Raw genomic sequence first — 71,131 nt, 5'->3', positions numbered from 1 at the left:
ACCCGTCACTCAGACACACCGGTCTTTCTGCACCTGCGGGGCCTGGACCAACCACTCCTTGGGGCCCGTGGGGTGCCCTGGTAGGACGGAGGGATGCTCCCGCTCACTGGATGCGTCCCTTGCTGTCAGGAGGCTCTCTCCACTCGGCTCTCTCCACTCGGCCCTCTCGCTGGGATCTGTGATGTTCCCTGCATCTGCTTCCCTTTAGGTCTGGAGGTGGGAACAGAGGCCTTGTGGGGACCAACAGCTTGGCCTTAACTTTGCAGAGAGCTCTTTTTATTAAACTCTCCAATCCTTCTACTTCGAGTGCGTGATCTGTTTCCTACTGTTACCCTGACTGGTACGGTAGCTAAAGTATACAAAACCACTGCAATAAAAAACCCCAAACAAACAGGTTTTAGTGGACCAGAGCTAGAGGCCCTGAGATAGGTGGCTACCTGCCCAACTTTGCCCATGAGTTAGTGGCCCAGGTGGGCCTCCCGCCTCCTGTGCTGTTCCTCACCCCTCAGGCTCTCTGGTCCCAGGGGGAGAAGGGCGCTCAGTCTGCCCGCGGAGAGGAAACCCCAGACCCAGGAGCAGTGGACGCTGGGCGCTGGGAGTCCTGGGAGTGAAGGGGATGGCCCTCGCTTGCCACGGGCCAGCTGTCCCCACCCAAGCCAGAAGCTGGTGGCCGATCAGACCTCAGAGGCTTTCGTAGGGCATCTCCACTTTGCCTCTGAGCTTTCTGCCACGTTACTTCATCCTTGGGTTCTGTCCCTTCTAAGGGAAAGCAGTGGGCTGGCCAGGGGCCCAGAATGCCCTGTTCCCCTTCTCTCTCTCACCTGCGTGTGGACACAGTAAAGCTCCCACCCTGAAAATAACGCCCAGTGTCCCACTCAACGGCTAGCGATCAGCGCTTACTCCATGGCTTAGCCTAAGGCTCCGATTACACCTGACATTCAACTGGGACAGACGGAATGAATTGGCACCACTGTATACATGAGCTTAGCAGAGCTCCACCTGAGAAAATACCTTGATAAAAGGAAGAACGTATTAGTCACTACACTCAATGAAACCTTGCTCAAGTCTAAAAGGGCATTTGTGAGCCTTAACCTCCTTGTCTCCAGGCTCAGGCTCTGGAAGTCTCCGGGCCCCCCTCTGTCTTGGCACTGCTGCATGCCCAGCCTGGCTGTCTGTGGGCTGCTCCCCCACTAGCCGCAGCCCCTCCAGGCCCAGGGGTGTGTATCGGAATAAATACCGAACACCTTCCTCCACCCCCATCTGAACTTGGTAAAAGTTTGTTTCCCTCTCACACACAGCTCAACATGGCTCTTCCTAGGGCGTGGGGGGCCTTCCACTGGGTCATGCAGCTGCGCCACGGGGGCCTTCTCAGACACCTGTGCACAAGTGACTAGGGCACATTTGAAATATGACTAGCACAACGGAGGAACTGAATTTTGCATTTTACTTAATTTCCATTTACGTAGCCACGTGTATCTAAGTGGCTGCCATCTGGGCTGGTACAGCCTTGTAGCTTTTCGCTGGATCTTCTGATTCAAGCTGGAAGACGGGGAGGTTTGGAGATCATTCTGAGACAGGCCTGGGACGTGGCAGTTGCCTCTTTTGCCCATGTTCCATCGACCGAAACTCATGCCTTGACCACATCCACCTGCAACGGACCCTGGAGCTATAATCTCGCAGGCGCCCTGGACATAGAGGGGTGAGTTTTGGCGAGAATGTAGCAGCCTTTGCCCCACACCCTACTGATCACCTCCGTGCTTCCCAGACCTACAAGTGCCTGGCAGGAGGCTGGCATTCAAGAAAGGTTTTTTGAATGAATAGATATGAACACGAGTAAGTTCATGTGTCTATCAACATGGATGAAGTGGTGAAAAAACGAGTGAATCCTGGGCAGTGGATTCAGCTCCCAGTGGCTGCTGGGAGCTCCAGGCCACCTCGCTGACCCCAGGTGCTCCCTTCCAGGACCCAGGATACAGGGCAAAATGCAAAACCTCAAACACAAGCAAATAGCATCATTTAAATAGCAAATATTGACCCTGCAAGGAGATAAGTAGAATACAAAGTGCAGAAGCACCAGGGCAAACTCCCAGCCAAGCCAAGCATGTGGGAGGCCGTCTCAGAGCTGGGACCCCGGGGTCAGGGACAGAGTGGGCGGTGATGCCTTTAGATGAACCTGCACACAAACCACCAGCAAGGGGCTTGTGGGCTGCATTCTAGGAACCAGGGTCTGTGTCAGAAGGTGGTAGTGGCCACGGGAGGGGTCCCGGGGCAGGGAAGGGGTGTGGGGGGAGCCCAGGTTGGGGGTCAGGGGTCCTGAACTTTAACCTGCTGTGGGCCTGCAGGCAATCTCCTCCCTGCCCTGGGCTTCTGCAGCCTGAACAAGGAGAAGGCTGGACATAGGATTTCTGAGGCCCCTTCAGCCTGAGAGACATGAAATTGAATCTCACCTCTGCCCCCAAGAAGCTGTACAGAGTCCAGCAAGACCTTTGACCTTCAGAGGCCTCAGTTTGCCCAACTGTGAAATGGGAGGAATGCTGCTAACTTGGGTCTGTGGGAGAAAGCAGAGCCTGGGACTTAGGCAAATGGTCAGAGTAGCAAGAGATGGATGGACCACCTCCCTGATAAGCCTGGCCGCCCTGCCCCAAGCACTGAGGACCAGGGGTCTGTGGGGGTGTTGTGATCCCATGAGGTCTGTCTCCTTCAAGGAGATGGGAGATCCTGGAGGGCAGAGGCCCTGTCCAGGGGTCGGGGGAAGCCTGACTCGTCCATTTCTATGGTGTGGATATCCCCACCATGGCCAATTCCAAGCCACCAGGGCGTCAGGGAACATGGAGCTGGAAAGAGACGTCGTGGGCGCAGCAGGCTGGGGGCGGCCCTGGGGTCGTCCTCACAGGCAGCCTGAGCGAGGCCTCCCTTCTGCAGCTCAGACCCCGTGTGAGTGCGTCGGAGCCCTCAGAGCAGGCCGAGGCATCTCCTGGGCCCGCCTAGCCCCGCCCTCAGTGGCCACGCACACCCCTGCCCCTCCCCACTGCTGGGGGACAGCAAGCCCCTGCTGGCTTCAGGGAGGCCTCGGGTGGGGAGCTCGGGCAAGACTCTGCACGGCATTGACCATGGGTGGGCCGGGCTGGAGGGTCCAACAGGGCTTCACTGGCACGCTGGCATGTCTGGGTGCAAACTCAGGGTCTCTCCAGGGTGACTGGTACTTGGGCTTCTTCTGGGATGGCTGGCTTTCCCAGAGGGAACATCCCGGGAGAAGGAGGGGAAGTCACTTGGCCTTTTCTGATGCAGGCTCAGAACCCGGGCAATGTCACTTCTGGCCCTGGATTCAAGTGGGGCGGTGGGGGGCTGTTGGAATCCAACTTCACCTCTTGACGGGGAGTGCAGGGCCAAGTGCAGAAGGACACGTAGGGTAGGATACAGCTGTGGCCAGCAGGCACCAAAGGGGACCCTGTAGCCAAGCTTTCACCCAGGTCACTGCCACTGTGGCAGCCTAGGGAAGGGTAGGTTTGGAGGGCCCGATTCACAAAGTATTGCTAAGAAAGCGCTGGGTTATGACTCTCCAATAACGTGATAGTTAAGATGATCCGAGCAATAACTGTGTGCCAGGCAAGGAGTCCTCGGTGTACACACAGGTTATCTCATTTCTTTCTCACAATAATCCTATGGGGTAGGGACTGTTATTCTCCCCATTTTACAGATGGGAAAACCAAGGTCCATAACAGTTAGGCAGTAGTCTCAATAACTTGCCAGGAAGAAGCAGAGGCAGACACCAGCATCGGGCCCCAGAGCGCAGCTGAGCCCATAACCATTGGCCCTTGGGTTTCCTTCCCGGGAAAACCAGGGAAGGGGCGGCAGGCTGACCGCAGGCCTGCCACTTCCTAGCTGTGTCGCTACTTCCCTGAGGCCCTCTGGGCCCCAGCTTCCGTGCCCATGAGACGGGATCCCAGGGCTTGCCAGGGGATGATATGGAATCACGCATAGTAGTGTCAGGCATGGGATTGGTACAGAGCAAACATTAAGTTCCTTTCCTTGGCCCCCTCAGGAAGGAAACTTGAAGACACTGCACAGAACAAAGCTCTATTGTTCCCCAGGAGGGTGGGGACGGTGGAATTCTAGTGATGCTGTGATGAAAACCAACAGTGAACCCCACCTGGAAAAGGTAAAAGGGTGATAACTGTAGCTAATACTTACCAAGTACATCTGAGCGCCTACTGTGTGCCAGGCTTCCTACTAGGTGCTTTGCATCCTAAGCCCTCCCAACAAAGCTACAGGATGCAATAAAAGCGGCTGAGATTCAGGGAGTTTAAGCATCGGACCCAAGTTCCAAAGCAGTAACTGCAGAAGAAAAATTCGAACCCGGCACCCTCTCATTTCCTGCGTGCCCTGCGTCTTGCCAGGGCTCCTGAGAGGCAATGCTGAAACACAGAAGCTCAGTATTTATTCGGAGGAAAAGTAGTTTGGGAATCACCTCTGGGAAGGGAAATGACAGCCTGCTGTCAATTACACGAATGAGTTGCTGGCCTGTGGCCAGCTGGTGTCAGATCCAAACTCCTCTTGGAGCCCCCGAGCCCCTGCCTGCTCTGGGTCCCTGGGACCTCTCTGATCTCATGTCCGCCCACACCACCTCTGCTTGCCCCGTTGCTGCTTTTGCCAGTCACACTCCTGCCTCAGGGCCTTTGCACTTGCTATTCCCAGAGTTTGGAGCACTCTATCCACACACCTGGGCGTGGTCCCCCTTCACCTCATCCAGGTCTCTGCTCCAAAGGTACGACCTCAGGAGTTGTTCCCTAACCATTCTACGTATCGTTATACCCACCCCATTCTGTCCCATTATTCTGCATTTTTTTCCTCTTTTGCCAAATAGCACTTGGTACTACCTGACATTACATTTATTTATATTTATTTTCTGTCTTCCCCACTACAATGCCAGCCCTCGGAGGGCAGGGCTTCATCTACGCTGGACACCGCTATATCCCTGGGGCCTGGAGCAGGGCCAGCACACGGCAAGTACTCAATACAGAGTCACAGTAATAAAAGAAAGACTTGATTAGCAGGACAAAGGGCAGGGCACGGGGCTGAGAGCCTTGTGACTTAACAATCACGCTGAAGGAGAATCTACTTAAGGTCTCACTTTTGTTTTTAATCAGAGCTTCATTGGTCTCAATGGATGGACACATCCTTGCCCACTGACACCAGACTTTTCAGCAGGTCTTTCCTAATAAGGGAAATGTTGCTCCTCGGCTGAGCATGACCACCTTACAGGCACTGGCCCGGAAAGGGTAGTGGTCATAATGTCTTCACAGGACACACTCAAGGCATCTATCACCCAGGACCCAGAGGCCGGGCTACTTCCCAGGTGTGCAACCGAGCAGGAGTGCAGGGCCCGTGCTCGGAAGGGCTGCATGCTGCACGTAATGCTCTGTCGTCACCATCTTGAAATTCTTAACGTTTAAACAAAGGGCCCACGTTTTCACTTGCAGTGGGCACCGTAAATGATGTAGCCAGTCCTGCCCAAAGAATTGACCAACGGTGGAGCTTTAGGCTTTCCAGATGTTGGTTATCTGTGGACAGAGGTTCCTTGGGGGGCTGCTCCTCCACAGCTCCCAGACCGCCATCTGCATCGCCAGATGAATTCCCTGGGCACCTGTTGTGCGCCGGGCACTGTGTTAGATGCCGGAGGAGCAGAATGAAGGAGACATGGCACCTGTCCCTGGAGCTGCCAATCAAGACGAGAGACTGGCAGGTGACGGGAGAGGTTACAGGGATCTCGCGGGGGCAGGTTGGGCACAGAGGGAAGAGCAACGTCGGCCTGCGTGGGTCCAGGTGCTATGCAGCCCATCAAGCTGGGATCAACCCAGGCAATCTGGCCCCCATCACCCCCACTAAAGCCTCTGCAGAGGCACCAGGGGGGAGGGAAGGAGGGAGACAAAGCAACATGGCTGGTCCTGGAACCACGAGTTCTGGACCTGCCCGGGGCCCCGGTGCCCAGAGGAGCCGCAGCCAAGGATGCTGACAGGCTCAGGGGCACGGGCTCCGTCGGCTCAGTTTGATGGCTGTTTTGTGGGTGAAGGGAGCCCTGCAGGGGGTTAGACAGAGGCCTCTGCGTGATGACCTCTTGTCCGAGAGAGCTTCGCTGCAGCTACCGCAGCCCCTGGAGGAAAGCAAGGGGAACTCCCAGGAGCAGGGAAAAAGAAACTGCTTTCAAAACATCTTCTCTTCTCCACACCCCCAGATCTCCCCTCCTTTACCGGGCCTTGACCATGAATCTCCTTCCATCCTTACAAGCAGCCGGCGTGTTTGTTATTAGCCCCACGTGTCGGAGAAGGAAACAGAAGCATGAGAGCGGGAGTGGTGGGCTCCAGATCCACAGAGCCACAGGAAGAGAGCATCTGGGGGCCCGAGGGCATGGGCGCCCCAGCAGGGAGAGAGGCTCAGGCCAGCCGCCGGCTGGCGACTGTTTGCCATGGGGGGGTCCCCACGTGGGTCCTTGGAGGGGGTGGCCGGCGCCCTGAGCCCCCGGGAGGAGCCGCCGAGGGGCGCGGGCGCAGCAGGAAAAGAGCCTCCAGCTACCGGGGCGCTCGGCATCTGCGCGCTGGGGGTTCACGGCGCCCGCCCCGGCGCCCCGCCGGCCGCGCTTCCGCCTCTTCCGGGCTGTGCCGAGCGGATGCGCCGCCTGCGTGTGAACAGGGCTTGTTTTCCCTTCACGCCCTCGGGCTCCGTTTTTATGAAGAACTTCCTTCTGTTGGCGCTTTGGGAATATTCATTCCTGGCTTGCGCAGCGCGCGGGTGACAGTTGGGCTGGGAAATGTACCCGCGGCTTAATTAGGGCATCAGCAGACCGCGCCAAGAACCCGCCCCCGGACCCCAGGGACCCCAGAACCTGTCCCCCGCTGCGGGAGGGAGCGTCACTGCTCCCGCCGTTGTGCGCACCATGATCGCTTCTGCTGCAGCCCGCGAGCCCGGGTCCCCAGCCTGCCCTCCGCCCTCTCATCCCAGTTCCTTCTACTCCCCTCCCCCAGCCTTCACTCACCCACCCGAGGGAGAGTCCTTCCCCGCCAGTGGGCGTCCTAAGGCCTCCTGCTGCCCTGCCCCTCGGACAGCCCTGGGCAGATGGACCGTGATGGACCACCTGCTCTCCGTTTCCTGCATCCTCACCAGGGCATCCTCAGGAGGATGGGATCACATGTAGGTTTCACCCTGATTTTGAGGAAGCTGAAAGTGACATTAACAGGAAGGCTGGCAAAGCTGGGTATACACATCATCAGCCTACATGGTTCAGGGCAGGGTGAGGGGAGACCTCACACCCCCAAAGCCCAGAAGAATACTGCCGAAGAAGGCCAATTGGATTGCCAGTAAATGTCAAGCCAAAAAAATAAATATTGAAAATTTGACTGCATATTAAATTAGAATCCTGCTATAAAAAATAAAAATCTGGAAAAATATTTGCAACACATATGGCCAAGGGTGAGTTTCCTTAAATGTTAAAGCACTACTACAGTAGGATGAAATCAACAAGCCCAAAGAAAACGAGCAAATAGCAACAGGCCACTCTCAGAAAGGAAGCACAAACGGCTGCTAAAGAAATGAGATGTGCAGCCTTACTCGTAATGACAGAAACAAACGTGGAGGGGGGAAATGACATGGTGGTGTGAATTTGATAGAGAAACATCAAGATGTGTGGTCTCATGGGAGAAAAGGACCGCAGGGAGGGGCTGTGAGGGGCTCCCACTGGATGGAAGGCCAGGACTGCATCCTGAGTTCAGCGGATGGCGGGTCACTCCTGGTGAGTTCAATGGGCTGTGCAGGGGTGAAGCCTGGGGTGAGCCTTCAGCCAGACTCCGTGCAAATCTCTGCTCCATCACTTCCCAGCCGCATGACTGCAGGCAGCTTACTTCTATTCTCTGAGCCTCAGTTTTCTCATCTGTAAAGCGAGGTCAGGACGTGCTTCCAGGGAAGATTAAGATGCGGTTAGCAGAAGGGAAGAGTCCAGGAATAAGGCTGAAGCTGAGAAAGGGAGACCTGGGAGGAGAAACAGAGGGGGCAGCCCTGGGACTGCGGAGGGGATGGGGTGAAGATAGAGTTGGCCTTGGAAGTCCCACTTTCAAGGTTATCTGGTGGTGAAGGAAAGGGGAGAGCTTGAAGGAGGGAGAGGATACAGAGGGGAAGATGGTCAGGATGGGGAAGATGAACTATCTGCAGGCTGTGAAAATGACTTCAGGCTCCCAGGACCCCTGCTCTCCCAGCAGCATCTGAAAGCCAGGCCTACAGCTAACACTTACAAATGAGCATATTTTTTTCCCACTTATATTTTACTCTTTTAAAGAAAAAGATAAACAATTCAATAGAAAAAAAATGGGCAAGAGATTAGAACAGGCCCGTCATATAAGACTATGTGTAAATGGCCAATAAATCCATTAGAAATAAGGAAAAGGCAAATCACTACCAGAAGATACTGCGAATGCGCATATTTTATATGACCCAATCTAGCAGAAGTCCTGGTTACGCTTGCAGGGCCGAGGCACACACAAGGCCCATCGGAGGATGGGCCTAAACCCAGCCTCCCGGGCATTGTTGGAGATGATGACACTTAACCCAGAGCCGCAAGGACAGCAAAGCCAGAGGCGCAGTCTGAAGCTCCTGTGAAGAAGGAAGTGAAAAGTCTGGCCTAAGGGGAGCCAGGCCCCGTGGCCAAACAGCAAGGCCGACAGGAAAACAGACCCCGGGATCAGAGCGGGGAGCGAGCCTGAAGCACGTGCCCGTGGAGTAGTGATGGACACGCTCAACAGACACTTGTCAAGTACCTCCCTGGAAGGAGGCTGAGACTTGTGAAAACACGTTGTTCAAGCCCGTGCCCACGAGTACAGTGAGGATACAAAGACACGGGGGCTGTGAGGCCAAGAGCTGGTGGGAATGTCGCCGCGGGTCACAGCACTGACCGGGTCGGGCCCAGTGGCCCTGCCCTTGCAGCTCTTGAGGCAGGCATTGTGGCCCCTCACCCCCCGAAAAGTGTAATCGGAACGGGCAGGTGTCTTGCTAGGGCCGCGCAGCGGAGCCCAGGCTGTCTGGATTCACAGGGTTGCTGTCCTTGATGCCGTGGGCTCCTTCCACAGAGCAGGAAACCCTACTCGCCTTGGATGGAGAAAGGGAAAGGTTATTAGGGCTCCAGGGCTCACAGATTCCAGGGGCTGTAGGGGTGTGGCGGGCAGGCGGGTGAGGGAGAAATGAGGGCAGCAGAGGGGACCTCAGGAACAGGCAGACGCACACTTCGCCCTGGCATCCCCGCCGCTGTCAGGCCTCGGTTCCCGAGCTCCCGGGGCCTCCCGAGCAGACTTGGGCAGACCAACAGACATAGCTGATTGGCTACAGGCCAGCCAATGGGAGGGCCCCTCTCAACGCCTGCTCCAATCAGCTCCAGGCTGGGCTTGCGGAGGGCAAGCCTGGTTGGGGAGAGGAAATGGCACAAGACAAGCAAATTTAATTAACTGACGCCTGGGTCGTCCTGAGCGACGTGTGAGATGGAGGAGTGCCTGGCAGTGGCATCAGCCGGCCTGGGCTCCATCCTGGCCCTAACGGGCTCTGTGAGCGCAGTGCATTCTCTCTCCGAGCCTCAGTTTCCTAGATTGCAAAATGGTAGTAATAATGCGTTCGTCACAGGATTGTTGTGAAGAGAAAATGACATAATAAACAGTGTTTTGTAAACCGCAAAACTAGAGGCCAGTCGTTTTATTTCATACCGAAGGGAGTGAATGTTTGGGGGTTTTATTATATTTTACAATGAACCTTGGTCCACCCCCAGCCGACGCCGGACACAGGTCAGACCTTAGAGCTATATCCTCAGCCTATGAGAGAAAATGCATACAGGGTTTCTTCCAGAATGCACCGGGCTGCACAATCTTAGCTCCAGTGGCACCTCTGCCTCCGGGGAAGCTGGTTAGGCCCTCCGGGTCTCAGTTTCCCCATCTGCAAAGTAGAATCCTTGCCCCGTTCACACATTGCTGGAGGATGAACTAACTCTGTTTCCTCTTCCCTCTCTTCCTGTCTGGGGTTCCGTGGTTGGTAGCAGCCCTTGGGAAGGAAGGAGCCCTTGGAAACATTTCCGCATCCTCACCAAACTCTCCCTCTTCCAAAATCCTCTGACACTCTGGCCATCTGCCCGCACAGCCCAATGCCAGACAAGGGTGCATTTTGCATTCCAGTTTTAATGTTTCAAGTGCATCAGTAACATTTTCACAACTGGATTATAAACCTGAGAGGTTGTCTTTAACCTCTTTTGTGAAAATCACAACTGTTGTCTGCGTGACCAGAACGGGCACCCAGCAAAAGTTTGTTAGAGGAAACGGAACGGAGCAGCCCTCCTACAGCGGGGCTTCCGGACTCAGGGCTCCTTCCCGTCCTGCTCGCAGCCTCCTGGTCCCACACGGTCCTCAGCAGCCCCACGGCTTCAGTTTCCCGGACCCCGGATCCTGGGACCAGGCGAGGAGGGGCTGCCGCTCCCGAGCTCTCACCCAACCCTGCAGGCCCGGGTGTCATCTCCTGCAACAACTGACAACGACGCCTCTACCGCGCTGGTGTCACTTTTAACACTGAACGTTCGCACCCCCGGCTGACTGCGCAAGGAGGCCCCAGCAGAGCCGCGTGCAGCCGCACCCCACGTGTGGAGCTGCTAATCCGGCAGTTGTTCAGCAGGTTCTCTCCGCCCCACCTCCAAACGTGTTACTTCTGGAACGGAGCTGCACGAGCACCGAGAAGCAACAGCGGGACCTGCCTGTCCCGCGCCGGCCTGGGGAGGCGATGGCAGGCAAAGATCTGGGGCCTGGGCCGCTGCCCCCTGCACACAGCTCCCCAGAAGTAAGAGGGCGAAGAGAAAAAGGAAAGGGAAAGCGCGTCACCACAGCACTTTAAATGTTTTATTAGAGCTGCATGTTTACCACGTTTTCAAAGAATATTTCATGACGTAATGGTTAGAGACAAAAGCGGCGGGCAGAAGCCTATGCACAAAGTGACGGCAACTCTGTAATGCGCGGGGTAGACATCACCACTGCTCACCGCTATCCCCCTGCCCCCACCTGCCAGGCGCACCGGAGGATCTCACTTCCTCACCCGCGGAGATCAGGCGTGGCCACGTGACTTGCTTTGGCCAATGATGTGTGAGAGAAGTCAAAGCGTCACTTCCGGGTGGCAGCCTTTAATTGCTGGCTCCCGGCTCCCCAGCTCACACTCCTGCAGCTTCAGGCGCCCTGGGCGAGTGCATCGTGTGCAGGGGCCAGGAGGCCACAGGAGCCACCGTTGGGGGGAGCAGCACCCCTGAGAGTCACCCCGACTCCTGTGGTGTGGGTATGAGCAGAAATAAACCTTTGTGCTGTTAAACCACTGAGATTTTTGTAGGGTTTCCCCAGCAGCATGAACTATCCTATATTGACTGATAAATAGATGAAGGGAGTTCCCTGCTGGCTTAGTGGTTAGGATTCTGGACTTGTACTGCTGTGGCCCGGGTTCAATCCCTGGTTAGGGAACTGAGATACCCACAAGCTGTTAAGCCAAAAAAAAAAAGCAAAAAAATATCATCAGAAAACGTTGCAGTCTGGGCGACTTTTGTTTTTGAACTTTTCTAAAATTTCCAGATTTTGTATAGTCAACACGTATTACTTTTATGTATTACTTTTTTTTTCTTTCCCTTTTGTTGAGATATAATTGACATATAGCATATGTTTAAGGTGTTCTTTTGTGATTTTAAAACGTTGTTAGTTTTATCCATCACTAGCTTTTTAAAGTAAATAAATGTGTCCTTGGAACTGTGCTAGAGGCTTCAGCTATGTCATTTCATTTCATCCTCAGAAAACCCTAAAAGGATTTTCTTGTTTTAAAAAGAAGTCTGAGCTTTAGATAGATTAGGAGTCAGGTAGTCTACACTCATTATCCCATTTATCTCCTCAGAGGCTCCAAGTATTTTGTTCCAGTTTCAAAGATGAGGCTCAGAGTAGTTAAGTGAGTTGCCTAAGGCTAATCGCTTGGAAATTGAAGGAACCAAAATTGAAACAACAATAACCAGGATGGCAGACCTCTTTATTGGATGCTTCCCCGTGCAGGGCCAGGTATGATCTCATTTTATCCTCTCAGTAACTCGGTGATGTAGGTACTAGCATTATCTCAACTTTCTAGATGAAAGAAATGGAGGCTCAGAGAGACTGAGCAACTTGCCTAGGGTCACAAAGCTAATAATTTGCAGAGCTGGGACTGGCATCTTGGTCTGTCCAAATTTTGGTCAGCTCATTTTGCCGAGAGCAGAAGTGGTACAAAAGGTGCCTTTAGGTATTGCACACATGAACATTTTAAAATTAAATTTCTGTTTTATCAAAATATTTATGCAGAAAAAATTTTAAGTCAAATGGTTCCGTGAAACTGATAATAAAAAGCAGCAATCCTCTCTTTCCTCTCACCACCCAGCCCCCTCTTCAGCAGCAACTACTTTCAACTCATTTAGCTCTTCCTTCTGACATTCACTTTTATATTTCTAAATATCATTCTTTACCATTATTTTTTAGATACTTATTGGCTTCCTCCCGTGTAAGATTGCTGATGCTCCACCAGACATCACACACAAACCCACACTTTTCCTTCCAATACAGTTCTATGACAGTTGCTAAATGAATACTCAGTACTTACATTATTTATATGTATATTATTCATAGCTAAATAAAATAATATATAATGGTTGTAATTGCTATCTTCTACAGTTTTTTGTTTTCCCTGGAGTTAGTAATTACCTCAGTTTTTCATTTAATTAGTTTTTTTAGGTAACATCACTAATCCATCCCACAAACATGTCTAAACATCTAGTGATATATTCAGACACATCTGGTAACGTATCAGTTCTATTTTTTTCTAGAAGCCCTCTGTCCTCCTGCTCCTGCCTGACCAGTTGCTCTCCTGGCTGGCTGTCTAGTAGAAGTACTGACATTTCTGTTCATCGTTATCCTGAGACTTCCCTTCATCTCTTTCTTGTGTTGGTTCCTTGTTTCTTAGATCCTAAGCCATCTTCTTTCTTGGTTGACTCCCTTCATTTTGTTGTAATATGTACGCCAGTAGCTTCCTTGGAAACTGCATATGGGAGTTCAGTTATTGGATAATTGATTGACAGTTTGGCTGAATGCCTAAATCTTGGTTGGAAATCATCTTCCCCCAGCATTCTGAAGGCAGCTCTCTATTAGCATCTGGTATTCTGGGTTGATGTTAAGAAGTCCAATGATCCACATTATGTGTCCCTTTCAGTCTCTGAAGTCTTCTAGAATCTTCTCTTTATCTCTGATGTTCTAAAAAAATTATTTAATAAAATTCAATGTTTATTTTTATTTTAAAAAAGCTTTTAAGGGGGACTTCCCTGGCAGTCCAGTGGTTAGGACTCCGCGCTTCCACTGCAGGGGGCGTGGGCTCAATCCCTGGTCGGGGAACAAAGATCCTGCAAGCTGCGCAGCACAGCCAAAAAAAAAAAAAAAAGCAAGTTTTTAAGACGTTAAACTAGATGGATAATGCCATGAATTGACTTTTATATATTTTAACCCCAAGCCAGGGGGGAGATACTAGAAACTGGAAAGGAGGTAACCTATCAATTTGAAGATTTTTTGACTGTTTACTTGGAAATGCCACAAGAATCAACCAAAAGCTTATTGAAAATGACAAAATAATTGAGTAAGGTAACTGGATACAAAATTAGTTTTCTATTATCAATAGCTTTGAAATATACAGACAATAGCCAGTACTAAAATACAATGGAAGAAGACTCCATTAGCAAAAGCAACCTAGAAATAAACTTCTTTTAAAAAGTGCAGGGCTTCCCTGGTGGAGCAGGGGTTGAGAATCCGCTTGCCAATGCAGGCGACACGGGTTCGAGCTCTGGTCTGGGAAGATCCCACATGCCGCGGAGCAACTGGGCCCGTGAGCCACAACTGCTGAGCCTGCGCGTCTGGAGCCTGTGCTCCGCAACGGGAGAGGCTGCGATAGTGAGAGGCCCGCGCACCGCGATGAAGAGTGGCCCCCGCTCGCTGCAACTAGAGAAAGCCCTTGCACAGAAACAAAGACCCAACACAGCCAAAAATAAATAATAAAAATTTTTTAAAAAAAGTGCAAATGCTATGTGAAGAAAACTTTTTGAATGCTACCAAAGAATACAAATGTGAACTTATACCACATTCATGGGAAAAAGGTTCAGCATTATAAGCATGTCAGTTCTCCCTAAATTAATCTACACAGTAACGTAATCATAATGACAATACCAGCAGGATTTTTCATGGAACCAGACAACTTGATTCTAAAGTTGATATGGAAAGATACCCAAGCAGGATTAGCCAGGAGAAGTTTGAAAAAGAAATATAAAGAGCAGAGATAACTCTATCAGATATTTCCGTGTATTTAAAATCTATTATACAGCTAAAATAATTAAAAGCATAGCGCAAGTCCATGGATAGACATATAATGTAGGAATGATAGGAAGTCACCCAATATATATATAGGAAGTTACTATATAGTCAAGTTGGCATTTTAAAAACAGGATTTATCCATATTTGGTATTGGGACAATTGGCTACCCATCTGTAAAAGAAATGAGTTTACACCCTCACTTCATATGTTACACCAAAATAAATTCTACATGAACCGAAGGTTTAAATGAAATCATGAAAGCCTTAAAGGAGCAGGAGAAAACAGAAGATGCTGACTCTCTCGCTATTCCAGCTCAATGCCTGGCAACGGTGAGCAGTCCCCACTTGTGGGTTGTTGACTGAATAACAGATTGACTGTCAGCTTCTGGACTAGATGCCATGCTAGCAGCTGCGGATCCGAAGGCCTGGACTAGCTTTGCTGCATGGCATTTGTTTGGTTCTACCAGTGTTAAAACATTTTTGGCTTTGAGCTGATGTTTTGGGTTTTTTAAAATTATTTATTTATTTGGCTGCATCGGGTCTTAGTTGCGGCATGCGGGATCTTTAGCTGCAGTTCGCCGGCTCCTTAGTTGTGGCATGTGAACTCTTAGTTGCGGTATGTGGGATCTAGTTCCCTGACCAGGGATCGAACCCAGGCCCCCTGCACTGGGAGTGCGGAGCCTTAGACATTGGACCACCAGGGAAGTCCCTGAGCTAGTATTTTAAGACTGGGAGATTGCCCATAAAAATGGGGATTTCAGACTTCCCCTGAAATGTCTAAATGTCTGGCAGCACTGAGCCCTCACTCCTGCACTGCACGGGACAATCAAATGAGCCACTGACCTTTGCCCTGAGGATGTGGTGTGGGCTCCAGTGACCAGAGCGGGTGAAGGGGCATGGTGGCCCATGAGCTGGGAGCCCTGGGCTGGGGGTGAAGGGGTGAGGCTGTAGTTGAGGCGGGGGGATGGGGGGCAGTTCCTAGGTTGTCGTCACTCAGGCAAGATGTCATAGCAGAGGCAACAGAAGGGATAGGCTTGGCCAGAGGCAATTTGGGGTGTGAATCCACCAGGCTTGGGGACAGATGGGAGGTGTGGCTGTGTGTGTGTGTGTGTGTGTGTGTGTGTTTGTGTGTGTGTGTGTTTGGGGTGGGCAGGGGAACTCTTGAAGGAGGAACGAGGAAAGCACCTCAAGATTCTCACTCAAGCGGGTAAATGCTCATGAACACGGAAACCAGATCAGGGCACACTCCTGCTTAAAATCTACACCTCTTGCCTGAGCCATGTGGCCACGGCTCATCTCTCATCCTTTCCTCTCACTGTGCTCACCTTGCACACCAAGCCTTGGGCCATCACAGAAGCTGCCGGGGGCTTTTTTGCCGCAGAGCCCCCGTTCTTGCTGTTCCCTCTGCCTGACACGCTGTTCCCCTGACTCTTTAGCTGGCTGGTTCCCCCTCACCCATCAGGTTTCCTCTTAAATATTTTCTCCCAAGAGAGGTTTGGAATATGCCGAGGGATAGCAAGAAGGCTGATTCCATGGGGCTTTGGGGGCCCTAGAAAGGCATGTAGATTTCCGAGTGCAAGAAGGCTTTGAAGGGGTTGGCGGTGCTGGGGGCATCTCAGCCCCACCAATCACGCCGGAGGGTGTGCACAGGTCTGCAAAAGGGAAGGCTGTGGCTGCAGAGCCCCTGGCCTGGCTGCAGCCTGACTGAGAGAAAGCGCAGGGCCAGCGACCGCGGAGCAGGCAGATTCCACCTGTGACACGCCTCCGGCCCGCCCCCCACCGAGTTGGTCAAGCTCATCTGGAAAGTGAGGGTATGGTGGGGAGACACGGAGGCTACCCCAAGGGGGCCCAGCACCCGAGGACCTCTGCGTTGTTCCCAGAACGGGTGGCATTTAGTTCAGTTAATGTGCAAAACAGGAGTTAATGCCGTCCTTCAGGTGTAGCTGTGCACCTTGAGGCCACATACCGCACCTCTCTGGGCCACCGTTGCTAGCCCGTAATACTAGGAGTTCATTGTTACAGAAATCAGGTAACTGGAGAGTATTAAGACTCCTAAGTGCTTCTGATCTGAGCTTACTTGCTCATGACCCATAATTATGTTACTGAGCCTTGAATGAGGCCCAAAGCCTCACTTCCTCACACTCAGAAGCAAGCCCGGTTATTCCCATTGTACAGCCGAAGTCATTGAGGCCGTGAAGTTCACACAGACGAGCTGGCGGGCCAACCCAGCACGTATCCACCTGGATGCCTCCCAGGCCTTTGTTATTTTATTAGTCAGCTCCCTCCACCGGGGAACATCACCTCCAAAGGCAAAGTTCTGCTACCCAAGCACTGTCCAACACTTCCTCATTCCTCCTGATTCGAGAAACTTAACAGAGCTCTTACTCTGTGCCCGAGCTCTTCTAGACTCTGGGGGTTCCAGAACAAAACCGGGGACACCCACATCTCGAGGGAAAGTGAGCAGGAAGAAAGGGTAGAGCTGAGAGGCTGGCCTCTCTGTGGAGGTGACATGGGAGCAGAGGCTGAAGGAAGCCAGGGAGCCGTCAGGGCAAGGCAAAGGCCCCGAGGCAGCCACCCAGGAGGCCGGTGAGGCTGCTGTGTAGGAGCGCAAGGGGGCGTGAATGGCCGGGATGGGCACCGGGTGCTGGCTGACGCTGGGGTCACCTAGTCTGGATGTCAGGGGTTGCCAAGCTCCCAGGGGATCCCCTTGGCAGTCAGGATGGCTCAAAGTTTAAACTTGGCTCTGCTGGGGTTTTGAGCAGAGAACTGACACGACCTGCCATCCTGACATAAATGTTTCTTCATTTCAATTTTAAATCCTTTTGTCTTTAAGCACTGATTTTACAAAATGCGATAGTTCCAAAGGGGAACTTCATTTCCAACTGAATTTGTTCATGTTAATTGCCTTCCAAATACATTGCAGCTAAGATGTGTGTACGTTTTTACGTGTGCATTGGAAGAAAGCACACAGAAGCAGCTGCTTTTTCAATATGCTTGGCCGGTTTCCCATCTCTGTCGGTCAATCCACCACAGTCATGCGAGGGGAGAGTTGTCTGGACCTCGTTGTACATACTGAACCATCTGGGTGATGATTCATCTTCTCTGCTTGTACAACAACTCGGGACATTAAGCCAAAAGCCTGATTACAATTTTTGAAGGAGGACTCTTTGTAGATGGCATCTCTCACTCAATTCCGACCAGCCTGCTGCTTTAAGGTCAGGTATAACTTGGTTCCTGTCCTCTGCTGTCAGCCAGTCAGCATCTGCTGACAGGGCCCAGAGGCTCTGGCTCCAGCCCCACGGTGTCACCCACGAACAGCCTCCCACCCCACACGCCCAGGGTTTTCTTCTGACACAGGGTTTTCTTGACAATCCCTCTGATTGTGTGTGGACACCAGGTTGTAGAGGGACAAAAGCAGAACCTGGGAGACCAGGTAGGGGACTGTAGCAATCACCCGGCAATAGATGGGTACAGCCATGGGGAAAGTGTCAGATTCTGGAAAGACCCAGAAAGACGAGGGTGAAGGATGACACTTACATTTCTAACCTGAGCTACTTGGTGAACGGAAGGACCGTGGGCTGAGAAGCGCAACTCTTTTGAGAGTTCTGTGTCTTGCCCCTCCTTCCAGGGCAGCACATCTCCAAGGGGAAGAAAGGAGGGTTTCCAGGTCGCACATGCCCCCTATACACACACCCTCCGTGTTTCAGAGCTTCCTGCTCTGTTTCTGAGCCAGGCCCAGAGCAATTCAGCCTTTCCGGCATCAAACAAGCCAGCATAGGGTTACGCCATGCCTTCCACAAAAATCCCAGGCCCCTTCGATCCTATGTGTAGCCCAGACATAAACCACACACGCAAGATGTGAAAAGCCCACGGACGACCTTCCTGCCTAGCGTCCTCTACGGGTTACGCAATGCTCATCAAGCATTTCCATTTTCCATATCTCCTCTTTTGCCTCCAGAGAAGTTCCAGAAGCACTAAGAAAGCACAGCTCACTGCTTCTGGCCTCAGCTATGGTGGGTGATTTCCCACAGTGCTACCTGTTGTTGGCCCCAAGGGTCTGACCTGGGATTTGACACCCTCCACCTACTGGAGGACATCTGGCCTTGGGGGCAAGCGAGGGCCGCCACCAGCCCCTCTGAGCTGCGCCCAGGCCCCAGGCCCACCAGCCCAGAGGAGGGGGTGCCTTTTTCTAATTCCCATGAAGGCACCGTGTGGGCTGAGAGCAGTCCTGCTTGTGGCAGGGGCTGCGGGTTGATCTCTAGTGTCTCTTCCCTCCTTCTTTCTCAGTGTTAGGAGTTTTACCAGGATCCAGGTTCCCCTGGAACTACATTTCCCAGCCTCCCTTGCAGCTGGGTATGGCCATGTGACTAGGTTCTCACCAATAGGGTGGGAGCAGAAGGGTCATGTGGCAGCTTCTGGGAACCCTCTAAAAGGACAGCTGGTATATGACCTCTGCCCCCTCTTTTTCTCCCATTTTATCATGAAAATTTCCAAATATACAGAAAAATTGGAAGAGTTATATAGTGAACACTCACATATCCATCCCCTAGATTCTATATGATCTATCATCCATCTATCTACCTATCATCTATCTATCCATCCTTCTATCCCGCCATCAACATTCTTATTTTTGATTCATTTCAGAGTAAATTGCAGGCACCAGTATACTTCCCTCCAAATACTTCTGTGTATATTTGTGTATATATACTTTTTTACATATAATGAAATGAACAAACTTTAAGTGTACATTTGGTGAGTCCTGACAAATACATGGAGAATCAGCAGTCCAGAAAATTCCCCCACACCCCTTCCTAGTCAATCCTCACCTTCTCCCCACTGCTAGGCAACCATTGTTCTGATTTTCTCCACCATCAATTAGCTTTTCCTGCTCTAGAATTTCATTTAAATGGATCATTCACACAATATATACTCTTGTGTCTCATGGGTTTGGGTCAGCATCATGTTTTTGAGGGTCGTCCTTGTTGTTACTGTTATCAGTGGTTTCTTTCTATCGGTGAGTGGTAGTCCACTGTGTGAATATATCCATGCCCCTGTTGATGGACCCTGGGCTGTTTCCAGGCTTGGGCTATCGTGAATAAAGCCATCTTTTGAAGGATGTTTCTATTGTGAAGAGTCTTGGAAGAAAACATGTCTCCCAATGGAGCAAATGGTGGGTGTGCTTACTTCCCATTATAAAAGCTCCAGGTTCCCTAATCCCAGGGTTCCTCCCCTGTAACACACCTCACTGCATGTGCAGCATCCATCTGGGCCCATCCATGTTGCTTCCTGGGACTTGGGAACAAGAGGAACTGATGCAAATATGCTGACGCTCTTGCTACTTGCTGTGCTGTGAGTAATAAAGTCCATGGTTCTCGCATCTTCTGCCAACCTCTGTAAAACAGTGACAGGCTGACACACTAGCTTTCATGTTGAGTAAAACCTCAGCCCCTTCATAGTTCTTGACACTGAACATTCTTGTAACACATGTTTTGGCGACCATATGTTTGCCTCCTTCCTCTTTGTCCTTCCATCCTGCTGCCTGGAGTGCAGATGTGATGGCTGGAGCTCTAGGCACCATCTTGTCCCATGAGGACCAGGGCTTTTCTCTAGGGATAATGATGCAGGAAGGTGCAAGGAGCCTGGGTCCCCCAGGTCTTTACAGATCAAAATCGCCGTACTAGCTCTGGAATTTCACACGAGAGAGAGATGCTTTGCTTACTCTATTGTTACTATGATGTTTTCCAACCCTATCTAATGCAGCCCACATCATCACTCATCCCTTCTGAGATATCTTCCCTTCCATCACTCCTCCCCTTTCGCTGTTAGATAACGTACATTGCCCTCACCTCAGTGAATGACCCTGTCATGCCTCTAGTCTTTTCCACAGTGATTGCTTCCTGCATCCCAGTGCCTAGTATAGTGTCTGGCACCCAGTAGGTGCTTAGAAGATGGTAATTGATGAAGTGGACAAACCCATAAAAGAGAGACTCAGGTTAGTAATGGTGGAAAAGGCCCATCCTCCAAGTGGTGGAACAGGAAAAACATTAGATTGATAGGGAGGGAGTCAGAGCTTTAGGCCTGTGCTGTGTGACTGTGGGCATAGTGCCTGCCTCTCTGGGCTCAGTTCTCTGGCTCTGCAATGTGGGCTTTGGCTCAGGTGATGAACGTCCATGGACCCCACTGATTCTTTTTTTTTTTTTTTAAGATTTTTTTTGATGTGGACCATTTTTAAAGTCTTTATTGAATTTGTTACAATATTGCTTCTGTTTTATGTTTTGGTTTTTCGGCCCTGAGGCATGTGGGATCTTAGCTCCCCGTCCAGGGATCGAACCTGCGCTCCCTGCATTGGAAGGTGAAGTCTTAACCACTGGACCGCCAGGGAGGTCCCGCCACTGATTCTTAAGCCCTGTACTAACCCTGAAATCTTGGCCTTCCTGGCCGTGCTTACCTGCATCCTCTCCTATATCTTATGCTGGACCAGTAGCATCTCTTGGTTGCCAAGGGAGGACCATCCCTTGCTGGACCCTGAACTGCTCTCCACCCGAAGGCTGGGGAAATGCAGGTGCCTGGACCACTTAGCAGCTGGGGGAGACTGGCAGCTGTAGCAGCCCAGCTGGTGGCATCAAGTTGCTGGGTGCCTGGTCATCATGTTAATCTGCTCTTGGTGCCACTAATACCAATTTGTGAGCAGACGGCCAGGATCAGACAGGCCAGCTGTCAGGCAACTGTGGGCAGATCAGTATGTGGTTTGATTTTATGGCTTAGGGCTGGAATTAGAAATTAATTAGCAGACTTAAGCTTCTGGAGCTGCTTCAGACAGGTAGCTCCCAGGGGCCAGGTGACACCCATTCAACCCAGTGACCCCGACCCAACCAGCCTGCTTCCATCCTGCTGCCATCCGGGGAGTCGGTTCTGGCTCCAGCTCTGGCTGCTGGGCGACCTGGCTGAGCCCCTTTCCCTCTCTGTGCTCAGCCTCCTCGTCCGGACCACAGAGGACTTGGGCTGGATGCTCGCTGCCATCTTCCCAAGTCCGACCTCCTGTGATTCTCATTAGGCACAAGATGCCCAGCAGGGAGTAGAGCCCAGCAAGCCCTCTGTCCACCCCCTGTCCCCAGTGGGACCACTTCCCCCACGGCACCCCTGTAATCTTTACTGAGCTCCAGTATCCCCATTTCCAGAAAAAACAGGCAGTAACGTGGAATGATCTGAAGCTGCAGTGCAGCTGTGTCACCCCCTCCATTGAATCCTCCACCATTGCTGGGAAGGAAACCCCTACCCTTGGCTGCAAGGCCCTGCCTGCCCGAGTCACCCCTCTCATCTGACAGCCCCCCTACTCCCCCCCATCGCTCACAGGGCTCCGACTATAGCAGCCTTCCCGCTAATCCTCTAAGTGCCACCTTTCTGCCGGACACAAGGTCCTGCCACTCTCTGCCCGGTGGGAACCTCTTCACTGCCCCTCCCACCCTATCCTCCTCCAGGTCTTTGCTCTGATCCCTGCCCGACCCTCGTTAGCGCTCCCTGTGCGTTTCCATGGTACCACTCAGCAGAGTGGGAAGCATAACTCTTAGGGTCATTTGTCATTTGATGTCCATCACCCCATCTGGCCGTGAGTCCCCTCAAGGCAGGAGCACGTCTGTTTTATTCGCCAATTTTGTCAGCACCTACTAGTTGTCCCCCACCATTTATTCTCTCTCACACACAGTGACAGACCTGATTTTTAGCTTGGCCGGTGTTCACCCCAAATAAAGACCCCATTCCCAGCCTCCCTTGCGGCCGGGCGTGGCCATGATCCCGAGTTCTGGCCGATGGGATATGAGTGGGAGGGATGGGTACCACAGCCAGCTGTGCCCATCCTCCTGCACCTCTTCCCCTGGTGGGATGCAGGGGTAAGGCAGGGACCCCTTTGGGCCATGCGAACAGGGGCTTCACTCCAGAAGTGCCGAGCGACAAGGCAGAGGGGCCTGAGCAACATGCCGGCTGGGACTTTGACAAGAGAGAATGTCAAGGTCAGGGTCCTCCATAGAAACAGAGCCAATGGGATATACAGAGATATACCTAAGGGGAAACTTATTATAGGCATCGGCGCATGTGATTATGGAGGCTGAGAAGTACCACCATCTGCTACCTGCAAGCTGGCACCCAGGGATGCTGGTGGTGCTGCCCCAGCCCAAGCCCAAGGGGGCGGGAACCAGGGAGCCAATGGTGTGAGTCCCAATCCGAGTCTGAAGTCCCGAGAACCTGTTACAGGGAGGGCATCCTGTAACCATGCTCAGTGATTTGTACCTCAGTGGGTGTGGGTTTGGGAGCTCACTGAGCTGATCCAGAGCTGGTCTGAGTGGAAGGAGGGGGAGGGAGTGGGGGCTGGAAAACGAGGAGGGAGGCCAAAGCTGCAGGTCACCTCCTTCCCAAGCTGGGCTCGGGAAAGGTTGACAGAAGAATGGGGCACCGACACCTACTTTGCCAGGGAGAAAAGACATGTGGCAGTCCTTCCACCCCATCAGGGATTCTAGGTCCATCCCCTTTGGGGGGTGGCTTGGGGCTCCCCCAGTCATGGCTGTGCCCAGCGGGAAGGGTTCCCTGAGGCCACGGAGGCCAGCTCCCTGCCTCAAGGCAAAGATCCACCCGGGCCAGGCTGGATAGACGTGCACAGGCCGACATTTAGGCCACATGTGTCATGAATTATCCACAGAAGCCAGAGCTCAGGAAGATACCACGTGGCTTGGCTTTGCCACATCCCGCCAGAGATGCAGTGCAGGTGCGCCAGGCCCGAAACTGGGTAGACCAGAGTGCCGGCTCAGCCAGAAGATGAGTCAGCAGGCGATTGTGTACTTTGTGCAAGTCTCACCATACGAAGGGATCCCCAGGCTTCAGCTCACAGCAGGCTCTGCCGGGGAGGTGAAGCTCCATCTGCAGTCACAACAGTGCAGAGGGACTGGGGCTGAGTGGGAAAGAGCAACCGTGGGAAGGAAGTGAGCATCTGTGGCCTGGAGCCTGGCCCCCAAGTGTACCTTGCTCTTGAGTAACCTGAGGCAAATCACTGCCCTGCTCTGAGTTCCGCTTTCCTTCCTGAAGAGGCTTTGGTCTCCACCACCCCCAAGGCTGATCAAGTCTGTCAGGGCTGCTTATGAGCTGTGTGACCTTGCACAAGTGACTCGACCTCTCTGAGCTCCAGCCTTGTCAGCCGTGGAAAGAGGAGCATCACCACAGCTGTCTCGGAGGCTTCTTTTTTTTTTTTTAATATATTTTATTGAAGTCTAGTTGATTTACAATGTGGTGTTAATTTCTGCTGTACAGCAATGTAATTCAGTAATATATATTCTTTTTCAGATTCTTTTCCATTGTGGTTTATTACGGGATGTTGAATATAGTTCCCTGTGCTCTACAGTAGGACCTTGTTGGTTATCTGCATTTTTTAAATATTTATTTATTTTATTTATTTATTATTTTTGGCTGCACTGGGTCTTAGTTGCGGCACGCGGGGTCTTTGTAGCGACGTGTGGGCTCTCTAGTTGAGGCGCGCGGGCTTAGTTGCCCCGCAGCATATGGGATCTTATTTCCCCGATCAGGGATTGAACCTGCATCGCCTGCATTGGAAGGCGGATTCTTAACCACTGGACCACCAGGGAAGTCCCGGTTATCTGTTTTATATATAGAAGTTTGCATCTGCAAATCCCAAACTCCCAATCCATCTCGGAGGCTTCTTATGAAAATTAAAATGAGGTACCAATGACAGGCACCTGGAATGAAGAGGCTGACCCATTCAATACAGTGAACGGGCCCCTTGGTCACAAACCCCGGTTCCAGACACTGCTGCCTGGTCGTCTGCTTCTGAATCACATCACTTAGTTCCTGGGGTGTCTCCGTTGCACAGGGCTCAGGGCTGGCCCCAGGACTCAGACCTCAGACTTGCATGCAGCAAAGCTGACTCAACCTCCAGCCAGTATTTAAAAAGTCAAGATCTCTCTCTCTCTCTCTCACACACACACACACACACACACATTCAAGTGTGCACACATATATACATCCGCAGACACACACCTTGCATTTCTGTCTATTCTAGATAAGTCAGAAGACTGGGCCAACCTAGGTGCCAATTCCTGCCGGGTACCAAGCAGCTGTCGCCGAATAGCAGCTGCCCTTTCAGACAGGAGCCTGGGCTCTCCCTCCCCCCAGGCCCCCTTCCTGCCCCCCAGGTGACCTCTCACCTGCCCCTTCCTCGTGCCCTGACTGCCCCTCGGGCCACTGCAGTCCTGGCATCCTCCTTGCTGCTCTGTCTGCTGGGCTCATCTGTCTGGCATCTTCTCTCTGCACCCCCTAAGCCCAGCCCAGCCTGCAGCCCGGAGCCCGGAGTCCTCCGATGCAGCCAACACCCTGCGACTGTGGTGCTTTGCTCTTTCCCCACAGTGCCCCCCTGTGACCACGCGTGGGGCTGGCACGCGCTTCGGGACAAAGCAGGTGCTCACTGTGGACTGGCTGTTTGAGCTGCTGAAACTGGCACCTCTTTAAGGAAGATCAGAACTCAGTTTCTGTGCTCCCTGGGTGTAGGGTAAGCACATGGCAGCGGGCCTGGCCAGGGAGGGGCATGGGGCCGCCTGCCCATGCAGACCCTCCAGCTCTTTCCTCTTCTTAGCTGACCAGGCTGGCAACCTGGCTGGCAACCCCGGGTGGCCTTTGAGGCCCCAAGAGCTGAAGATCTCAGAGCTGTGGGCAACTTGGATCCCCAAAGGGCTATGTGGAGCAAAGCCCCTGCCAACCTAGTACCTGCATCCTGGACTGTTGGACGAGAGAGTGATATGTCTCTCTTGGGCTTAAACCATCACATTTTGGGGTCTCTGTGCTACGGCAGGTCAGCCTGCCCTAACTATTACCATCTTCAAGAGCAGATTTCCGTCTTGGGATGTCCGGTTGCCCAGGGCTATCGAGAATTTGGATGTGCACGCAGGCGGTGTACACACAGGTGACAGGCTGCCGGCCGGTCACCACACCGCTGCTGACAAAAGGTCCTCACCAGGCAGTGGGAGGCTGGCGTGAGGGCCCACTGGCCCAGGAGTCGCCACGCCATGACCCCGTGGTGGCGTCCCACCCTCCAACCCTGTGACACCCTGGCTATGTCCCACCCTGCGGGGGGCTGGGTCCTGGCCCTGTGGCTCCTGCAGCTCAGGTTCCCACCCGAGCACCCTGGCCACCCTCCTCTGTGTCTCTCTCACACACAGGACCTGGACAACCCCTTATCTGCCCTCCAGAGTGGACAGCCGCTCACTCTGTTTCCCCCAGAGCTTCTGTAGATGGAGGTTGGTGACACTGGTTTCCAGGATTCAGAAAGCCAGAACACTGCAAGGCAAAGCCATTGGGTCTTCAGAAACAGAGCTGCCTGGGGAAAGGTGTGGGGAGGGATAAATTAGGAGGTTGGGATTAACATATACACACCACTAGTATAAAATAGGTAATCGACAAGGACCTACTGTACAGCACAGGGAACTCTACTCAATAGTCTGTAATAACCTATAAAGGAAAAGAATCTGAAAAGGAATGGATACGTGTATGTGTATAACTGAATCACTCGGCTGTACACCTGAAACTAACACAACATTGTAAATCAACTATACCCCAATATAAAATAAAAATGGTAAAAAAAGGTTTTGCACAAGAAAAAAAAAGTACTCGATGCATATTTTGAATAAACAGACAAACAAATGGAAAGAAAAATGTGGAGCTGCCTCTCCCGCTCTTGCTGGCTGTGACAGCCCCGCCCTGTCACAAAGCCCTGCGTGGGAATGGCTGTGGCCAGCCTCACAGCCGAGGGAGGGATCACAGGCTTGCGTGTGGATGGATATGGGAGCTGAGAACATCACCCACGCTGACCACAGCTGCAGTGGCAAGCCTGGGCAGTGGGATGGTGTCGGGCCAGATGCGATGGGACACCCCAGGGCCAGGTCCTTACAGCTGATGGGCTTCCAAGCAGCCCCTACGCAGCTGCTTTTTATTTTCATTATTCATTCCTTTCCCCCCAAAATTATGGACATAAACATGACAAAGGTGCTGATTTTACATCCCAGGGACCTGACCTGAGGGGGCTCTACTGGGGGAACCAACCCCTTCGGCCTGATGGAGCTCGAGCGTGTTAGTCTGCAGGGCTGGTGGTCACCCCAAAGCCAAGTTAGGAGGCTTCACGGCCCCAGATGTTCCCGAGTCCCATCTCTGTGTCCCTCTCGAGGCCACTTTGCAGAAGGCGGCTGAGGGCTGGGTGGAAAGAGCGTAGATACCGGAACCCAAGCGCCCTGGCTTCGAAACTGCGTCCACACATAGTAAGTGTCTAGGCGTCAGCAAGAGTCATAACTTCCCAAGGTCTCAGTTTGCTCATCTGCAAAAGGGGAAGAGGAATGCTCACTACACAGGCTTGTTGTGAGCAATTAACTACAAGTTTCCAGCATCTGCCACGGACCAGACATGTGACTATTAAGAATGACAAAGCATTTCCACTCTCATCTCACTCACCCCCTGGTGATGGCAGCGTCCTTCGTGGCATCAGGGGCCAGCCCTCAATGCCCCTCCTTCCTTGAAGCTTAGTGATGGCTCCTGACCTCTGCCCAAGCTCTTCATGCCCACGTGTGCACATGCCTGTGTGTTGTGTGTGTGTACATGCGCGCTGAGGATGAGGGGGCGGGGCCAGGAGCAGGTGTGTGTGTGAACCTCGGCGGGGATGTCAGGTTGGCAGCTCCACCAACCCTGGAGTCCCGCTATTCGGGGACACTCCCCAAGGCCCTTCTCCTGGCATCCCCAGCGCCCCTTCTCCAGCCCAGCCCAGGCCCCACAGCCCATTCTGCCCCCAGCAGGACCCCTGAGATCAGACTGCCCCCCTTTCCTGCCCTATCTCTGTCTCTGCAGGGCAAACCTCATCTCCTCCATGCCGGGCCTGGGGCTGCCTGCTGGCGGACCCTGAAACACAGGACTCGGGCCCTGCCTGCCTTCAGGAGCCTCAGAGCCTCCAGGGGAGGTGGGCGGGGTCTCCAGAGCATGGAGCGAGGCAGGGCATGCGGAGGGGAGGGTCTGGGCTGCCGTGGGGAACTTTCAGTGTCTCCTCTCCCAAGCTGGGGTCTCCAGCCCCCCCTCCCCTGTTCAAGGCAAGCCCAAGGGCCTTGCCTTTCTTTTACAGCTTGTCCAAGCTAATAGCACAAACTGAGCTCTGAGAGGTAAGAAAGGTTCCCCACCTTTCCAAGTGGGTCCAGCCTGGAGCCTGGCCTATACATCTGGCCGTCTCCTAGGTACCAGCCTTCTCGCTAGCTGGCCTCTGCCGCCCATCTCCAGTGCTCAGGCCAAGGCTAAATGCTGCCCCGCTGGCTCCGCCACGAGCAAAGTCCACAGCGAGTTCTCTTCGCTGTCCCAAGAGGCCCTCAGGGCTGGTGTTCTCTGTTTGGGGGCACAGGTGGCACACAGGACCCACCCGCGGACTGCGCAGTGAACCCTCCAGCCCACCTACGCTAAGTACTGAGCATCAGCCACGCTCTGGGCCTCAAGTTCCGAGCGGCAGGGACTCACGGAGTCCAGAGCAGTCCCTGCCTCTGGGGAGATGGAAGATGAAGATGGAGAGCTGGGCTGCAGTGGGAGGTGGGGACCTTCAGGGACAAGTTCTGTGGATGCTCCAAGGAGGGAGAGGGCTGAGGATTGCAGGTGGAGAGGTGGTCAGGGAGGGCTTCCTGGAAGAGGTGGGGAAGGGACCACATCTCTGAAAGGAATGAGCTGTCCTTTGTGTACGTGCCTGCTGCTCTCAACCCCTGAAAATGTCCCCTTCAGCATATTTAAGGGTTACAGCTAAACGGGTAGCTCAGCGCACAGGGTTCAGCTTATCCAAGGGAGCGGCCCCGGGGGCTGTGGTCCATGGGGCAGCATCCCGGGCTGCCTGGCACACGTCTGACTGCCCCTGGGCCTCCGCTTCAGCTGCTGTGTCCCAGCTCTTGTGCGTCTAAGCCTCCAGTCCCCGCACCTTCCACCCCCTGCTCCCAGGAACAGAGCTGCCCCACAGTCTCTGCACACGGCCTACTCTCACCCTCCCTCTCTCTGCTCTCTGGACCCTTCTCTGTGTGTTTTGCATCCAAAAGCCCCAAGAGAGAGCATCTGTTTTGCTGGACAGACCCTGGGCTCTGGGCCATGCGCTCAAGCCAGGCTACTGACAGCTGCCCGGGGTCAAGGCTCCAAGTCTGGTGTCCCCAGCTGAGGCCAGAGCCTAGGGTCGCATGGAAGTGCTGGCCCTCCTCGGGGCAGCACGAGGGCGACGAGAGTCTGGCGTGCATGGGGGGTGCATTCTCAGAAGCCCTTCATCCAAGATCACCCAGCGATCCCAGACCCCCCAGGGGCAGCCTCGGGCAGTGCCACAGCCCGGCAGGAACTGAGGTTGACAGGAGCTGTGAGACGCCCGTCTGCGACGCTGCCCCTGGGATGCTTTGCCTCGGGGCCTCTGAGGGACTCAGGCGGCCACTGCGTGGCCCTCGACAAGCCACGAGCCCCGTCCTCTGACCCATGCCAGGGCGACAGACGCTGCGAGCCGCTCGGTGCTCGCCAGACCTCAAGACTTTTTGGGCAAAGGAGTTTGTTTTTTTCTGCCACACCAAACACTTTTCTTTGATTTTGCCATTGTTCTTTCCAGGGAAATCTATTTTTAAAACCAAAAAAACATGTTTTCTAACCCACAGGACACAGGCGTGAGCCAACAAATATTTGATCTGAAAGCAATGCCTTGCTCAGTTTCAGCTTTGTTTTGAAGGGACGGGACAAAACATCATCCCCAGCTGTGCAGAGCGTGTATTTGGCCCCGGGGAAGCTCTATGTTCCTTTCAGCTCGGAAATCTGGCCAGAGGAGTCTAACCGAAACCCTGTCGTGGGGGTCACATAGTTTCCAGTCTGGAGGGTGAGGTGGGGCTGGGTGGCAGCAAGATCTTCCCTCTAAATAAGGGAGAACCAGAATACCCCGGGCTGCGGCGTTATCAACCCCAGATGCGTCTTCACTTGTGAGCAGAGCCGCTTCCGCGTTCAGGCTCAGGGTGATGCTGCGGGCGGTGCAGCTGATAAGTAACCTGCTGATGGGTGAGATCAAGCTGTTCTGTTTTGTGGGGGTCTCTCTGTCTCTGGAGCGGCTCTTCCGCCCCTGGGGGATCCCTTCCTGAGCCCACCTCCTCCTTGCTCCAGAGATGCTGTCCCCCCAGGCCTGGAGTTCCACTGACGTCGGTGTCCCCTAGGTGCTCTCAGCCACTGTCTCGGGGGCCAAATCACACCCTGCTCCCATCCTGAATAAGAGGGAAAACTGCCAGGTCCATCCAGTGGCAAGAAATCTTGAAGGTGAAGGGTGTCTCGGGCAACTGGACTTCTCTGAGACCCAGGGGGAGTCTCGAAGCAGGGGCAGGTGTGGGGCAAGTGCGAGAGGGCGGTGGATGCTCAGCCCCTCCCGGGCGGCGGCTTCGCACACATGCGTGGAGACTCTCTGGGCTGCAGTGTCTTCTCCAAGCCACCAAGCCAGTATTTCATGCCTCGCAAGACACAGGTGAGGTGAGGACGTGAGGCCCCGTGGCTGAGGTTGCGTGTGGGGACCCCCCCATGTCCATTCTCCCACCTTTCCCAGTAACACAAGCCTGGGTTTCACTGGGCACAGAACCACCCAGAATACACTACGTTCCCCCAGACGCCCTGGCACCTGGGTGTGGCCGTGCGATTGGCCAGTGGGAGGTTAGCACAAGTGTTGCGTGGAGCTTCTGGAAATTTCCTTCCAAGACAGGACTTAAAGTTCACACTTGGCCCACTTCTTCGTCCCACCCTTGTGCTGTGATAAATCGTGATAACAGGTCTCCTCAGAAATATTCCCACCTATCCCTGCCGGCCACGAAGCCCAGTACTTTATGAACGTCATTTAATTCACCTTCCCAATAACTACCATGAAGACATCATATCCCCATTTTACAGATGAGAAAACTGAGGCTCAGAGCAGTGGCTGATGCATAATTTGAACCTGTGTCGTAGAGACTCCAAAGCCATGTGCAACTGCCATCCATTCAGCGAACACCAATTAGATGCCTGCCCCGGGCTGGGCTCAGGATGGGGCCCTAGCAACAGAGCCATGAGCCACACCCATGAAGGGCTGTGGGTACCCGTTCGCCAGAGGGCGCAGGATCCGGCTCCCAGGCTTCACCCTCCTCTCTGCTTTGGCTCAGAGTCAGGTGGTGACGATTGTCAGCCCTACAGACTATCAGACCAACCTTCTGACTCCCCCTCTTTGCCACCTGTGAGCACCCACGTGCTCTTTCCTGCCCTCTTTTGGGATGAGACAGGAGCCCCTGGGAGGGATGCTGTACATTGGCCATGTGGCTTCTGGGGTGTGTCTCCCAGGACCACCAGCCTGCAGGAGGACTGGGGGGGGCATGAGCATGCGCAGCCCCCCATGAGACGTAAATGGGGACACCCCAGGTCAAGCAGACCCAGAATTGCTTGGCATTCGGAGTCCGACCCCTCAGAGTCTCTTAGGACCCAAGAGCTGTCGGAGTTGGGATTTTCCACCTGGTCCTGCCCTCTGCACCGTCCAAAGCACAGCGGCTCAGCACCTTTTCTCAAGAATGCTCTGCTACTGGCTCCAGCGTTTTCTCTTGAGCCACTGATGCCCGTCCTGCAAGTTCTGATGTGGGTGCCGGGAAAAGGCAAGAGTCACAACAGCAGCCTGGCCTGACGAGGACTGTACAATGCCCCCAGATTGCGAAGATGCCAAAATGTAGAAAGGGTCATCGTAGAGTCCATCAAACACGGCGAGACAAGGAAGGAGGGTGGGTGCCGTCTTGAGGAGAGACCAGCCTGGCAGTGACCGGTCCTTGGGCTCATCAGCAGGCGGGCTGGCTGGGCTGTGTCAAGACCCTGGGTGGCCACTGGGGTCGGAATGCGAGCGCTGCGTCCTGCTGGCTGGGTGCCCTTCGTTGACCTTCCTGGGCCTCTGTCTCCTGGTGTGAAACGGGGCCCACAATACCCAACTCATAGGGTCGTTGTGAGGCCTCAGGGAAAATGTGTAGAAAGAAGACGTGAGTGTTGATGCTTAGCAAATATGGGAGCCTCTACGCATCTGGTGGTCAGAGGTTGACAGGGGACACCAGACAGGCCTGGCCCAACTCCTGGCAACCTGTGTCCGTAACCCCTCCGCAGATGCAGGACAGCCACGAGCCCACCTTGTGGGGCTGGGAGGGTACATGAGGGAAGAGGACGGTCCATGCGCAGCGGCCACTGAGTTCCCGCTGGCCCCGGGCATGGCCTCCTTCCCCTGTACACTTGTGCTCATCCTCCTCGGCGGTGCGAGTGGGCACGACCGTCCCGGCCCCGTTGCCCGGTCAGCCTCGGCCACCAGCGCATCTGCCCACTGCCCCCGCTGGGTCTCCCCGGCCTCTGGCCTCTGGCATTTGTTTCCAGTTCTTCCCAACCTTTCAAATCTCCAGCTGATCAGCTCCCTGAGCTCAAGGACCAAGGTCAGAGGCAGAAATAAAGACAAAACAGCTTAGCTGTCTTCAGTCACATTAGCTGTTGCGGGGAAGGGCAGTAAAACAGAGATGAGATATCAGGTCTGACACAGAAACACAGAGTAGAGTGACCAGGGGGCAGATGGCAGGCTTTGGAACCAGGCAGACCTAGGTGCTATCTGGACTGCCTTGGGTGAGCCCCTGCTCCCACTGGGGCCCGGCCCTTTGGGCTCAACACAGCAGTGATTACTACGATCCTTAGTATTATCAGTCTTGTACGTGTAGGAGGCTCAGGGCTCCGTCCCGGGCCCACCGTTCTTCTCTACACGCCCCCCGCCCCCGCCGGGTGTCTTCACCAGCTCATGACTCTAGTCCCATCCAAGGTCTGCTTCCAGCTGGGCTTCTCCCCCCGAACATAGACACAAACACCCCCCTGTGAGCTGGACATCTGCCCCGAGGTCTGGTACCCGTCTCTACATCAGCGCGTCCAGAACTGAGCTTCCGGCCGCCCTGGGTATGGACCAGGTACTGTGGATGCATCTATGAGAAGCGGGGGTCCGGGCCTCCTAGGAAGGGGAGCCCGAAATCATCGGAGGTAGGAGGAGACTGCACAGGGACTGCTGAACACCCCCCCACCCCACGATCGCTGAGCTGAAAGGGTGACGCCGGAGCTGGCGTCCTGCCACGTCTTGTTGCTAGGGTACCCCTGCCCCCGACTGTGCCGGGAGAGGGGTCCCTGCTTCTCTGCTGGGGTCAGCTCTGCCTCTGTGACTCCCACCCTGGAGATCTGGATTTCATGTCTCTCCAGACAAAAGAAAAGTGGGGCTATAGGAGTCCACCGCCCGGGAGTCCAGGGAGGCCTCTGCGGCGTCTGCTGCTTGATTTCCACAGAGAGCAAACCTGCCCTGAAGGCGCCCTGCAGTCACCCAAGGGCTCCAGCCGGCCCACCATCCTCGGGCCTCCCATCTTGACCTACCAGCATCACACACCCCAGCCGCATCCTTCCTCGATGAGTTATTCTTTCCTTATTGGGAAATTACAATAGTGGTATATTTTAGTTGCTAAAATTCTATGATAAAGAAACAAACAGGAAAGATGAAAAGTCAGTCCTCAAACAACCTCCCCCAGAGCTCCCTGCTGTTGACGGTTCTCTGCACAGGTGTGTGTGTACATCTGTGTGAATGCACGTGCAGGACTTGAAACGCTGCAAAGGGGGAAAAAAGATGCAAAGGGGGTCCTGCCAATACTGTAGTTCTGCATCTTGCTTTTATTTTCACTTACTAAGCTGAGAACTTTTCTCAGGGCCAGAGCAGAGTCTTGTTATTGGCTGTATAGTTCTTTGTCATGCAGCCACCTTCCTGCCGCAGGACACACAGGTGGCTCTGCTTTCTTCTTGCCCTAGTACAGACCACGAGGCATGGGACACCTTCGGCGTTTGGCAAGGATATGTTCCTAAAAGTGGGATTTCTGGGTCACAAAGTGCGTGCATTTTAAATGTGGCTAAGCCTGCCCAGCTCACCTTCCCGCTGAACGAGGCACTACGCTCGTCCCGTGTCTGTGGCACAGGTGCATCCCTGACCCTCCTTTCAGATCTGCCCCCCCCACCCCCGCCGTGGGTTTTTCCCATGACTGCTGAGGTTAGGGACCGAGTCAACTGTTCACCGGCCAGGAGTGTTTCTTAGTCTCTGAGTTACCCCTTTCTCTCCTTTGCCCAGTTTTCTCTACTGGGCTGTATGTGTCTTACTTATGGGCTCACGGAATCTCTTTAGATGTCACACCATTAATCGTTTGTCCGTTGTACATGTTTTAAATATTTTCTCACAGTCAAATGTCCTTTAACTTTGTTTCTCGTGTAATTTTGCCATGCGTCAGCTTTTCATTTTTATGGCGTCAAATCTGTCGGGCTTTGCTTTTCTAGCTTCTGGATTTTGTCTTGCTTGGGAGGATCTTCCAAGATCTTGAAAATATTCTTCTCTCTTTTCATCCAGTGATTTTATAGCTTTCTTTTTCCCTTTTACAGGCTTGATCCATCTGCAATGTATTTTGTGGTGTGACACTCCCTTTTTTGGGAAACCTGGTCCAGCCCGGGCGTACACACAGATGCTCCCACTGGCCCATTCTCCCACCCACCCATTCCTTCACTCGTGCCCTCCACAGTGTTTTGAGGCTTCACTACGCCCCCAAACACTGAAGATACAGCAGGGTCTGCCCTCACAGGGGCCACGTCTGCGTGGGGGAGACAGGTGGCAAACGAACAAACACGCAGTTAGCTAATGCGACTTCAGGTAATAGGGCGGGGAATGGGACAAGGGGACAGAGAGTTAACACGGAGGTGATATTTTCAATAACGTAGTCAGGAATGGCCTCTTTCAGAACACAGCCAAAGCCAGAGATGCTGAGACATGAGGGAGGAGCCGCCTGGCTTCCTGGGAAGACGCTCAGAATGGAGACAGCAGCAAGCGGACGTGCTCCTCCAGGGCAAGGACAGCGTGAAGGTCGTGTGCTCCACGTAGGGGCTGGGGGGCGGTGGGATCACGGGGCCTCGGAGCCCCTGGGAAGGGGCAGCTTTCGCTCTGTTATTGGGAGGGTTTGATGGTGGCCTTTGGTACATGCGGTGTCTTAGGAGGAGGTGGGCAGGTGGGCGTGTGTCTTTCTTTTCTGTGGGCCTTTCAATGCGGGTGCAGGGGTCCCCCCACGCCACACTCCCCACACTGCACTCTCACTCCTGTGGGCTTTCTTTTTTTTAATTCATTGATTTTGGGCAGTGTTTGGTCTTCGTTGCAGTGTGCAGGCTTCTCATTGCCGTGGCTTTTCTTGTTGCAGAGCACGGGCTCTAGGCACGCGGGCTCCAGTAGTTGTGGCACGCGGGCTCAGTAGTTGTGGCTCGCGGGCTTAGTTACTCCATGGTATGTGGGATCTTCCCGGACCAGGGCTCGAACACGTGTCCCCTGCACTGGCAGGCGGATTCTCAACCACCGCGCCACCAGGGAAGTCCTCTCCTGTGGTCTTAATAGCCACTAACGTGCAATGTCACACCCTGGCATATAGTGAGCCTTCCACGGGCATCCGAGCACACCTCATTGGAGCCTCACACCCAAAAGCTGCCACTGTGGACTCCTTCAGTGCCTCTGCAGGCTCGAGAGAAGGAGCTGGGGACGGGGGCTGGTCACCGGCTGGCGGGGGAGGCCACGCAGAGGACAGCAAGCCTGCCGCCGTCTGGACCAGCAGAGGCTCAGCCTTCGGCTGCACACTGCTCCCTGGACTTGGGAGACGGCGACAGCGGGTCACCCAGGTGACGGCACCCGTGCCTCATCACAGCCCGGGAGGGTCTGCAGAGCTGGCCAGGGCGAGGAGGGAGCCCCGAGCCAAAGTAGGAGGCATAGCTATCAGGGCTGGCCTAGTGCTGGGCCCGACGCCCATGCTGAGAGGCAGCAGGGAGGGGCAAGGAGACCCTCAGTGTGGGGGAGGGGAGAAGAGGGGGGCTATCCCAGGAGAGGCGGCAGGGACTCAGAGAAGCGGGGAGGCAAGGAGCGACCCCACAACATCAAGACAGTATCACAGTTCACCAAGGGCTCATGACACCAGGCTGTGCTGAGACGTGTCGCTCAGGGAAGGCTCCGCGTCCCACGGGCCTGAACGCTGAGATTCCAGCCAGGCCTGCCTTCACCTCCGGGCCTCTTTCCATTTCTTTATTAACTCTTGTCCTTAAGAGGTGCCAAACCAAAGCCTCCTAATGCCATCCTTGTCCATCCTCGGGAGGGAAGGGTACAGCCAGCAGCAGAGGCAAGCAGGGTACCTGGGCCAGGGGTCATTTGGAGAAAGAGAGCCAGGCCAGATGCACAAGGTCCGGGAACCCAGGCCTGGGCAGACACAGATGCGCTTGGCAGGTGGGGGGCCTGGGAGGGAGGGAGCACGGGGACAGGAACGTCCCAGGGCCGAGCTTTCTCGGCCCGGCTTCCCACGGCGGGGCTGGGTGTCGTCCCTGGCCGGAGTCCACCATCTCCCCCCACCAGGAGGGCCGTGTGGAAGGAGCACTGGGGGTGAGGTGGGTGGCAGGGCCTCCAGGGCAAAACCACCTAAGCTCTGGCCGACAGACTGAGGTGAGGGGTGGGTGGGAGCGGGTAGAAGGGCGAAGCAGGAAGAGCCGCAGCCCTGGACATCACAGGTCACGTCCACATGAGTGTGGAAGCAAATGCCTCAGAGCTTGGCTATTACCTGCTCTCAGACCTGCGCTGGTCTCCTCTTCTGCGTCGGTGCCGTTTTGTCCCTGAATGTAGACGCACTTCCGGTTAGGTCTCTGGGACTAATGATAACCTTAGGCAGAGGAGGATACAGATGCTCCACACAAGCATTCTGGAACTCAGAACCATTCAGCTGTCTCTCCAGACCCCCTGACCGTGGTCCACAGGGCTGAGGAGGCTGGCTCATCAACATCCTCTTCAGCCTCAACTCCACCGGCGTCCCCACAAGTTCCCAGACACCTGGCCTTGAACTTGTCCGGTCCCCTCCCCCCACCCCGGGGTCCTTGATCTGGCGCCTCTTCCCCCAGGACCCCTCCTGCGGAGTTTTGATGGCTGGCCTCCTCTCATCCTCCCGGCTCTGCCCTGGTGAGGCCCTCCCTAGACCCCCGTCCACCTTCTCCAGTATTCCCTTCCCACACTATACACAGGCTGTCATGCTTTGTAGCACACATTTCTAACTACAAATACTCGTTCCTTATTAGCTAGTTAGCTGGCTGCTTAATCAGTTATTCGGTTCCTGGTTTATGCCCGCCCCCCCCCCCCACAACTTGGTCGTAGGACCCAGAGGACCGGAACCTTGCTTGTCCTACTCAGCACTGTATCTCTTTGCTTAGCACAAAATGGCACAATGTCTCTGTTGAATGAATGAATGATTGCATCTACTGGACACACGTCCCCTGAGCACTTACCGAACTTTCCAGCACAGGGCAGCTCAGATGAAAAGGACACGGTTTTCCCCCCGCACCCCCAGGAGCTCCCAGCACCGGGGGTCACCTTTGTTGTCAGCCTGGCCCCGACCCAGAACCTCAGCCCTGGCAAATGGCCTTCTTCTTACTTCCAGGCTGCCCCCCGCACCCCAGGCCCCTCCATGTCCGGCTTAGCTCCAGGGGCTCCTGCCCAGACGTTCCTGAGGCCCTGACCCCGCTGCTCCCGGAAGCCCTGCTCTTCCCAGGCTGGAAGTGACCTTGGGTGAAAGCAGCCACAGACTGAAAGGCAGGGACGGGACAGACTCCTCTGGGGCAGCAGAGCCCAAGGACCCTCAGCGCTCTGGAGGGTGGGCAACAGCTGCGGCCCCTGGAGGGTGGATGCCCTGGAGGGGGAGGGGCACGGTGTGAGCCGGCAGCGGAGGGATGACCCCCACCCACGCAAGGGATGAGCATGAAGACCTCCAGCCCTCATGCCCTGGGGGCCAGGGGTGCGGAGGACACGGGCTCACCTCACCTCTGGGGAAGGCCTTCGGGCTCAGTACCCCCGTCACCAAAGCACACAGCTTTGGGAAAATCCAGCAATGCAGCCTGGACACTTCGGCAGCTTTAGCTCAGTTTTTTCAGAGTATGAGACCACTTGATTCCAATCTCTACGGCTCCCAAAGAGGTCAAAAGAGGCTGTAAGCACATGGAGACAGGGACCCCATCAGTAAGGATGCTTCCGCTGCAAGGAGCAGGAAAAACCAACCAGAAAAGGCACTGAAGAAAATTTTACAGAACAAGAAGGCTTGAGGAAGGGCAGCACCAGGTTGATCAATTCAGCAATTCAGTGACATCGACCCAGGTTCTTTCCGTGTTTCAGCTCGGTTCCTCAGTGTGTGAGCTTTGTCCTCATGCTAGCTCCCCTCATGGTTTCAACACAGCTGCCAATGTTCCAGGCATCGCACACAGACACCACGGAGGCAGAGAGAAGGCACCTCTTCTAACGCCTCTCTTTAGTCAGTGGGAAACCTCTCCCGGAAGCTCCTCCCCCAGCTCATTTCCTCTCGCACCCTATTGGCCAGAATTGTGTCACATGCTTACTCTACACCAATCACTGACAAGGAGCTTGGGATTACCATGTTTGGCTGAGAATAGTTGGGATTACCCTTGAACCACAAGTGGAGGAGGCATGGACACCAGCATATCCAAGTCGTACCAGTAAGGTGGACAGCTGTTGAGGAAGGGACTGGCCTCCAGGACAGAGAGAACAAGGGGGGCCTTAAAAACCACAGAGTCCCACGGGCCCCACGCACGATGGGTGTGTGGAAGACTGGAAACGCAGCCCTTGACCGCCTAGGCTCCCAGGTGACAGCACAACTGCGTGGGGACCCCCGCCAGAGCCAGAACTGCAAATTAACAGACAAGGGAGCTTGTGAATCAGACTGGATGCCCGATCCTCTGGGCCGATGCTGTCCGGTGTGGAGCGCTGGGCTCCAGAAACCTTTTGTCAAAGGAGCGCCTACAGAAGGGAATGAACTCTGGCTGATGGGGTTGGCCTCGACTCAGAAACCGGGACCCCCACCTCTCCAGAAGCACCCAGCCCAAGCAGCTGTGGGCACCTCCCATGCTCCCAGGAAAGACAGGCGCCTCCCCGGATGGTCAGTGAGGGAAAAACCCCACCCTCTGAGACTGCATCCACTTCCTGCCGAAGAATCTTCTCGGCCCTTTACAGGCGGGCAGCTTCCCAGAGACTCCCAAGGCCCTCAGCCCGCCATGAGGCTCCGCAGCACGGGAAGGGGCAGAAATGGACCCCACCCCCCCACCCCACCCGGGGTCGTATCTCCCCACATCATTAGCCGCTGTTGATGGAAAGTCAAATGACCCTTGAGTGGGAGGTGGCACGTGGAGGAACTTACATGCCTTTAGAGCCAGTTTTCCCATCTTGTCATCTGCTCTTAGCTCAGGGCTGAGCTAAGGCTGGCTCTTCCCAATTCCCAGCTGCAGTGTCATTTGACCTTTTGGAGGAGCCCAGGAAGGCAACAGAACAGCCCCCATTCGGGCCATGATGTTGCAGCCTTCAGAGATTTCAGGGTGGACTCAGGCGGAGGAGTCGAGGAAAGCTGGAAGCTGAAGCTCTTTTTAATTTTCAGATTAGTTTCTTATCGATGAGACCATCTAATTCGCTTTACAGCCGTGTAAGGCAGGCGACCTGGGGATTTTCATGCCCATTTGACAGATGAGGAAATTGAATGAATTGCCCAAAGTCCCACTTTGGGTGAGTGACAGAACTGACATTAGAATCCTCCCAGACCTATATATCCAGACAAAATTATAAGTAAAAACGATACATGTACCCCTATGTTCATAGCAGCACTATTCACAATAGCCAAGATATGGAAACAACCTAAATGTTCACCGACACATGAATGGATAAATGAGATGTGGTACATATATACAATGGAATACTACTCAGCCATAAAAAAGAACGGAATGATGCCATTTGCAGCAACATGGATGGACATAGAGATTATCATACTAAGAGAAGCAAGTCAGAAAGAGAACGATAAATACCATATGGTATCACTTATATGTGGAATCTAAAATATGACACAAGTAAACTTACCTGCGAAACAGAAACAGACTCACAGACATAGAGAACAGACCTGTGGTTGCCAAGGGGGAGAAGGGTGGGGGAGGGATGTATTGGGAGTTTGGGATTAGCAGATGCAAACTAGTGTATATAGGACGGATAAACAACAAGGTCCTACAGTACAGCACAGGGAACCATATTCAATATCCTGTAATAAAACATAATGGAAAAGAATATGAAAAAGAATGTATATATATGTAGAACTGAGTCACTTTGCTGTACAGCAGAAATTAACGCAACCTTGTAAATCAACTAGACTTCAATAAAATAAATTAAAAAAAAAAAAAAAAAGGAATCCTCCCAGCCCTGGGCTGTTCAGTTACACCACTCAGGATGCTCTGTGGGTGAGCTGGTCCTGCACTGGGAGGGCGCCCAAGGTTGTCCTCTCCACTCAGGCCCCCTCCAGCAACGCCTCCTTTTCATGAGACTCTTTCCCAAGGCACCAGGCTGTCCCTTCAGTTGGCTGAAGCCTCACGAACAAGGCTGGCTGATGCACTCTTGGTGGTGATGCGATGCTTTGAATTTAGCTACCAACTCCATGGTTGAAACGTAAGATTGTGGCTGATTTTTAGCAATATATTTGCAGAGGATCCGCAGAGGCGGGGGAGTCACTTGTGCCCAGTTGACACCTTCTCTTGTCAAAGATAACCGAGGCAGGACTTGGCCCACTTGGCTCCATCAGCAGAAAGGACACAAAGTCTCTCTCTCTGGGGTGCCTAGAGCCCCAAGATGCCCAGCCCGCTGGCACTGCACTTGTTGGGCAGCTGACCTTCTGAAGGACGTGTGCTCCCTTGGACCGATAAGGCAAGACCCAGTTCCAGCATCCTTGGTACCCCATTGCGAGGGGCTGCCCCAGTGCCTGCTGGGACCTGAGCCACCAGAACATGGCCAGCCTTGGTCTCTGCCATGGGCGTGTGCCCCTCCCGTCTGGACCTGTGAAAAGGATGAGCCCTGGGCTCCCCTCTTGCTCAGGAACCCCAGCCTTCCCCTCTGGGTCCACCAGTCTGGAAGGCAGCACTATAGGTGCTCTGTGCTTTGCTCCTTTCCTTAAGCCCTTGACTCTGGGGAAAAGCCATCATCCCAAAGGGACAAAACCTGCCTCGAGCTCACTCCAGCGTGTCTCCCTGTCAGCTCTCAAGGCCCTCCGTCTCTCTCAACGCCTATCTGTGAGGCCCGGCCAAAGCCCCTCCCCACCCCCATCCTGGGCCCCCTCGAGGACCGTCAAGGGCCAGCTCAAGATTTTAAATCCCACCCCTGTGCGGACAACCCCTGGATCTGAATCTCCAGTCGGGGTCTCTCTCCGGATCTCCAGCCTCGCCATCTCCAGACTGGAAGTCTCGCCCGGCCTAAGCCGCAAAACCGTTCGCAGCCAGCTTCTTCCTGGGGGAATCATGGTGGACGCCCCACCCCCACTCTGCTCCCCCGGCCAGGCCCAACCCCCCACCCCCCAGCCCCAGGAGCTTTGCTTTCAATCCCGGATATCTCCTCCCCTCCCCCGCACTCTATTTCCCAAGAGGGGCTCCTCTCCTTGCATCTAAACTTAGCCTCCTGGGTCCCATTGCCCGAGATGGTCTCCCAGCTGAAAAGTGAACCCACCGTAACGTGTTGTGGGTTGCCCAGATCATAAATATTTGCAGCGCTACTAGAGATTTGGGAGAAGTGCCTTAGCCCAAAGGAATGAACAAAATGGGTGCGGTCGCAGACGGCAGAGGCACTGGGGTTGGGGAGGGGCGGGGTCTTCGAGCCCTCCGCCCCCCCCCCCCCCACGCTGCCTCTGCCTTCGGCCAGCTCCCGGCATGGGGAGTGAGGAGCAAAGGACCAGAGGCTCGTGTCCTGATCGCCCCAACTCCGCTCCGCCCTGGCCTGGGATCCGTGCCTGCAAAGCCAGGTCCCCGGCTGGAGGAGACCAGGTGGCCAAGGCGGAGTCCCACGAGCAGGGAATTCAGGACTTGAACCTTTCAAAGCCTGAGTCCATTTAGAGAACAACTTCCGTTCCTTACACATAAGGGGAGTGATGGGTGGGGAGGGGTGGGGAGAGAGCGTAAAGCAGCTCATGAAAAGGCTGCGGTCCCGCTGCACATCACCGGGCTCCAGAGAAGCCGCCTGCGGGCGAGTTCAGGGTGAAGGAGTCACCACATATGGGGTAAATCCCTTCTTCATTATGCACCCGCCAGAGCGCAGGGGGAACGGCACACAGCACGGCCCCGGTTCAACGAGCTGTAGGGTGCTCTGAGTCACGGAGGGGCCCCAAAGGCAATCAGCGCTCCCCGCCATCCCGATCTGCCTTCCGCTGTGGAAAAACCTGCGCTGGACGACGCCGGTGGGGCTGCCCCGAATCCCCGCTGCCCTCCGCTCTCCCGGACCCCTCGGCCCCCAGCGCAGCTGGGCTCCCGCCCCGTGTCTGCCCTCCTGGCCTTCCCACTCCATCCCTGAGCGGTGGCCCTACCACCCCCTCGGATCCCTACAACAGCAACGGGCCTCCCTAGGGGGAGGGCAGGAGGGCCTCCCGCACCCCTTCCAGCAGGGATGCTCCAGCAGGGATGCGGCTTCATCGTCCCCAGGCCTTCCTCCTGAGCTAGGCCTCTGCTGCCCGCAGCGAGCCCTCCTGGGTGGCAGAAGCTGGAGGCCTCCCTGGAGGAGGGGGCAGGGCTTCCTGTTATGGAAGGACCCCACTGAGCCCCTGGACCCACTGCTCTCATCCCAGCCTGCCTCACGGATCGTGTCCTCCTTCTCCTAAATAACTGCTCCTCTTCCAAATTCATCACCACCCTCCAGGCCTTTCCGAGATCCCCATCCCCCAGGAAGCCCTGGGCTCACAACAACCACTCCTGCCCGTGGCTTGTGCCCGCGCCCCATCAGAGTTGAGGGCAGGTTCTGTTGCCCCGTCCTGGCGGTTGGGTAGAGGACCCAGCAATGCAGGATCCGGCTCCGCCCATCACCCCGCCTCCTCTGAGGTCCTCAGGAGAGATGCGCAAAGAAGCACGAGAACAAGGTGGCTTCGCGGATGCCTCGCTAGGTCCCACTTCAGGAAGGGAGGCCTCCTGCAGCCGCTGGGAGTGCCTCCGCCCCCCACTCACCCCCCCCCCCCCGCCCGCCCGCAGTCACCTCTCTCTACCTTAACCCCCTGCAGGATCCCCCTCCCCGAGGACACGCCCCTTTCCTCAGCGGGACTGCTGCCGTGAGTGATGGACAGCCGCAGAGATACAGCGGCTGGGGTTGCATCCTCAGGGACCCCTCAGGGTGGGCCTAGGCCATTGTGGAGGCTGCCTGGCAGCTGCCCACCCCTGTCTGCCCGGCCGGTCCATAGGGGTGCACCCCAGGGCGCTGCCAGTAAACGTCCCACAGGCAGACCTCCTCTCCATAGGGGTGCAGCCCCCAGGGCGCTCCCAATAAACGTCCCACAGGCAGACCTCCTCTCCATAGGGGTGCACCCCAGGGCGCTCCCAATAAACGTCCCACAGGCAGACCTCCTCTCCATAGGAGTGCACCCCAGGGCGCTCCCAATAAACGTCCCACAGGCAGACCTCCTCTCCATAGGAGTGCACCCCAGGGCGCTCCCACTAAACGTCCCACAGGCAGACCTCCTCTCCATAGGGGTGCAGCCCCCAGGGCGCTCCCAATAAACGTCCCACAGGCAGACCTCCTCTCCATAGGGGTGCAGCCCCCAGGGCGCTCCCAATAAACGTCCCACAGGCAGACCTCCTCTCCATAGGGGTGCAGCCCCCAGGGCGCTCCCAATAAACGTCCCACAGGCAGACCTCCTCTCCATAGGGGTGCAGCCCCCAGGACGCTCCCAATAAACGTCCCACAGGCAGACCTCCTCTCCATAGGGGTGCAGCCCCCAGGACGCTCCCAATAAACGTCCCACAGGCAGACCTCCTCTCCATAGGGGTGCAGCCCCCAGGGCGCTCCCACTAAACGTCCCACAGGCAGACCTCCTCTCCATAGGGGTGCAGCCCCCAGGGCGCTCCCAATAAACGTCCCACAGGCAGACCTCCTCTCCATAGGGGTGCAGCCCCCAGGGCGCTCCCAATAAACGTCCCACAGGCAGACCTCCTCTCCATAGGAGTGCACCCCAGGACGCTCCCAATAAACGTCCCACAGGCAGACCTCCTCTCCATAGGGCTGTGCCCCCAGAGCGCTCCCAATAAACGTCCCACAGGCAGACCTCCTCTCCATAGGGGTGCACTCCAGGGCGCTCCCAATAAACGTCCCACAGGCAGACCTCCTCTCCATAGGGGTGCAGCCCCCAGGGCGCTCCCAATAAACATGCCACAGGCAGACCTCCTCTCCATAGGGGTGCAGCCCCCAGGGCGCTCCCAATAAACGTCCCACAGGCAGACCTCCTCTCCATAGGGGTGCAGCCCCCAGGGCGCTCCCAATAAATGTCCCACAGGCAGACCTCCTCTCCACAGGGGTGCAGCCCCCAGGGCGCTCCCAATAAACGTCCCACAGGCAGACCTCCTCTCCATAGGGGTGCACCCCAGGGCGCTCCCAATAAACGTCCCACAGGCAGACCTCCTCTCCATAGGGCTGCGCCCCCAGAGCGCTCCCAATAAACATCCCACAGGCAGACCTCCTCTCCATAGGGGTGCAGCCCCCAGGGCACTCCCAATAAACGTCCCACAGGCAGACCTCCTCTCCATAGGGCTGCGCCCCCAGAGCACTCCCAATAAACGTCCCACAGGCAGACCTCCTCTCCATAGGGGTGCACCCCAGGGCGCTCCCAATAAACGTCCCACAGGCAGACCTCCTCTCCATAGGGGTGCACCCCAGGGCGCTCCCAATAAACGTCCCACAGGCAGACCTCCTCTCCATAGGGGTGCACCCCAGGGCGCTCCCAATAAACGTCCCACAGGCAGACCTCCTCTCCATAGGGGTGCAGCCCCCAGGGCACTCCCAATAAACGTCCCACAGGCAGACCTCCTCTCCATAGGGCTGCGCCCCCAGAGCACTCCCAATAAACGTCCCACAGGCAGACCTCCTCTCCATAGGGGTGCACCCCAGGGCGCTCCCAATAAACGTCCCACAGGCAGACCTCCTCTCCATAGGGGTGCACCCCAGGGCGCTCCCAATAAACGTCCCACAGGCAGACCTCCTCTCCATAGGGGTGCACCCCAGGGCGCTCCCAATAAACGTCCCACAGGCAGACCTCCTCTCCATAGGAGTGCACCCCAGGGCGCTCCCAATAAACGTCCCACAGGCAGACCTCCTCTCCATAGGAGTGCACCCCAGGGCGCTCCCAATAAACGTCCCACAGGCAGACCTCCTCTCCATAGGAGTGCAGCCCCCAGGGCACTCCCAATAAACATCCCACAGGCAGACCTCCTCTCCATAGGGGTGCACCCCAGGGCGCTCCCAGTAAACATCCCACAGGCAGACCTCCTCTCCATAGGGGTGCAGCCCCCAGGGCGCTCCCAATAAACGTCCCACAGGCAGACCTCCTCTCCATAGGGGTGCAGCCCCCAGGGCGCTCCCACTAAACGTCCCACAGGCAGACCTCCTCTCCATAGGAGTGCACCCCAGGGCGCTCCCAATAAACGTCCCACAGGCAGACCTCCTCTCCATAGGGGTGCAGCCCCCAGGGCGCTCCCAATAAACGTCCCACAGGCAGACCTCCTCTCCATAGGGGTGCAGCCCCCAGGGCGCTCCCAATAAACATCCCACAGGCAGACCTCCTCTCCATAGGAGTGCACCCCAGAGCGCTCCCAATAAACGTCCCACAGGCAGACCTCCTCTCCATAGGGGTGCAGCCCCCAGATCGCTCCCAATAAACGTCCCACAGGCAGACCTCCTCTCCATAGGGGTGCCCCCCAGAGCGCTCAGGTAGCTGGGCTTCCCGCCAGCCGGCAGAACCAGCCTGGACACAGGTGTTCACCAAAGCTGGCCACGTGAATGCATTCAGGGTTGAAAGGATCGGCGAGCACCCGTTCACTTTCTCCCAAGGGCCCAAAGGCACACGGACAGATAGGATGGTCAGCGTGACATGGAATCTAACCCAGCTGTTAGGAGACTTCGTGTGGCGTTCCTCTCCATAATTATTTCATTCCTTCTGTCCTAACACATCTTGTGTGTTGGTTTCTCTGCTGTTTGTGGTTGGGCTGAGACAGGGTGGGGGGAGGGGGGAGGAAAAGGGAGACTTGGTTAGTGCGCACAGGGGATCTGTGGACTTTATGAAGGGTCCACGGCACCCAGGGTACCACTCCTCGATATACAGACTGGGCACTGCACCAAAATGCCCAGCTGGGGGGCGTGGTCAAGCCCTGTGCCCAGAGGGGCGTTTCTCTCATTCTTACAAAGATGCTCCACAGGTTGGCGGTGCCTTCAGAGGAATGGTGCTGTTTTACAGAGGGAGAAGCTGAGGCTCAGAGAGGTTAGGTAACTTGCTCAAGGTCACACCACAGGTAGGTGGTTACAGCCAGGACACAATTTCAGCTCTATCTGACTCCACCCGGCTGGTTTATCCCTGAGTCATACAATCTGGGCACGCAGATCATCCCTCACATGGGATGTGTTAGAGTTCTTTTGATTTCAAGTAACACAGACCAAACCAGCAAAAGAAAAAAAGAATCCATTAGAAGGATGCTGGGAGGCCTGGTGGAATCTGAGGAAGGAACTAGAAATCCCAAAAGGAAGACCCAAAGGACAGAATCCAGTAATGTCTGGGACAGCTCTGAGGACCCCAAAGGTGGAAGTTCATGGCCTTCCGTCCAGAACTCTGTCATTAACTTGATTTGGTTTCTGGTCCCTTGATTAAATTTCCAAAAAACTAATTTTTTTTTTTTTTTTTTTTTTTGAGAGAGAGAACACGATTGGGCAGCATGGGTTAAACGTCTGCCCTTTCTTCGATCTTTTCCTGCAGTCGGGTCCCACATGACAGTCATGACAGCCAACAAACAGCCTATGGGTCATAGGACAATTGCCAGACCAGGTGCCTTAGACCCAGCAAGAGGGGCCACAGCCCTGGGCTCCATGCTTCAGAGGCCTACATATGAAACACACATACACACACACAAACACACACACACACACACACAACTGTAATAGATCCTTTTGAATTTTTTAGAGAAAAAATACTTTTCTGAAAACATGAAACAAACTTTTTTGTCCTTATATTTATCATAATTCAGATTTTTTGATGGAAATATATTCAAATTTTATACACTTTAAATATAATACTATTACACTTTCTTTTCAATCCTTCGGGTCAGGGCTGGCCAACTTTTTCTTAAAGGGCCAGATAATAAATATTTGAGGCTTGAAGGCAATATAATCTGTCCCAACTACTCAACTCTGCTGTTACAGCATAAAAGCAGCTATAAATAAAAAGTAAATAAATGTGTGTGGCTGTGTACCACTAAAACTGTTTGTACAAAAATGATCTGTATATATGTTGCTTCACGTGTAAGACAGTTTTTGGAGTTAAGATGAGCAAAAAGTGTTCTTTGATCAACTATGAACAAAGATTGTCAAATCTCACCATACTGTCCACTGAACATTAATATTCAAAGAAAGTCAATTCTGATGAAATCATTGACGAACTTGCAGAAGCTAAGGCTCAAAATCAGAAACTGTAATGTTCTTCACTACTGTGACTGACCAATATTTAGATAAAAGTATTTTCCCTTTTTCAAAAAAATAGAAAACCCACTGATGTGGGAGTTTGGGGTTAGCAGATGCAAACTATTATATAGAGAATGGATAAACAAGGTCTTACTCTGTAGCACAGGGAACTATATTCAATATTCTGTGATAAACCATAATGGAAAAGAATATGAAAAAGAATGTGTATATGTATATATATATATATATATATATATACACACATACATATATATATATATATATATATATATATATAACTGAATCACTTTTCTGTACAGCAGAAATTAACACAACACTGTAAATCAACTATACTTCAATAAAATTAATTAAAAAAAAAGAAAATTCACTGATGTGACTTAAAAGTATGAATCCGTTACTTTTCTACTCCTTTCCTGTCTCCCACATCTGTCAGGTGCTGAGAAAACTGCAGAAGCTTAGGCCGTGGTAAAATAGTCTCTCCTGAGGGCAGGTCTTATTGAGAAGAACAAGGGTGGGGGGCTCTTGGGAGTTTGGGAGTCTGGGATTGACACGCACACACTGCTATGTTTAAAATAGATAACCAGGGGACTTCCCTGGTGGTCCAGTGGGTTGACTCCACACTGAGAACGCAGGGGGCCCGGGTTCCATCCCTGGTCGAGGAACTAGATCCCATATGCCTGCTGCAACTAAAAAGTCCGCGTGCCGCAACAAAGATCCCGCATGCCGCAACTAAGACCCGGCACAGCCAAAATAAATAAATAAATATTATTAAAAAAATAAAATGGATAACCAACAAGGACCTACTGTACAGCACAGGGAACTCTAGTCAATATTCTGTAATGACCTAAATGGGAAAAGAATAGATACTTGCGTACGTATGACTGGTTCACTTTGCTGTACACCTGTAACTAACACAACAGTGTTCATCAACGATACTCCAACGTAAGATAAAATTTTTTTAAAAAAAGAAAACCAGAATGCTCTAGAGTATTTCAGAATGGTTCTTTTCCCTTCCCCCTGCTGGAAGCAGGAAAGGGTTTTTCTCTGAGGACCTGGTGGAACTCTGGAGGAAAAACTCACAGAAATGTGCTCCCCACCGCCACCTCCCCGAGTGGGTCTCCCTGCAATTTGTAGTTGATTTTTTAGTGTGTTCAGCCTTTTTACTTATTAGAATGAAGTGGGCACTTCTAAGCTCCTTAAATTCTGACCCAGAAACCATATGTTCTATCATTTTCTCCTCTTTTTGCACTGTAAATTAATTTTATTTTTTATTTAAAAAATATTTACCAGCATGATTACAAGAAAAATTTGTTTCACTGTCTGTGCTTCCTTTCTGGCCGTTATTATTCATTTCATTTCCTGATTATTTTCTGAAAATAATCTTATTGCATAGAGGAAGGGGGATTTGAAAGAAGGATCCACTCTGAGTGGCAGGCTGCTGGGCCAGCTCGTGTTGGCTCATGGGAGCCAACAGTGAAACCTCTTTCCTGCTCTGTGTTCAGTGACATCCTGTTGGTAGCTTGAAATCAGCCACAGTGGTAGTATTTACACCAGGGAAATGCAAACACTATAAATCAGGGCTCCCCCCACGCCGCCAAGAGAGTTGGTTGTTAAATACATACCAGTACACCTCTGACTCTGGGTATCAAATACACTAGGTACACCACTGATCTTCAGGAATTGCGTGGACCCGTCTGGTCTATACCCCCCTTTAAAAAAAATTTTATTGGAGTATCGTTGGTTTACAATGTTGTGTTGGTTTCAGGTGTACAGCAAAGTGATTCAGTTATACATATAAACAACTTCATTCTCTTTTAGGTTCTTTCCTCATAAAGGTTATCACAGAATATTGAGTAGAGTTCCCTGTGCTATACAGTTGGTCCTTGTTGGTTATCTGTCTTATATATAGTAGTAGGTGTATGTTCATCCCAAGGTCCTGATTTGTCCCTGCCCCCCAACCCACATTTACCCTTTTGTAACCATAAAGTTTGTTTTTGATATCTGTAAGTCTGCTTCTATTTTGTAAATAAGTTCATTTGTATCATTTTTTAAAATTAGATTCCACATGTAAGTGATATCATATGGTATTTGTCTCTTTCTGACTTAGTATGATTATCTCTATCCATTCATGCTTCTGCAAATGGCATTATTTCATTCTTTTTTATGGCTGAGTAGTATTCTGTTGTAATATATGTACCACATCTTCTTTATCCACTCCTCCGCTGATGGACATTTAAGTTGCTTCCATGTCTTGGTTATTGCAAATAGTGCTGCAATGAACATTGGGGTGCATGTTATCTTTTCAGATTATAGTTTTCTCCAGATATATGCCCAGGAGTGGCATTGCTGGGTCATATAGGAGCTCTATTTTTAGCTTTTTAAGGAACCTCCTACTGTTCTCCATAGTGGCTTCACCAATTTACATTCCCACCAACAGTGTAGGAGGGTTCCCTTTTCTCCACACCCTCTCCAGCACTTGTTGTTTGTGGACTTTTTGACGATGGGCATTCTGACCAGTGTGAGGTGATACTTCATTGTCTATACCCCTTTAAAGAAGTGATGGAATTTGCAGGCCATGCTCAATTTTATGGCTTGGTGGAGCAGATAACACTCAGCTAACCAGGGAAGCACAAGCTGCATGACCTTCTGACATCTTCCAGTCGGGTGTACCATTTCTCTACCAGGCCCAGGGTAACGCCAAGGGCTCCTTGTCAAAACGAGAAGAGTTGCTTGCTAAACAGATCATAGCCTTGTTCCAAAATCTTAGGGTTTCTGCTGATTCTCCAATCAATGATCTACTAAAGCAACCTGGCACCATTGGATCTATTGGGTTATTAGGCCCAAAGTACAGAGCTGCTTACATTAGAGCCTGAACCAGCTTAAGAGGCTTCTCTTGCTCTGAGCCCCACCCAGAACTGGGAGCCTTACAGCTCACTCAGTAAATGAATCAGAAGAGCACAACCAAACATAACATTTGGTTCTTTCCATGTTCCTTCCAAAGCCCAAAGGAGTTCACAAAGCATCATGCCTCCTTCTTTGTAGTAGAGGATATAGTGAATCAATTTCTCCTTCACTTTGGAGGGAGTATCTCAATATGTCCGAGACCACCAGAATCCAGAAACTTCAGTGAGGTAGCCTGAATTTTAACGGGATTTATTGCTGATCCTGTAGCGCATGTAAGTCTTGCAAAAGCATTTAAGTACCTGTTACTTTCTACCCCCCGTGACCTGTGGGCTTGAGGTCAGCAAGGCAGTACACTAGCGTTATATCGTGTGGGGTGATGAGAGCATTAGAGTGAATTGTACCACAGAGCCAGGAGACTGATGTAATCCAGACAGCAGATGGTGAAGATGCACCGTGATCCTTTTCAGGTGAACTCTACTGAATTTCTGATGCCTTTATGCTCAGAGGGACTGCAAAAAGGAAAAGGTTTACCAGCTCTGATGCCTGTCAAGATAGCTCATCTAAAATAACAGCTGAAATTGAAATGACCACTTGGATAAGCTTACATGATCTGTATTCTCCAAGATGGATGTGTTCTGTACCAACTAAACAGGCAAGCTGTATGAGAGTGTAATTGAAATCACTTCACTGAATTTTTCTCAAATGTTCCACGTTGGCACAAATATCTGAAATTCTTCAAGGATGCGGCATTGTATGGGCTGATAGCTTTGATAGGGAGGTGGAATTCTGGAAGCTTCCCCATGGCCCTTCCCTACTATAATTGTCACTATTCCACAAACCAAGGAGTCCGTGTGGAGATTCGGTCAATTCCCAAGCATGTCCAATCAAATTAGTCACTCAAAACCTTGGCAAATAAACATGGGGTAGATTCTGGTTCCCATTGCCTTCACTGAGGTGGACTTAAGTCAAAACTCCAATTATCACCTTAGCCGCAAAATCCTCTAGCTGGTAGGCCACAGTGATGTTTTGAGTTTCCAGGAATCAGTCTCAGCGCAGAGCCAATGTTCAATAGCCATTTCTCCAGTGCAGAATTACCCAGCCAATGACCCGGGTCACTTTGTGGGAGGTCAGGAGGCAGATTCACATTCCTGCAAGGTCCTGCTTTAAGGGTGATGGATTCTTTCCATTGATTCTGGGTCTGTGCATTGAATCAGGTCTAGGGATTGATCGGTTAAGAGGCCATGTCTCTCTGTCCTGATGGCCCAAGCCAGGTCCGAGAGGCTGTTAGCAGACTACCTGTCTATTTCAGCCTAAGGTCCCCGAAATCAAAGCCACAACCAAGATCCCTGCAGGTCAGACGACCATCATGCCAGCCCCACCCTCTCCAAGGGTGACCACGCCCATTGCCTCTGATGGTCCAGTGCCACTGCCCGGCCTCTGCCCCGCAGGCTCCTCCATCCTTGAAGTCAGTGCCTGTTCAGCCACACCATCTCTGACCGCATCCCTGGTCTTCAGAGAACAAGCATCACAGCACTTTCCAAAGATGCTAGCACGCCCCTTACCAATGTGTTTCTGGTCTAAGAGGTGCCTCTTAGAGAACAAAATTAAGGGAGGGTTCCTGTGTAACAGACTCACTTCAGAATTTTACTGGGAGCTTCTGGCGTTTCAATGGTGGCCACCACTGAGTTCAGGCTTCTGTCACCAGCCAGAGAAGAGAGCTGCTTTCAGCTGCTTGGGACGCACATTGGACCCGCATCTCCGGGAAGGCCCTGGGATACCCCCAATGTAAAGCCCAAGGCTTGATAGGTGCTTAGAAATAGAGCCCACAAAACACACTGATAGTGTGCCCTGGAGTCTGAGGAAGAGGAGATTTCAGAGATGATTCCCTGGTTTTGTCAAGAGCAGCTGGTGGATGGCATTCTCCTTTGGTGACACGGGTAAAGTGACGGGGATGCAGGTTTGAGATCAGTGCTGCTGGTATGCCCACTTTGCAGAAGTGGAAACAAATATCTCAAGGATGTAAGCGACTTGACTGAGAGCATACAGCTGCTAAGTAACAGTGCAGGATTTTAAAATTTATTTTATTTTTGGCTGCGTTGGGTCTTTGTTGATGCACGGGCTTTCTCTAGTTGCAGCGAGCGGGCGCTACTCTCTGCTGGGGTGCACAGGCTTCTCATTGCGGTGGCTTCTCTTGCCGCGGAGCACAGGTTCTAGGCGTGCGGGCTCGGCAGCCGTGGCTCGCGGGCTCTAGAGCACAGGCTCAGTAGTTGTGGCGCGTGGGCTCAGTTGCTCCGCAGCCTGTGGGATCTTCCCGGACCAGGGCTCGAACCCGTGTCCCCTGAATTGGCAGGCGGATTCTCAACCACTGCGCCACCAAGAAGCCTCAACAGGATAGGATTGAGCCCACCCTGCCCCTGGCCACCCCTTCCTGCTCCCCCGCCTCTTTGGCTGTCTCCTACCCAGGCCTGCCCAGCTCTAGACTGTGCGTTTGGAGGATTCAAGCTAAGCACTTCTCATACTTTTTAAACTTAATGCTCTCTGCGGCCCTGTGAGGTAGATTCAATCATCCCCAATATTCCAGATGAGGGAACTGAAGTGCAGACATGCTAATTAACTGCTTAAATCTACAAATGACTGGTGCTAGCTCCTATGCTTTATCTCACCAGGCTATTAGGAAGATCAAAAGAGAAAGGGTTTGTGAAAGCTCTTCGAAAAGTTTGCTTCCCCGGGTATAATGCAAAATCAACTGTCCACGGTCCTTTCTGTGGCTTCTTGCTCAGCCGCTGGGCAACTCTGGTGAGTACTACGGCCAAGGGGACATTTCCTGTGGCTCAGGGGTGGGGGCCCAGGGCCCACGCCACGACTTCAAGAGAGCAGCCAACGGCAGTGGCCAGACCCCTGCTGCCACGGTTAACGGGGAGGCCCAAGGCCTAGGCCTGCTCCAGTCAAGTGCCAGCCCCTGCTCAGCCCAGTCCTATGGGGAGGGCCGGGCCGGGGGAGGGGAGCGGGCGCGAGGCTTGTGGATTTGGCGGGAGGAAAGGGTTTTGCGATGGAATGTTCTTCCCTCCCCTCCCCATGGAGAAAAGGATGGCCTCCTGCCACGGTTGATTTTACACATCAATTTGACTGCACTAAGGGATGCCCAGAGAGCTGTTAAAAACATTATTTCTGGGTGTGTCTGGGAGGGTGTTTCTAGAAGAGATTAGCATTTGAATCAGTTGACCCAGTGAAGACCACTCTCACCCACGCGGGTGGGCATCACCTGATCCTCAGAGGGCCTGCATAGGACACAAAGATGGGGGAGGGGTGAATCTGCTCTTTCTGCTTGAGCTGGGACCATCTTCTCCTGCCCTCCACATCGGCTCCCTGGGTTCTCAGGGCCGTGGACCCTGGCCTTACAGCATCAGCACCTCACCCCCTGTAACAGGTTCACAGGGCTTCAGCCTCAGACGGCGAGCTCCACCGCGGGCGCCCCTGGCCCGCAGTCCTTCCAGCTCGGGCTGAACTCCACTCTCTGGTCCCTCACCTTGCAGGTGGCAGATCATGGCATTTCCTGGCCTCCCTGATCTCGGGACCAAGTCCTGTAATAAGGGAGGGGTCCGCGTGAAGGGGAAACGGTCCTTGGGAAACACCCTCGCACTGGGTGTGTGACCGCCACGTCAGCTCCCTGCCAGCTGCAGAAACCAGGGACAACTTCCCTCGTCCTCCTCTCCTGGCCTCACCCTGAGGGTGGCCACGTCCAGAAGCCAGGCTGGGGTGAGGCGAGAGGGAGTGTATGTCTCAGAAGAGACCCCTTTTGGGGTGTCCCTGCTATGACGTCAAGTCTGAGCGGGGAGCAAAGTAAGATGTATTGAGTTTGGGATGGGAGGTTGAAACCAGAACCTTCTACTAACCAAAAGTTGCTCAATCCGCTTGCCACGTGGTTAAAGATTCAACAAAACTTGCTCGCGCACAGCCATGCGTTGTAGAGTTAAACCTCTCTAAACCGACCCTCTTCCTTGTAACTCCCCCCTCGGCGATCTGGAACACGGCCCCGCCCAGGTGGTCGCTGTTTCCCACAAGCCCTCTGTAGAAGGAAACCTGCAGGTCCCAATTCCCTCCTGTTAGCCTTGGCTGTGACCCCAGGCCTGTGGCCGGTGCAGAGAGGAAAAGGAGGAGATGCTGGATGCTGGCTCAGAGCTCAGTGACAGCACTCCCACCCCACTGACAGCGACCAGATGGCGAAGCCCTGCCCTGGGACCACCCAGTGCTCACCGCGGAGCGCGCCTGTCCATCACAGGCCAGCAAATTAGCCCTTCGGGACCGCTGTCTGCAGCCCAGGGCTTGCTTCTTTAAGCCTTGTCCTCTTTGTCGTCCGTCTGTCCGTCAGAGCTGGGTTTGAGAAAACCACACCTAGCACTTTCCCTAGGAAGCAGAGGACGAGGCCAGAGGCTGGTGGCTTGGGAGGATTCCGCTCGTTCCTTCTGGCACCCGGCCAGGCTGCAGGGCCCGATGGCCCTAAACGTAGGGCCCAGCAGTCAGCGCGGGCACTACGGTCACAGCCACCTGTAGTCAAGGCCCGAGGGTGGGAACCCGGCTTCGCGCGTTTCAGCGCAGGGGCGCTGGCCTGCCCGTTGGGCTGCAGCGAAAGTCAGACGTGGTCCTCAGCGGCTCCCGTCACTTCCTGTCTTGAAGCTCTGCGTGGGATGGAGGTGCAGGGCTGCCCCATTCCGGGCCCAGCCCTCCGCTCCCCGCAGGACGCACACAAGCGGGCTCTAGGCCGGCCCAGGCCACGCCCAGGCTCCGAGTGCGTACAGGAGAGGGGGGCATCAAACAGGGAGCCTGGAGCTGTCTTCTCGAAGGCTTCATGCAAGGGGCAACGAGCCCCGAAGAAGGATGAGTTTCAGGGTGACTTGGGGAGCAGGCCGGGGACGGCGGTACCCAGGATGAGACTCACGGATGTGCTGGCCGAAACTCCAGGGACGTCTCCTGCATCCAGGCCCCGGGCTGCGGCCGAGGATGCGACCACAAGGGGCCAGCAGGACTGCGCCCTCAGGAGCTTCCTGAGAAAACACAGGAGCGAGCAGCCCGGACCAGGGAATGGTCCCAGCCGAGCGCTCGTGCGGGTGGGGTGCCGGAGGGCTCCCGGGTGGGCCTGCGTGTCTGGGAGGCTCCGGACGAGGCCCCGCCCACCGCTGCAGCCTCCCCCTCCACCCCTTCCAGCCTCGACTGAACCCTTCCCCCTCCACAGCTTTCTTCTTTGGTGCCTTGGCCGGTACTGTCCAAAATGCTCCTCCCCCGTCTCTGCCGGGCAAACCCCAACTTATCCTCAGCCTCTCTGTGAAGCACCACCTCCCCTGTGCCCCTCACCACACGGCATGGGGGGGGCCCTCCTCTGGTCTCTCCCAGACCCTGACGTGAGCGTAATAAGGGTATCAGATATTAACTCATGTTATCCTCCTCCTAACTCTATAAAGAGACATTAGCATCTTCATCTTCGAGATAAGGACATCAAGGCACAGAGAGGTTAAGTGCATTGCCCGAAGTCACACAGCGACTTCCTCTATAGCAGAAAACTCTTGTAACTGTTGACAGGTCTGACTCCCTTCCTGCCCAGGAGGGTGTCCAGATGCCAGCGGGCCTTCCCCACCTGGCTTCACGGTGTTTTTCTGGGCCAGAGTCCAGGGGATGTTTGTCCAGCAAAGAGTGCACACTGGCTCACGAACCCCCGCCGGGTGGCGGGCACGGCAGTGATGCCTGTCAGGTGATGTTGCCTCTGCTTCCCCAGCTGCTGCCCTCCCTTCCTAGAGAGGGCAGGTGACGGCAGGGCACAGCCTCCAGCAGCAAGAAAATAAACCTCCCCCATTTCTCGGAACTGGACGCTCTCCTGGCTCTCAGGCGTGAAGGAATTCTTCCGAGAGGGACCAGGGAGGGGCAAGAAAGCTGTAGACGACACGGAGTGACAGGGGAAACATGGGCCAGGCCTCATGAACTGTGCTCTGGACCTTCGCCCTGACGTCAGCCCCCTCCACCCGGATGCCACCGCCCACGGTCTGTGCAGGCAGGTGGCTGGTCCCACGCCTGGGGACAAGGGAGCCTCAGGCATCAGCCCTCAGCCCACATGGCTTCCATCCTCAGGATAGGCTGGCTTCTTCTCTTCTTGGGACCCCAGGTCTGTTTGTCACGATGGCACCTTCCCAGGTGCCTGATTCCCAGAACGGTTGCATTTAGGCACATACCACAGGGCCTATCTGGTTTTATTTTTTTATTTTATTTTCGTATTTATGTATTTATTTATTTATTTTTTGGCTTTGGCCATGCCATGTGGCTTGTGGGATCTTAGTTCCCCGACCAGGGATCGAGCCCTTGCCCTCTGCAGTGGAAGCCCAGAGTCCTAACCACTGGACCACAAGGGAATTCCCAGGGCCACTCTGATTTTAATCATGTCTCCATAGGCTGGATGTACCCCTGCTCTTGTCTGCCTCTGTTTTCCTGACAGATGCAACAACAACTAGTGGGTAAGCACAGTCCATTGGCCCCGCCAGCGTCTCTGCAAACACAGGCAAGCACACGGGGCCACTCACAGCTACACACACGCGTATGCACAGACATGCGCACACAGGCTTGGGAGTTCTGATATTTCCCGGTACTCTGGACAGGCCCACTCTTCACACAGAGCTCTCCCAGCAACATCAGGATGAGAACAGGTCCCCATTACTCATGGGTGGCTTTCCCAGAAGCCATTGCCTCAATACCCTTAAATAATGGGGAACTCAAGCAAGGCCATCAGCAAGGCCATCGCAGCCATGACCAGTCAGAATTAGGTTCAGCCAATAAAAGTGGCTTACACCAGTGTTTCTCAAACTTTAAATGGCATACAAATCACTCAGGGATCTTATTAACCTGTGGTGTTGATTCAGCGGTTCTGGGTGGGACACAAGATATACATTTCTAACAAGCTCCCAGGAGATGCCAGTGCTGCTGGTCCTTGGGACACACTTTGAGTAGCAAGGGCTCAAACAAGATAGCTTCTTTCTCCCTCATGTTCTTGAAGTCCAGAAGGAGTCAGCCCAGGGCCTGTGTGGTGCCCCCTGGTCTCACAGACCAACGTTGCTCCACCACGTGTGATTTCCATCTTCAAAGTGATTCTCATGATCCAATATGGCTGCTGGAGCTCCAGCTATCACATTGCATTTCATCCAGCCCCTTTCTCATAAAGCAAGAACTGACAGAAGAGTTTGCCCCTTCCCTATGAGAACACATCCGAATTTGCACACTTCCACTAATATCCACTAGCCACAGTGAAATCACATGGCCTAATTTATCCCTCCCCCCTTGCCCCTTTGGTAACCATAAGTTTGTTTTCTATGTCTGTGAGTCTGTTTCTGTTTTGTAAATAAGTTCTTTTGTATCTTTTTTAGATTCCACATATAAGTGATATCATATGGTATTTGTCTTTCTCTGTCTGACTTACTTCACTTAGTATGATCATCTCTAGGTCCACCCATGTTGCTGCAAATGGCATTATTTCATTTTTTTAATGGCTGAGTAATATTCCACAGTACATTTGTACCACAGCTCATCCATTCATCTGTCGGTGCTGCTCCCACCCTCTTTGCACAGATGCCTTCATCAATGTTCACACGTTCGCACACAGAGCATCCCAAGACCCTCCTGCGTTCCAGGTGCCAGGCCTGATGGTGAGGATTTAGGGCCACTTCACACATGGGCTTGCCCTCAAGATGCCCACAGTCTGGTGGGAAGACAGGTAAGTCTGTAGACAATTTTAACCTGGGGTGGCAAGTGCCCCAGGTGAGGGACAGTGAGCACAGACCCCTGTAGGGCCCAGAAGCCAGCCCCTCGTGCAGCATCAGAGGGGTGAAGACGGGGCAGGTGGCCACGCCACAGCCCGCCCCGATCTGCTCTCAGCGGACCCTCCATAGCCTGCCCCAATCTGCTCTCAGCGGACCCTTAAGATGTCCAATCTGCTCTCAGTGGACCCTTACGATGCCCAATCTGCTCTCAGCGGACCCTTACGATGTCTCCAGCGCGGCCCTGGAATGAACCTGCGGGCTGAGAGCTCCGTGCAGTGCCAGCCTTGAACGGTCCTGGGGGGTGACACTGGCCCCCCTGCTGCCCCCTCCTCCTGCGCCAGGACCTGGTGTTCTCATGCCCGCCCCCTCTTGTCTGCCCTGGCCACTCTGTGCCCAGACCCCCTTTAGGAGCACTCCGTGGGGTGAGGCAGACTCTGTCTCCGATGAAAAGAAATGATGGCAGATGAGGAGGGTCTCCGAAGGGGCCCCTATCTCTTCTGTCCGAGGTCTTAGCCCAGGAGGGTTTTCACAGCCCCGGACGGTGCTCAGTGTGAAGCATCTTCAACACACTTTGCTCAAGAAACCCTTGTCTGAACATGTGCTCATCACTGGGGATCCAGAAACTCACAAAGCCCCAGGCCTTGCCTGCCCCCAGCCCCACGCTGGCCAGCGGGCCCCGGCCTGAAGGGTCACACGCACCCTCACGGACGTTCCTAAATCCTGGCGTCCTGGCCTGGGGACTCCCAGAAGCACCAGACCCCAGGGAGCCAGCTGCCCTCACCATGCACGGCTCACGCGCCCTGGAGAACAGACAGCGCACTGGGCGGAAGGCGGGGTGGGGGGCGGCGGGGGGACAGGACCGAAGCCGCTTGTCCCTGTTTACTCACCGCCAAGCCAGAAACTCTCTGAACTTACTGGAAAGCTCCTGGGACTTTGTTTTCCTGAAGCAAGACAAAAACAGGTTGGACTTCTCCAGTGTTTACTCAAAGACTTAATTACCTAATTATGAACTGGGTTGCCTGGCAGGCTGGCAAAGGTCAAGGTGGGGCAAATGCATTTGTCTCTCACGTGACCCTGAGAAGTCTCAGGAGTGGGGCCGCCCTCCCCAAGACTAGAGGAGAAGGCCGAGGCGGGGCTGGAAGGGTCCTGGCTGCAGAGGAGGACAGGGCTGGTTGGAATGCTGTGCAGCTCTGAGCAGCTTACTTAACCTCTCTGAACCAGTCGTCATCTGCTAAGTGGAAATAGCAATACTTCCTCCACTGAGTTGTTGGTTAAACAGTGGTGGCCTGGCACCCAGGACCAGGCAAAGGTGGCTGTCGTTAGTAACAAAGTCCTCATCTGGTCAGGCTGTTGGGGACTCAGATGTTCTGGAGACCCACCCACCACTTTCAACCTCCTTCACAGATTGATTCCACCTCAGCAGGTACCTTCACTGCCCACCCAGAGTTTGCTCCCAGCCTCGTTGCCCCCAGCACGACTTCAAGACAGCAGGTGATGTCGTCGGCAGATGTGAAATCGCCACTGATGACGGGAAACTCTTCCAGCTGCTGGGAGAAGGTTCCCCCAGGTCACCTCGGCCACATCAGAACTCAGTTTCCCTCTGCTCTCATCTTTCTGAACGCCCGAGATGCCACGTGCGTGCCCTGTGCCCCGATGGCATCAGGCTATCCCTTCCTTCAGTCCCCCAGTGCCATCACCATGTTGCTGCTTGGCCCCCAGCACCATGGATGGGGAAGAAACACAGACCTGAGTACAGTGAAATTCCTAGTGGGACTCAGGGCCATGCAGATGGCTCAGAACACGTTTACATGCATTTTTAGATTAAAGTGAACATGAAAACACACCATTTCTTAATCCTCGAGAAGACGCTGCTGACTCCAGTCTGGGAAAGTGTGATTGGGGCCACCAGGACCTGGCACAGACCACCCTACCCTCCACCCCACATGTAGCACCTCTGGCTCCTGACCCTCTGGGCACACGGGAGCAAGGGTGGGTGTTGGCCCAGAGCCCTCACTGTGACCACAGGTAGATCGCAAACAGCAGGCGAAAGCTTTCTTCCGTCCTGTCTCCAAGTGCATGCAATGAGGCTGCAGCACCTTCCCCCAGGGGGTGGGAGAGAGGTGTCTGCTGCCCAGCCCTTGATCCAGGCCGGCCGGAGGCTTGCTCGGACCAGCGAACACAGGAAGCAAACATGCTGGGTCTGAGCTAGGCCCGAGGCCAGTGGGCTTCCCCTCCTCATTCACCCCTTGGCTCCTCCCTCTACACCCAGAGTCCTCGGTGTTGGTAAAGTGACTTGGAAACCACAGCCCCTTTCCTGTGGGAGAAGCGCTGGGTCCTGTTTCTGGTGGAGAGAGGGTGCCGAGCAGGTGGTGAAGGAAGCTGGAAATTTACAGGCCTCCAGCCCCGAGCTGGAGAGGGGGACACAGGGCCACACTGGGCCCCCTTCCCCGTTGGAGGGGAAACTCCTGCAAGCTGGGTGATGCTCCAGCACAAGGACAGAGTGCCTTGTCTGCCTGCGTTATGGCTGGGCTGCCAAGGGGACCAACTCCCCCTCAGTGCAGGAGCCCCAGCTCTTCCGGTGGCAGCTGCTGCTAAACCGTGTCCTTCTGCAGAAGGGACGCTCCCAGCCCAGAGATGCTGTGTCCCTTTCCCAAGCCACGGAGCAAACGGAGCAAACGGAGGGCGGGCCTGGACCATCTCACGAGCAGACGCATCCTCAGCCTCTCACCGGGAAAGGCAGGCCCTGCCCCAGCCCTGCCGCCTGCCCCTCCCCCACAAAACCCTGAACAGCTTAGATCTGAGAGTCTCTCTTAAAGGCAGGAGCTCCTTGGGAGCTGGACTGCTGTCTGCTTCATTTCTCCGTCCTCCTGGCGTCCAGCGCTGTGTCTGGCCAGAGGAGGGACCAGGACCGGGCTGCTGAAGCAGCTCTTCTGACTCACTATCCCTGGGTGCGAGGTCAAAGTCTCCTGAACAGGACATATAGATGAGCGGTTATCTGAAAATGCACGTTTGTGAGTATTCGTGTGTGTGTGTGCGCATGCGGGCACCCATCCTTGTTACTGGATTGTGAGTTCCTTCATAGCGTGGGCTGTGAGATAAATGATAGACAGATAGATAGGTAGATAGACAGATGATAGATAGATAGACAGATGATAGATAGATAGATAGATAGATAGATAGATAGATAGATAGATAGATAGACGGATAGATAGATAGATAGATAGATAGATAGATAGATAGATAGATAGATAGATAGTTAGATAGATAGATAGATAGATGGATAACTGGGTAGGTGGGCGGATTGGTAGGTGGATGGATGGATGGAGGGAAGGATGGATAGATAGACAGATCCAGCTGTTCATCCCTTATGACCCCAGGATGGTCATTTGATAGATAGACAGATAGATAGTAGATAGGACTCAGATAACACGGAAGGAAGGAAGGCAGAATCCAGGGCAGTCCTCGTCCCTGAAAGAACAGGAGAGCCGGGAAGACCTGCAAAGCAAAGGCTCAGGGCTTGGCCTAGAGGGCCCAGTGTGGTCTGAGCCACTCAGTTTCTCTGACCTTCCGTTTTCTTCTGCGTAGAAAGGGAATGGTGATAGCAGGCTCTGCCTGTCAAGGATAAACGGGAGGATAAGCCTAGAAGACTTTGTTCACAGAGTGGACAAACCCAGGGCTTTGAATCCAGACAGCGACAGGGTCCAGCTCCGGCTCTGCTACTTAGGTACTGCTGGACCCTGAGGGCACTGCCTGACCCCCTCAAGTCTCAGCTGCAAACCTGGGAAAGGAAGGGGCTCCTTGGCAGGGGTTTGTGAACATAGACCCAGGTTCCCGGTGTGGGGCGGGTGCTCAGCAATGGCGATCGCCCTGTTGCCGCTCTCAGGAGCCTTGTCTAGAAGGCGCGGCTCCAGCCCTGGCGGTCTGGAAGGTCAGAGTGATGAAAACGTGGAGGCGCGGCTGACCTGGAGGGTACAGGCTGCAGAGAGGGGCTGAGGTGATAAAAGCTCCCGCGGAGCTCCAGAGGGGTACCGAGGGTTTGTGAGGAAAGCCCTTTCCTCCCCAGCTGACTCCCAACAATGGGGAGGATGGGAGGGAGATGCTGGCAAGGCAATAAGAAGAGAAATCTTTTAAAGGCAAAAAAACCCAAAAAACAAATGACAGGTCTGGGGGAGATGCCAGTGTTTGCTAACCTGTGGATCTGTTCCCCCAGGAAGGGGCTGGGGGCCTGGCTGCTGGAGATGGCCACTAGCACAGCGGGGGGCGGACCTGGCTTCCCTTGTGGATGCAGACCTGGCGTGGGGACCAGGGCCACGTCACGGGGGATAAGCGGGGTCTGGGGCCCCACAGCCCTGGGTCCCCAAAGCAGGTGAATAGAGCTGGACAGCAGGGGTCCTGGGTTCTCCCCATCTGGTTAGGCCTCTTGTTCCTTTTGGGCCCTGAGATGATTTGCTTCCCTTCGGCCACCTAGCTGTCCACGGTGTGCCCAGGTCACACCATGCAGTCCTTGTGCTGGAGGGACAGTCCTGTCCACTCAGCCCGCCCAGAGAAACCGGCCACCCTCAGCCCCTCTACCAAGGCCACCAGGGCTTGGCCAGGGCTGCCCCTCCTCATCCCCTGCCCTGGCCCGTGGCCAGAGATGATCAGACCTGCCTGGCCCAGGGCAGCCGACCCATGGGTGGCTGGTACCCAACAGTAGTCAGTCGTAAGCTCTTCTCTATGTACCTGAATTTTCCAGGAAATGAAAGTCTAGATGCAGAGGGACTGCTTAGCAAAGTGGTGCGGATGAGGGGATGCAGGGGCTTTCTGTGGGAGAGGAAGAGATGCTGAAGGAGGGAGAGAGGAAGGGGGCCAGGAGGGGAGAGAGAGAGCCCAACCCCCTAAAATACCCTCCGTGGGGTCCCAGTACCAGTCCCCACAAATCCTTACGTGAAATCTTACCATGTTAAAAAAAGTATGGACTTTATTCTCTTAGGCATTTGTATTTTGAAAAATAATATATAGAGAGAAATATGCATAAAATAACTCTTCAGCTTAACAAATTATTGGTGAGCTAAATCATAGGCCAGCTGGAGAATGGAGATTGCAGCCCCAGCGAGCCCTTCCCGGTCAGCAGCCCCCTTCCCGGCAAAGGTGGCCAGCATCGGGCCTTGCAGCTTTTCCTTATTCTCTTATAGAGCCACCCAAGCACGCGACCTTAAACACTGTAATTTAATTCTGCCAGCTTTTCAGCTTTACAGAAATAAATTGTACCTACGTGTTCTTTTGAGTTCAGCTTCTTTCATTCAGTGTAATGGTTTCTGAGATTAAATCACGGCTTTTTTCCCTGTGGTTTAGCCCGTTCGTTCTCCGGGCTGGGGATGGCTCCGTGGACCACACTGCAGCGTGTGCTTCCGTCTTCCTGCTGACTGACGTGGGAGTTGCTTCCAGGTGGAGACTATTACAAATCACCCTTCCTGTCCTACCACCCGAATTTCTGTAGGTGTCCTAAGAAGAGCTCTCATTTTTACCACCAATAAGCAACTTGAACATGAGGAAACAGCAGCTAACTTGAAAGTGGGGAAATCCAGAGAAATCCTTCTGAGGGACCCGATCCTGGACCTCTTAGGGAATGGAGATTCAGATTCATTTCACTTTCTGGGCCAAGAAATCAACACAGATTTCTTGAGCACGCGGAGTCTGAAAAGAAGGGGAGGAGGCCAAGGAGGACAGGGCCTCAGGCTTCCAAAAGGAAGCAGTCTTTGGGATGGGCTGAGAAGGAAGATTCATTTAGAGTAACCTGGAAATTATTTCAGTCGTTTGTACAGAAACCCCTAGAAACGTCTGAGCCTCCTGGCTTCCTTGTCTTCCCAAACCAGGTGGGTGCGGAAACCCCTCCATCCCCGTCCAAAGGAGTAGCTGGTCACACCTATCTGGACGTTGGAACCCACTGTCTGCACCTGAGGGCAATGGGGGCCAGTGGGTGGGGACCACACAGGATGGAGCTTGTCGCCTGGCAACCTCCGCAGAGAAGATGGTGCACAAAACAAACCAGCTCGGGAACTTCCTGCAAAGGTGCCGTCCAATCTGAGTTCCTGGAGATGAGAGTTTGGGTGCTTGGGTTCAAAGATGGGAATCGGATTGCGTTCCCAGGCTGGGCTCTACTGATGCTGCGTGTAAACACGTGGGATGTGGTCTGTATAGCTAGAGGATGGGGACTTGAAAAATCCTGCAGGGCCAGAGGGACAAATTCAAGAGAGGGTCTGGATTTGTGTCCCACCTCTGACTGCGGCTTGGTGAGTGACCATTCCCCTCTCTGGCCTCAGCGCCTCACTCTGTGGAATGCGGAGCAGAGTAGGAGACCTCTAAGGGCCATTCACTCTCCAACTTTCTGTGACTCTGTATATGCTCTGGGGCGGAGAAGGCCTCCAAAATGAGACTGTCCAACATGAGAAGACTTTTATGATCAGGGCTGGGTGTTATAAACCAGAGCCTTTCAGGAAGACGCACTGGCTAGCAAGGGTTCAGTTGAGAGAGCCCAGATAAACTCAGACCTGCCCTTGTGAGCTGTACTTGTCATGGTCAAGCACTGAAGATGGCTTTTACGCCTCGAAGAAAACTCACACACACACACACACACACACACACACACACACACGGATAAACTCGACACCTCACCACACAACCTTCTTCTTCACTTCGGACGTCAGGAGCATCCCTCCGGGGGCTACAGAGAGCTCAAGCTCATAATCCATGGAACGGATATAACACAGTTTATTCAACCAGTTCCCCATTAATGCACATAGAGGTTATTTCCAGTTTTTTGTTTGTTTGTTTGTTTGTTTTGCCAACGGTGATGTAATAGACAGCCTCATGCATACATTCTCACATACTGTGGTTTCTAGCCCACAGGTCAGATCACATCACTCGCCTCCTCCAAGATAAAACACAAACTCCTCAGCCTGGGTTTCCAAGCATGATCTGACCCTGCCGCCTTCTCTGAGCTCACTCTGGATCACCCTCGTGCCCATCAGCACCAGTTACGCCCACTCAGTTGCAAGGCCTTAACCTTGCCAAACCCAATCCTGCCTTGAGGGCTCTGTGCCAGCTGTTCTCTCTCTTAGAAGGCTCTTCCTTGATCATCAGTGACTTCTTCCTCACCGTTCAGAGCTCAGGTTAAATGTCACCTCCTCCGAGAAGCCCTCCTGCTTGGTCAAGTTTAAGTACCCACCCTCACTCTCTTATATTATATTGATATTAATTCTCCGCACAGCACTCTGAGGCTTGGATTGTGTCCTTTAAAAAGATACAGTTGTTGAAACTAACACAACATTGTAAATCAACTCTACTCCAATAAAATTAAAAGAAAAAGATACAGTTGACCCTTGAACGATGCGGGGGCTGGGGGCCAGGACCCTCCACAAAATTGAAAATCCATGTATAACTTATAGTCAGCCCTCTGTATACATGGTTCCTCCAAATCCAAGATTCTGTATCCATGGATTCAGCCAACCTCAGATCATGTAGTACTGTTCTTTACTATTGAAAATAACACACGTATAAGTGGACCCACACAGGTCAGACCAGTGTGGTTCAAGGTACACGTGAAAGGGACTATTTTGAAACAGTCTTTGCAGATGTACTCAAGTTAAGATGAGGTCAGACTGGACTCGGAAGAACCCTAATCCAATTACTGGTGTCCATATAAGAAGAGATCATTTGCACAAAGACACAGGTAGGAGTAGGCCATGTGACAACAGAGATTAGAGTGACGCATCCACAAGCCAAACGCCTCCAAGTGTTGTTGGTGGCCACCAGCAGCAAGGAGAAAGGCAAGATTCTCCCTCGGAGACTCCAGAAGGAACCAACCCTGCACACCTTGATTCTGGACTTCCGGTCTCCAGAATTGTGGCGGCATATATCCCAGTTGTTTTAAGCCACTCAGTTCATGGTAATTTGTTACGAATCCCTAGGAAACTAATACACAGCCCTAATCCCGACCCAGTACGTTTCTAGTTTCTTTGTTTATCTGCGGTCTGCCTCTCCCACAAGACAGTCAGCCCCATGAGAGCAGGGCCCTGTCTGTCCAGTTCGTTGGCTACACCCTCAGTGCCTGACACATTGTCATTTTTGGAATGGAGTGACAATGTGTTACGTCTGAAAGAAGTAGATTCCTAGAGGTGAGGTGACGGACTCAAAATGTGAGTGCATGTTAATTTTAACAGACCGTCAGATTACTTTCCCTCAGATGTTCTAGCGTTGCCCTCCTCCCAGCGGGGGTGAGGATGCGCATTTCCCACATCCTTTTCGGCTCTGGACAGTCTTACTCTTTTTAATATTTGCCATCTGGAGGGTGTACAAGGGATCTCATTTGCTGTTCTTTCATTTTCCTGACTATTGAGAAAGTTGATGACATTTTCATAGATTTATGTGCTGTTGCACTTTTCTTGTGAATTGCTTGCTCATATCTTTGTCCTTTTTTTTTTTTTGGCCGGCATGCGGGATCCTAGTTCCCCGACCAGGGATCGAACCTGCGTCCCCTGTGTTGAAAGCACAGACTATTAAACACTGGACCGCCAGGGAAGTCCCATCTTTGTCCATTTTTTAATTGGTATGTGTGGTAGGCAAGATATTGCCCCCCACTTCAAAATTGTTTGTGTCCTAATCCCCGGAACGTGTGAATATATTAGGTTACATAGCAGAGGGGAACTAAGGTTGCAGGTGGAATTAAGGTTGCTAATAGGCTGACACTGAGATGGGGAAGATCACCCTGGATCTAGGTGGGCCCAGTGTCATCACAAGGTCCTTAAAAGTTGAAAGAGGAGGCAGAAGAGAGAGACCCAGAGAGACGGCAGCAAGGGGACTCAGCCTGACATTGCTGGCTTTGAAGATGGAGGAAAGGCACCAAGGGTCAGGGAGACCAGGCAGCCTCTGGAAGCTAGAAAAGGCAAGGAAACAGATTTTCCCTAGAGCCTCTAAAAGGAACGTAGACCTGCTAACACTTTAATTTTAGCCCAGTGAGACTCCTTTTGGACTTCTGACCTTCAGAACTACAAGACAATAAGTTTGTGTTATTTTAAGCCACTGAGTTTGTGATAATTTGTTAGAGCAGCAATAAGAAGTTTAGTGCACTATGCTACAAATAACAAATGCTGGAGAGGGTGTGGAGAAAAGGGACCCCTCCTACACTGTTGGTGGGGATGTAAGTTGGTGCAGCCACTGTGGAGAACAGTATGGACGTTCCTCAAAAAATTAAAAATAGAGCTACCATATGATCCAGCAATCCCACTCCTGGACATATACCCTGAGAAAACCATAATTCAAAAAGATACATGCACCCCAATGTTCATAGCAACACTATTTACAGTAGCCCAAACATGGAAACAACGTAAATGTCCATCTACAGAGGAATGGATAAAGAAGATGTGGTCCATAAATACAATGGAATATTACTCAGCCATAAAAAAAGAATGAAATAATGCCATTTGCAGCAACAAGGATGCAACTAGAGATTATCATACTAAGTGAAGTAAGTCAGAAAGAGAAAGACAAATACCATATGGTATCACTTATATGTGGAATCTAAAATATGACACAAGTGAACTTATCTACAAAACAGAAACAGGCCCACAGACATAGAAAACAGACTTGTGGTTGCCAAGGGGAAGTGGGGGGAGGGAAGGACTGGGAGTTTGGGATTAACAGATGCAAACTATTATACACAGAATGGATAAACAACAAGGTCCTACTGTAGAGCACAGGGAACTATATTCAATGTCCTGTGATAAACCATAATAAAAAAAGAATGTATATATATGTATAACTGAGTCACTTTGCTGTACAGCAGAAATTAACACAACATTGTAAATCAACTAGACTTCAATAAAAATTTTTTTTAAAAAGAAATGAGTGCACTATGTTTGACTTTTCTTATCAGTTCACGGAAGCCTGTTACAGGTTAGGGATATAAATGCTTTATTTCCCAGCATCCATGCTACCCTCACCATCTGGTACAGGAACTACTGGTTTACAACCTACCTCCCTCCTCCTTGAGGGTCTGTACTTCATCTTGGTATTTCTAGCAAACCAGCACCTGGCAGGTGCACCAAAAATGTGGAATGAGTGAAAGAAGTGGTGAACTATAGTAATGTCTTCACATTCAGTCACCTCTGCACGCCCCCCATTCCTGTGCTCCACAAACACCGAGCCTTCGGATAATGGGGAGACCTGGGGACTGTCCCGTTTCTTGGTGGTTTCCTGGGCTTAGCTCCGAGGTGAGGCTGCTCGTCAGTTCCCCACATGACCGGGTCCCTGCCTCTCCCTTGCCAGGTGGGGCTTGGATAGGCAGCTGCTGGGGAGCGTCCTCGCACTCAGCCAGATGAAGAGGGTGCAGAGCTGACGTGGCTTCGGGAAGTGGGCACAGATGGAACGGGGAGGGTTCCCGAACCCCAGAGGACTCCCGCGTGTCACGGGCTGCAGCAGGACATTCTCCCATGAGGGCAAGAACGTGCTCGCTGAGACTCTTGTCACGTGGCTCAGCAGTACCGGAGTGGTCTGAAGTCTGGGATATGGCAGAGGTGATGGAATATCTCCTCCAAGATTGGATGATGAGGCTGTCTTGGGCTCTCCCGATCTGCTGGATCACTCACGCCGGGGGTAGGCCACGTCATGAGCAGCCCCGTGGAGCAGCCTCCGCGGCAAGGAACGGCAGCCTCATGCCAACAACCACATGAGCGAGCTTGGAAGCAAATTTTCAGCTCCAGCTGAGCCTTGAGATGCCTGCAGCTCTGTCCCACAGCTGAACACAATCCCATGAGAGACTCCAAGCCAGAGCCACACAGCTAAGCTACTCCTCGATTCCTGACCTCCAGAAACTGTGAAATAATAATGTGTATTATTTAAAGTCATTAAGTTTTGGAGTAATTTGTTAGGAGGCAAGAGTAACAAATAGCGTTGGAAATCCTTTTCCTTCACAGTTTGGAAAGCTTTGCTCTGAGGCTAAGGTTCTAGCTTTCCAGTGTTTCTGCTGAGAAGTACGCACACAACCCACTTCGCCCCTGGAAGCTGTGGACCTTCTCTTTATCCTGCGTATCCTGAAACTGCACGATGGTTTTCTGTCTTGGGTCTACATTTTCCATTGGGCTGGGGCCCTGATGGGCCATTTCAGTCTGGAAATTCATTTCTTTCAGTGCTGGGGAATTTTCTGGAATTATTTTATTGACTACCTCCCTACCATTTTTTCTATTCTCTATTCCTGAAATTCCTTTTATTCATATTTTGAACCCTGGGGATTCATCCTTAATTTTTTACTCACTATCCTCTTTTCCTCCGTTTTCCATTTCTGTTTTTTTCCTTGATTTCTGGGTAATTTCTTTATCCTCTAACCTTTTAATAAAGCTTTTTATTTTCTTTCTTATTCTGTGTTCTCTTTTTTTTGTTTGTTTTGTTCTGTTTTTATGAAGTGTCCCATTTTCATAGCATCTTTTAGTTTTTATAAATTTATTTACTTTTATTTATTTTATTTTTGGCTGCGTTGGGTCTTCGTTGCTGCTCGTGGGCTTTCTCTAGTTATGGTGAGCGGGGGCTACTCTTCGTTGCGGTGCGCGGGCTTCTCATTGCGGTGGCTTCTCCTGTTGTGGAGCAGGGGCTCTAGGCACGTGGGCTTCAGTAGTTGTGGCACACGGGCTCAGTAGTTGTGGCTCACGGGCTCTAGAGCACAGGCTCAGTAGTTGTGGCGCACGGGCTTAGTTGCTCCGTGGCATGTGGGATCCTCCCCGACAAGAGATAGAACCCATGTCCCCTGCATTGGCAGGCAGACTCTTAATCACTGTGCAACCAGGGAAGTCCCATAGCATCTTGTTCTTATGTAATGGGTACTATATCTTCTCTTATCACTCTAAAAATATCAATACTAGAGCTACGGGAAATTTTTTTTTTGGTTTGTTTCATTAAGTTTTCTTCTCTCTGCATAGTCTGTTCTTTCAGGTTGTTTTCTTCTGTTTGTTTTCTTTTCTCTCTTTCCTCATGTTGGAGTTTTCCTCAGAGGTCTGACGATCTTGGTTTACTGGTTGATATCTAAGAGTGGAACACTCAAGAATTGACTGGAAGCTCTTAGGCTTTATTGGGTAGAATGTAGTAGGCAGCGGCCAACCTTTTCTCATGCTGCACCAACCAGAAAATAAAACTGGATAAATTACAAAAATCATATTTTAAAGATATTGGAGCTCTGTGGAAAGTAAGAGGGCAAAATGAAACTAAAATTCCAGAGATGGAAGACTTCTTCCTAGGTGAGTTGGGTTCCTAGTCCTTGTCTTGCATGAGGACATCGCTGAGTCAGGGTCCACACTGAGTGTTGGGCAGAGAGGTCTACTAGGGGGAGGGAGAATCCAGCAGAGCTTTGGACAGCCACGTGGACGAGCCTGAATGGCTTTACTGGATTGAAGCTCGAAGGCTGGGGGATGAAGGCTTGCTCACTGTCTGGCATCTGGGCTGGGGAGATTCCAAGAAGTGGGAGCTCCAACAGCCGGAGCTCCTTGGGCCTCCGTGTGTTTCTGTGTGCTCTCCCCAGCATGGCGGCTTCAGGGTAGGTCTTACATGTTGGCTCAGGGTTCCCAAAGCACAAGTCCAAGAGGAAGAAGGATCCGGGACAGAAGCTGTATCACTTCTTACAACGCAACCTTGGAAGTCCCATCATTTCTCTCCTTGAAGAAGGCACCAAAGCCCACCCAGGTTTAAGGGAAGGAGAGTAGACCCCACTTCTTGACAGGAGAGTAGAATTCTCACGGAGCTTGTGGGACAAGAAATACTGTGATAGCCATTTTTGATGCACACTATCCTAATTTTTATGTATACCACGTCCTCGAAAAGTCATTGCAGTCACCACAGTGTGATGCTTTTAAAAACACAGATTTATTATCGTATGGCTCTGGAAGCCAAACTCCAAACTGGGTCAGAGGTCCAGCTGGCCAAATCAAGGTGCTGGCACAGCCTCAGCTCATCTGGAGGCTCCGGGAGAACCCATGCCCCTGCCTTCCCTGGCTCCCTTGGCTTGTGGTCCCTTCCTCTACCTCCACAGCCCATCACTCTGCTTCCACTACCGCATCCTCTCTGCCTCTAACCCCTTGCCTGTCTCTCAGAAGGACCCTTGTGATGACTTTGGGCCCAGCTGGATAATTCAGTAAGTCTCGCCATCTGCAAAGTCCCTTTGGCCATGAAAGGTACCATGTTCACAAAGTCTGGGGACTAGGATGTAGATATCTTCGGGGGGGGCATTATTCTGTCCCCTACACTCACATACATAGAGCTGCTTGTATGTGTCTTTCTCGGCTGGCAGAGTCCTGAGGGGCTGCTCCAGTGGACCTAAGAACGCTTCACCCTTATCCCTGGGGTGCCCACCCTCCAGCC

At 53.1% G+C, this 71,131-nt stretch overlaps 1 long non-coding RNA gene across 3 annotated transcripts; it reads right to left on the bottom strand.

The window, feature by feature from the left end:
- Positions 1-35,167: 35,167 nt before the first annotated feature.
- On the bottom strand, positions 35,168-62,008 carry LOC309630774. 3 transcript variants are annotated; one of them, XR_014245928.1, is made up of 4 exons: positions 58,639-62,008; positions 37,353-37,516; positions 36,106-36,204; positions 35,168-35,686 (listed from the first exon to the last, which is right to left on the bottom strand). It is a non-coding gene; the product is annotated as an uncharacterized lncRNA (long non-coding RNA). The 3 variants fall into 3 exon arrangements; XR_014245927.1 differs by having other exon boundaries at positions 36,106-37,516; XR_014245929.1 differs by having other exon boundaries at positions 36,106-37,516; positions 58,667-62,008.
- Positions 62,009-71,131: the final 9,123 nt, after the last annotated feature.

The sequence above is a fragment of the Balaenoptera borealis genome (assembly GCF_965194805.1).
Source record: "Balaenoptera borealis genome assembly, chromosome: 6".
Taxonomy (NCBI): domain Eukaryota; kingdom Metazoa; phylum Chordata; class Mammalia; order Artiodactyla; family Balaenopteridae; genus Balaenoptera; species Balaenoptera borealis.
This window is presented reverse-complemented; position numbering and strand designations above follow the sequence as displayed.